This window comes from Cnephaeus nilssonii (genome assembly GCF_951640355.1).
Source record: "Cnephaeus nilssonii genome assembly, chromosome: 1".
In the NCBI taxonomy this organism is placed as follows: domain Eukaryota; kingdom Metazoa; phylum Chordata; class Mammalia; order Chiroptera; family Vespertilionidae; genus Cnephaeus; species Cnephaeus nilssonii.
This window is the reverse complement of record NC_137072.1, coordinates 16,439,007-16,510,343: the sequence shown is the minus strand read 5'-3', so window position 1 is coordinate 16,510,343 and position 71,337 is coordinate 16,439,007. Positions and strand designations below refer to the sequence as shown.

Below are 71,337 nucleotides of genomic sequence, written 5' to 3'. Positions count from 1 at the left end.
ACAATATCTTCAAGAAAAACGATTTTAATATGACAATGTTACATGCAATAAACACCAGTTACTCAAGAAAAATGACTTTACATATAATAATAAAAACATATTTAGAAAGAAAAGAATGCTAACAAGAACGAAGGAGGTTTTTTCCAGGGAAGGAGACATGATTATATACCTCACATACTTGATGGGCTGTCTAATCAAAGAAGAAATAGCTATATTTTACATTGCCAGAGGAAAAAGCAGGATCAGTGGGGAGCACTCAGCCAAATATAACTATCTTAATAAAACTATTTTTATTTGTATACATCACTTTGCACCTTACTTTGCAAAGCCTCGGCCAGCCCTGGTTACCTGAGCCTCGGGCGGCCCTGGACGGCTGGGCAGCCGCCATCCGAGGCTTGCCTGCACGTTGGGCCAGCCCTGGGCCACACCAGCTGGGCTTCCCCCCTTTTTTAAAATCTATATTTCAATTATAGTTGATAAACGATATAATATTAATTTCAGATGTACATCAGGGCAATAGTTTTAACCTTTTAGGGAGTTTCATATTTTTCCTGAGAAATCAAATGAAAGCTATTAATCTGCAGAGGGACAAAATGCACCTATACACATAATTTTGCTCAGTTTTAGGTGGTTCATAGATTTCAAATTTTAGAAGCAGCTTCGAGGTAGTTCTTCATAACATCTTTTACATGGTAACATATTGGTGTAAATGGAAGAGGCCACTTGCATAATCTTCCTGAGACTACCAGCTAAAAGCTGAGATTCAATATGTAGCCTCTCCATACCAGTTGGAAGTTCTCTCTTAAAAAAGAGTGAAAGAACTATCATCACTTGCCCAGACCATTTAACTCATCAAAGATATAGCTGGGACCTTCCTGACCCCCATATAAATATTCTTCTGCCCTCTAGAGACCCCCGTGTAGGTGTCCCTGATGGCAGGCTGCTCTGTAAATAACGAAGATGGTTTTGATTTAAATAGTTAATTATTTTTTAAAAAGTATAGCTGGGAGCCACTGAACTTTGTCTTACTCTAAAGCCTTTCTCTATGCTGTGAAGCCTCATAGTAAAAAAGGAGGTAAGGGTAGGTAGGTAGATATATTATTTTTTTCTTACTCAGAATAAGGACTTTGTGTACATGCTTACTAATTCAAAAAAGAAGCCACATCAGTAACATAATGATGACATAATTCTTAAAAATGAAATGACCTAACATAATTGATTCAATAAATTATGATCCACCAACACAGGAATATTACATAATAACTAGAGGCCTGGTGCACAGATTCATGCATGGTGGGGTCCCTCAGCCTGACCTGTTCCCTTTTGCAATCTGGTCAGGCCTGCGGGGATTGGGTCAAAACTGGCAACCTGACATCCTCCAAGGGAAGTAGTAGTGCGCAAAGTGGCAGGCGGCCAGGAAGGAGCCCGAGCCCAGGCCAGGCGCCTCGCCGCTCCCACTCATCCCGGCCCTGCTGCGCCTGCTGCTGCTGCTGTTCAGTAACACTGTTGCGGAGGCAGGAGAGGCTTGTATTTTAGAGAGAGAGAAAGGGAAAAGGAGAGAGAGAGAGAGAAACATCAAGAAACATCAATTGGCTGTCTCCTGCATGCCCCCTATTGGGGATCGGTCTGAAATCCTGGTATGTTCCCTGACGGAATCAAACTGGCGCCTCTCAGTGCATGGGATGATGCTCAACTAACTGAGCCACACCGGCCAGCGCTCTTGTTAGCATTCTTAATGTGTATTCTTTTTCACACCAGTTTCCATGTTTATCATCCTTTTTTGAGCATTCCCTTGCTTGTTAGTGTCCATTAAAGTAAAAATGTCCCACATATGGTATGACCAGTTGGGCACTGTAGTAGTTTGCTGGGGCCCCCATAGCAAAATACCACAAACTAGATAGCTTAACAAATAGTAATTTACTTTCTCATTAGGTTAGAAATATAATATCAAAGTGTCAGTAGGTTTGGTTTCTCTCAAGGCCTCTCTCTTTGGCTTGCATATGCTGTCTTCTCATTGTTTGCATAGTCTTTCCTCTGCGCACACACATCCCCAGTGTCTCTCTGTGTGTCCAAATTTCCTCTTCTTCCAAGGACACCAGTCAGATTGGATTTGGGCCCATTCGGCAATTTACCTAAATCACCTCTATAAAGGCCCTGTCTCCAAGTATAGTCACATCCTGAGGTACTGGGGATTAAGTTTTCAACATTTGAATTTGGGGAGGGACATAATTTAATCCATAACAGGTACCATATTTTTGTGTTGATGTGGTGGAACTATGGAAGAATCTTCATTTCTTTTTTCATGGTTCTGTATTTTAACAATACATAGAAATAAGTAAATTTTTTTTTTTTTCTTTTAGCCAAAATCTGAAGATGAAGAAGGCTGGAAAAAATTTTGTCTGGGTGAAAGGTTATGTTCTGAAGGGGCTGTTGAACCAGCTAAAAATGAAAGTCCTGGAATAGATTATATACAAGTAGGTGATAAGTAGTTAAAACAACAAAGTATTCTAGTTCTAGTGCATCTCTTTTTTTTAATATATATTTTTATTGATTTCAGAGAGGAAGGGAGAGAGAAACATCAATGATGAGAGAGAATCATTGATCGGCTGCCTCCCACACACTCTACCCCGGGAATAGAACTGCAACCCAGGCATGTGCCCCATCCGGGAATTGAACCCTGACCTCCTGGTTCATCCTAGACGCCCAACCACGGTGCCATGCCAGTTGGGCCATCATCAGCAAGCTGCAACCTAGTCCAAGTCCAGTCCACAGCCTATTTTTTATACAGCTCATGAGCTAAGAATGGTTTTTATATTTTTTAAGGGTTATAAAAAACAAACTAATAATATGTGACTAAGACAGTGTGTGGTTGGCAAAGCCTAAAATATTTAGTTTGGTCATTTACAGAAAATGTTTGCCAACCCCTAACTTAGCGTATTACTTCTTTAATTTAAAAATTGGTATCCCAGTTTCTGAAACAACATACTGTGACATTTTTTAGGTTGGCTTCATATCATTAATGTTTTAATTAGATAGGATTTTTTAAAAAATTGTTAGTCATGGGTCGAACAATGAATGACAAGTGGCAGGGAAACAGGAAAACATATGACATGATGAGGGATGTTCTTAAAAATCCTTACTAAATTTCGTATTCTGGAGATGGAATGCTGAGAGTACATTTAAATTTCATAAAGCTTCATAAATTATGTGGACAACTCCTTGTCCTTCAGGATTCACCTGCCCTCCAGTTTGCAGATGTTTCTATGGAACCCTCTGCATACATCGGCATTACTTTTTTTTTTTTTTTTACAGAGAGGGATAGAGTGTTTGAAACATCGATGAGAGAAAGACATCGATCAGCTGCCTCTTGCACACCCCCTACTGGGGATGTTCCCGCAACCAAGGCACATGCCCTTGACCGGAATCGAACCTGGGACCCTTGAGTACGCAGGCCGATGCTCTATCCACTGAGCCAAACCGGTTTCGGCTCGGCATTACTATTTTTTTTTTTCCGGCATTACTATTAACTCTATATTATGTTGTTCTGTTCTGTTGAATAGGTATTTATTGTGTGCTACATGGTACCACATTGTGTTTTTCTAAAAATCACTAAAAAGACTGAGAACTCAATTAAAAACAAACAATAGTCCAATAATACAAATAGACCTCACAGAAAGGAAATACAAATTGTTCTTATATGAGAAGATGCACAAACTCACTTGTAATAAAATGTAACTTGTAACTATATTGAGCTGCTATTTTTTCAGGTAATATATTGGCAAAGAAAGCTTGATATACTGTGTTGATAGGGCTGGGAAAACAGGTATTCTCATATATGTGATGAGAGTGAAAAATAGATTCAGATCTCCAGGGGAACTAATTTGGCACTGTTTCTTATACAACCTATTCTTTTTTAAAATATATATATATTTTTTATTTATTTTAGAGTGGAAGGGAGAGGGAGAGAGAAATAGACACATCAATGATGAAAGAGAATCATTGATCAGCTGCCTGCCTCCTGAACGCCCCACACTGAGGATTGGGCTCACAACCTGAACATGTGCCCTAACCAGAAATTGAACCTTGACCTCCTGCTTCATAGGTTGATGCTCAACCACTGAGCCACGCTGGCTGGGCACATGTCCTCTTAAGTTTCTCACAAGTCTATGCTATTTTCATAATCAATGCTTTCAGCATTAAGCTGCAAAGTAGAATTTAAAAATTTGAATCAGATTAGGTTTGAAAAAAGTCATTCTAATTCAACTGCCCTTTATTCTTGAAAATATTGGCTTTAGCTGAAGATTCTTTTTAAATACTCAATGAATTATTTATTTGTGGGGGTGTTTTAATTGATTTTGAGAGAGAAAAACATTGATTGGTTGCTTCCCGCATGTGCCCCAACCGCGGATGGAACCTGCAACCTGGGTATGTGCCTTGACTGGGAATTGAACCGGCCACCTTTTAGTGAATTGGACAACGCTCCAAACAAGTCATACTAGGCAAGGCTAGCTGAAGATTTTTTAAAAGATTGTATCAGCCCTGGCCAGTTTGTTCAGTGGTTACAGTGTTGGCCTGTAGACAGAAGGGTTGAAGGTTCAATTCTGGTCAAAGGCACAGTCAAGGCCACGTACCCCGGTTGCAGGCCCAGTCCCTGGCCCCCGGTCACCAGCCCTTGTCAGGATGTGAGGGAGGCAACCAGTTGATGTGTCTCTGACATCAATGTTTCTCTCTTTCCCCCTCCCTTCCATACGCGCTAAAAAAATCAGTGGAAAAAAGTATCTTCAGATGAGGATTCACACAAAAAAAGTGTATCACATATTTATGTTATAGTATTAATAATATCAGTATCTTTTTAAAAATTTTTCATACTTTAACATTTTAATTACGGAAATAATTTTTTATTTTTAAATTTACATATTCAGATTTCAAGACATTATTTGGGGGGCATTACCAATGTAATACTTCATGGAACATTTTATTATAATAGGCAATAAAGGAATTTTGTTTTATAGCCGTTTTTGTTTCTAAATAATAGTGTGATGAAAAATCCACCAGTTTGAAAAAAAATTCAATCCCTCCTTATAACACTATTTAGTAAATTTCAATCTCATTTTTCTTTCAGATTGGTTTTCCTCCCTTGCTTAGTATTGTTAGCAGAATGAATCAGGTAAAGTCTATCTAATAAGGATATATGCATTCTTTTGTTTGTGATGTGTGTGAAAGAATTTGAATACATTTACTAAATATTTATGCAAGACCCTGTCCTAAACTCTTGTGTGTGTGTTTTCTAAATTCTTTAACATTTCTTATTTAATCCTTAATGCCACCCTGTATAGGGAGCTATTATTAATAACACGTATCCCCTTTTTAGAGAAGAGGAAACAAAATTAAAGGTTAAGCTATTTTTCCAGTAAGTTTTAATGGCAGCACTGGTGTTCAATACCAGAGTGGCCTAATTCTAGAACTGATACTCTTAATCATGGTGCTAAACTATTGTATATATTTCAGTCTTAGATTCTGGGGTTTGAAGTAAATACTAAGGTTAGATTGCTATTTCTAATTCCAGATAGCCTATATATTGTATTACAGGTAAAATACAGTTGACTCTTGAATAGCACTGGGGTTAGGGACACTGACCCACTGCAGTTGAAAATATACATATAACTTTTGACTCCCCCAAAACTTAACCACTACATACATTTCTTGGATAAAATGGAGAAAGATGGATTTTGTTTCTTCAGACTTTTAGGACTAGTAACTATCCATTTAAAGACCACCAAAAAAGTTCGCTTTGTCTTAACATAGCATTGGATACCCTTGGAAGCTGAAATTTTTATATTCTGTCTTAATTTTACTGGCTTACAGTTTCACTTAATTGATTATTTGTATTAAGATACCATAGTGGTCACACTAAATTCCATCAGATTATTTTTAAGTGTCCAACTAAAAATAAGGCAGATAATATACACTGAGTGGCCAGATTATTATGATCTCTGAACGCATAATAATGTGGCCACTCAGTGTATATCCTATATAATAAAAGGCTAATATGCAAATTGTCCCCTCGACCAGGAGTTCAACCAGCAGGCAGGCCGGCCAACTGCCCATGTCCCCTCCCTCTGGCCAGGCTGGCTGGACCCCACCCATGCATGAATTCATATACACACACTGAGTGGCCAGATTATTATGCGTTCAGAGATCATAATAATCTGGCCACTCATTGTATATATATATTTTTAATCCTCACCCAAGGACATTTTTCCATTGATTTTTAGAGAGAGTGGAAGAGAGAGGGAAGACAGAAACATTGATGTGAGAGAAACACATCGATTGGTTGCCTCCTGCACGAGCCCTGACCAGTGCCTGGTCCCGGGAGAAGCCTGCTACCAAGGCACATGCCCCTGACTGGAATCGAACCTGAGACCCTTCTGTCCACAGGCTGACATTCTATCCACTAAGCCAAACCAGGTAGGGCAAGGCAGATAATATTTTTAACAATTTGATACATTCTGTGTGTATAATTGTGTGGGGTTTTTTTTGTTGTTTTTTTTTATTGATTTTTTTTACAGAGAGAAAGGGAAAGGGATAGAGAGTTAGAAACATTAATGAGAGAGAAACATTGATCAGCTGCATCTTGCACACCTCCTACCGGGGATGTGCCCGCAACCAAGGTACATGCCCTTGACTGGAATCGAACCTGGGACCCTTCAGTCCGCAGGCCGACGCTCTATCCACTGAGCCAAACTGGTTAGGGCCTGTGTGTATAGTTTTAAAACAGATCTTTCTCTAGCTAACTTTCTGTTCAGATTTATACAATGTTTCAATGAAAATAAATGAAGGTATTTATGCAGAGACTTTTTTTTAAGAGCACATGGAATTTTTGAAGTAGTGATAACCTAAATTAGTAGTTACATACTAAATATTAGGATTTAAACCAAGGTATTGATACTTGAAAGTGTGTAAGAAAATTTATCTTAAAAGCCTCTTCTCACTGAGTAAGCCATCTAATCAAATTACTAAATAGAGCCACAGTTTTCTCTGGAAGTCTAAAGACTGAGGCCACTTTAAATATCAGAATTGCTGTCTTACTAACTTAATGAAACTCATTTTGAACTTGTCATTGTTTTACTACTAATGCAATTCTTCCACCTTCTCCGCCCTTTTTTTTAGGCAACAGTAACCAGTGTATTGGAATATCTGAGTAATTGGTTTGGAGAAAGAGACTTTACTCCAGAATTGGTAGTGTTATATCTTTTCATTTTCATAATTCAGACAAAATTATATACTCTACAGTATTTATAGATATGTATGTATTACATATATTTTTTATACCTCTATGTATAATGCAAACGATGTTTGTTTGCAGTGAAACAAGAAACTTACACTAGAATATAAATCAACATACTACTTTCTTCATTGAGAAAGTCTTGCTTTTGGGGAGAAAATGTCCACTGAGCAGTTGATTTTTATCCTGGGACAGTCTGCTTATCTCGTTGCAGACCAGTAACCAACTAGCAACCAGTCTGCAGACCCCATTTTGAGTGGCACTGGCTTAAAGAAGTTTGAAACGCATTTTCTAAAATCTCATTGAAATTCAACTCACAAAAGCATGTCAGAAATAACAACAATAATAACACTTTGTGCCAGATATTGTTCAAAGGACTTTGTATGTAATAACTCCTTGAATCCTCTAATAACTTATCAACTATTATTATTATTTCCATTTTATAGATAGGAAACTAGAGAACATAGGGATTCAGTAACTTGCTTAAGGTCACACAGATTATAACTGGCAGAACTGAGATCATGCCTAGGTAACCTGACTATATACTCTTAACAACTATGCTACACTGCCCCTCTATTTTATTGCTTCATATTCACAGCTCTTTTTTTTTTTAACCTTCACTAAATTTGAAAAATACAGATCACATAAACGCCATTGTCTTAATATCTCATAATCTACATTGATTCATTATTGACCATTTGGATTCTTCCTTATATTTTGCAGTCATGACTAAAATATGAACGTATAGTAATTTCTTAGGCTATTTATAGAGTAGAATTATTGAATCCAGATTTTAAAAGTCTTTGTTACATTCCACCAGATTACTTTCCAGAAGAAATGAAGGAGTTTATAATGTATCAGTTATGGCTGCTAAAAGTTAGTTCTCTTCCCTGCAACCTTAGTTTAAGTTGAACCATATGAAATCACCATTTTTTTATAAGTTAAAAACCTTTGATTATCAATAATTCCATATGATGGTTCAATCTATCATTTTGTAATCTGTGTTTTTCAAATTTAGTGAATTTATAGTAGTACTTTAGAGTCAATGTAATTTACATTTCTTTCAATACCAGTGAAACAGGATGTTTTTTCCATGCACTGGTATATTAGCTGTCCTTTGCTCATATTCTTAGGCTACTTTTTCATTGAAATCTAGATATTGAACTTTAAATTTTATAGCATTTCCTTCTGTCTAATAATGACCTCTTGTCTGTATTATCTATTTTCCTTCTCTTCATTTAATATTTATTTTTTAACTTTGTTGTAAGATCTTAAAAAATATTTTTATTGATATTTTAGAGAGAGAAAGGGAGAGGGAGAGAGAGAAACATCCATGCCAGAGCGAAACATCGATGGGCTGCTCCCTGTACATCCCCACCCGGGGATCAAGCCCCCAACATGGGCCGGAATCAAACCTGTAACCTTTCCGTGCATGGGACGATGCCCAACCAACTGAGCCACACCAGCCAGGGCTGTTGTAAGATTTTTTTAAAAAACTTATAAAGATTACTAGAGGGTGATAAGTTTGGCATTTCCTGTTAATTAGTGAAAGCATATTACCAAAAAGTGTACCTATATTTGCCAGAGAAACCATTAAAGTATTTCTGAGCCACTGACAAATGATTTACTAAATTTTAACCAGATTAATATTTGAGTCTTATTTTGAGTAATCTGTCTCTAAAATCAGTAGTGTTCAGTTCCCCCATTCAAATAACCATATCATCAGAACTCTAGTATTGAGAATATCAGTGTTTAAAGTAAAAACCAGCATATTATAAACTAGCAAAAAGGAAAAGGAACCTTTCTAAAATTTCTTTACTTGGTATTACTTGGTATTTACTTGTCTTAATAGTTTTTTTAGAAATGTAGTCTTATTTTTTTAATATATTTTTATTGATTTCAGAGAAAGGGAGAAAGAGATAGATACATCAATGATGAAAGAGAATCATTGACCAGCTGCCTCCTGCACACCCCCTACTGGGAATCGAGTCCGCAACCCGGGCATGGGCCCTTGACCGGAATCGAACCCGGGATCCTTCTGTCCACCAGCTGACGCTCTATCCACTGAGCCAAACCAGCTAGGGCGTGAAACTTTATTTTTAAAAGCTGTGTGTTTTCATAGGAAAAGGTGAACGTTTTTATTTATTTTGTTAACCCTCACCCAAGGATATTTTTTCCATTGATTTTTAGAGAGAGTGGAAGAGAAGGGGAGAGACAGAGAGACACACTGATTGTTTGCCTCCTGCACGTGCCTGACCGGGACTAGGGATGGAGCCTGTAACCGAGGTATGTGCCCTTGACTGGAATCAAACCGGGGACCCTTCAGCCTTTGGGCCAACACTCTAACCATAGAGCCAAACCAACTAGGGCCATGGTCGGCAAACTGCGGCTCGCGAGCCACATGCGGCTCTTTGGCCCCGTGAGTATGGCTCTTCCACAAAATACCATGGCCTGGGCGAATCTATTTTGAAGAAGTGGCGTTAGAAGAAGTTTAAAAAATCTGGCTCTCAAAAGAAATTTTAGTCGTTGTACTGTTGATATTTGGCTCTGTTGACTAATGAGTTTGCCGACCAATGAACTAGGGAGAAAGGTGAACATTTTAAAAATTAGCAGCAAGTTTATCTAGATGGTGGGATTTCAGATTCATTTTTTCTTTGTGTGTTTTGTATTCTTTAGTTTTAATGCATTTAGTATTATTTTTGTAATTAAAAAGAAAAACCCTTTTTAAAATGGGATGGGAATAAATTTAGCTTGCATGGTATCTATAGAAGTATCAAAACATTATTTCATCTAGAATATAGTTCCTTTGTATAGACCCAGGGGACAAAGTTTTAAAATTATAATATGAGCAGACCGAGGGGTCTCAGGTTTGGTTCCCGATCTAGGGCATGTAGTACCTTGGTTTCAGGTTCAATCCCTGGTCCTGGTCGGGCAGCCCTGGTCAGGGCGCATGTGGGAAGCAACCAACTGATGTGTCTCTCTCACATCGATGTCTTTCTCTCTCTCCTCCTCCCCACTCCCTTCCACTCTCTCTGAAAATCAATGGAAAAAATATCCTCCCTCCTTGGGTGAGCATGAAGAAAATAAAATAATAAAATAAAATGCATTTCTGCAGACAAAAAAATTACAACATGACTTGTATATCTGTCTATAGAAGGCAAAGGAAAAATGTATCTTAATTTTTCAAGGACTCATACACATCTTAATGCAGTTTTCTACCTATGAATTGGGACTATAATTGTAATAAGACTCTCTGAAACCAACTCTTCTGGGTGAAGACTATTTTGAAGTATCTAATGTTCTGTGTCTAAAGGTAGAAGATACAAAAGCTATCACCTGGCTAGCTAGATGACCTTTTGTTATCTATATCCAAACATTATACAGTTAAACGTTCTCCGTTTATGTATGAACGTATGAAATTATTCATAGCAAATAACCAGACACAACTTTGAATATTTTAAAAATATGTTGAAACATGATGATGCAATATTTCCCTACTTACTATTTTTTAAAATTCTATTTAGGGAAGATGGTTTTATGCTTTATTGGCTTGTCTTGAAAAACCTTTATTACCCGAGGCTCATTCACTGATTCGACAACTTGCAAGAAGATGCTCTGAAGTGAGGCTTTTAGTGGTAAGTTGCAATATGGTGATAAAAGATTCCAATGAAATAAGAAAAGATGGAATATTTTATCAGTCAGGATTAGATTTGGCCACATAATAGAAGAGCCTCCAAAAAAACAGAACTTTTTCTTCGATAAAGAAAGGCTGAAGGTAGGTTGATCAAATTTAGGATGGCAGTAACCCAGGCCTTTGAGTTCTGTCATGTGTGGCTTCCATCCTCAGCTCACCTCAAGATCCAGATGGCTGCTGGAGCCTTGGCCACTATAAGTTCATTATAAGCAGTTGGAAAGAAAAAAAGAAGGCCATCATCCTCTTTAAGAGACTTCCCAGAGGTTCCACAGCACATCTGGCTATGTAGCTCATTGACCAGGATTTAGTCACACGGCCATAAGAAACTGGAAAAAGTTTACTTTTAGCTGGGTGGCAGTGTGCCTGGCTGAAAATGAGCTTCATAATAAGGGGACATAAGAAGCTGGTGTAGTCACCTAGCAATCTCTAGCCCAATGATTGATTTGAATTTCTCCCATCAGACCCTCTAACTCACATGTAGCATTACAATAAAAATTAAAGCCCTATTAAACCCACTTCTGATTTTTTTCATCCCTCCTTTCCCTCCACAAAATGTAAACTTGACTATTCCATAGTTCTTTCATTAGGCTATTGTGATGTGGCCCAAACGAACTTAATGGCCTGTACTCCAAGCAAATTCTCGCTATTCACTAACTACCATTCCCCATGCTTTGTTCCTAGACTTGATTCCCTCTGCAGAAGAGCCTTTCACTCTCTTCCAGTCTGCATCTAAGTACCATTTTTTTCACAATCGGGCTTATATCCCACCATTTTCTATGATACATTTCCTGATCCCAACAACGAAAAAGAATCTTCTGTTTTTCCATTATACTTTGTATCTTTTCTATGGCACTTTACACATTTTCCCTTTATTAAAGCTATTTTGTGCATATTTCATCTTCTGTGCTATTAGCAGTTAATATGTCTATTCACTTTGTCCCATATGGTGCTTGGTACATAGAATTGAGTACAGTAACATCATGGATTTCTCTCTCTCCCAATTTTTTTTTTTGGAGGCAACCAAAATTTTTGGTTGCCTTAAAAAAAAAACACATCATGGACGTGTGTCCCAAGTTTCAATTAATATATGACATGTCTGTTATAACATTACTCAATAGGTTATTGTGACTGTTCCTTGAAATGTATAAAAATAAATTTCATACTCTAAGACTACTTTCCATGTATCTTAGCTCTGTCATTTTAACAAATACTTCAAGGGAACTTTCTAAAATGTATAGTTCAGGAACTACTTCCATCATAATTGAGAGCCCTGATCTAGAATATTTACTGGTATATCTTAATGCTGGAAGCCAGAATTTCACTCCTTCTCAATTGTAAGTTCTCTAAAATATTTTACATACTTTTTCATTACTGTCCAGTTAAGACATAGGCTTTTTTGCTGCACTACTTGGAACTAGGAAAGACGTTCTCCAAAGTTATTCTTAGAGCTCTTAATCCTTACTTCTTTTCCCTGTTAAGCATATTTCTTTAAAAGATTATCTTAGCTATTTCTTGAGGGATCATTAATTCTACAGTTTGGTCCTTTTTCTTGTACGTTTCCTATTTCCATGTGATTCTTACTATCACCTAATAAAATTTTCATATTTTGCATCAAAAGGAAATTTGATTCAAAGATATTAAGGGGAAACAGATTACATTTTGAGTTCTACCACATATGGCTTCCTCTCTTTTTTTTAGAACAGCCAAGATGATGAGAGAGTTCCTGCTTTGAATTTATTAATCTGCTTGGTAAGCAGGTAAGTAATATTTGGCTTCTTGCTTTGTAATAGTATTTTATTAATGGTGGTAGAGTTTATTTACATTTTATAGTAGAGGAAATTGAAGTGTAAGAAAACATAATATTATATGTATCACAGTTTTTAGTTTTATTCTATAAATAATGCTTCAGTGAAGATCCTTATACGTACAGCTCCATTTTTTCCTGAGGTTAAATTCCTAGAAATAAGTAAAGGGCATGTACAGGCATGCACTGCTTAATATGATGACACATTCTGAGAAGTGACCCATGGGTTGGTTGCCTCCCACCTGCACCCAACCAGGACCAAGCAATGAGGAATGAACTGCAACTGAAGTATGTGCCCTTGACTGGGAGTTGAACCCGTTCGAACCACTGACCAACCAGCCAGTTGTATTTTTTTAATTACCTGTGTCCTTTGTTCATTTTCTGTTGAGACATATTTTTATTTAGTTTGATTTCATTTCTTTTTTTTTCCCTCCCTCCCTCCCCCCCCCCCCGACAGCTCCTCTTCCGCCTCCCCCAGCTGCTCCTCCCAACCTGCCTTTCCACCTGCCAACTTCCAACTGCCTGATTTCATTTCTTTCATTGAAATTCCACTTGGAATTTATTTGAAAACTGTTTCATAGTCTAAATTCTTGTGTCTGTTTATTTCTTTTCTTTTTTTAAAAATATATTTTTATTGATTTCAGAGAGGAAGTTGGGGGAGAGAGAGAGAGAAACTCAATGATGAGAGAGAATCATTGATCGGCTGCCTCATGCACACCTCCTACTGGGGATTGAGCCCACAACCCACGCATATGCTCTTGACCCGAATCAAACCTGGGACCCTTCAGTCCACAGGCAGACGCTCTATCCACTGAGCCAAACCAGCTAGGGCTATTTATTTTTTATGTATTTTTTATTGTTAATAGTATTACAGATATCTCCCATTTTCCCCTACTTCCCCTCCCTCCTCCCAGCCCCTTCCCAGCCCCCAGGTCTTTACTATCCTATTGCCTGTGTCCATGTGCTTTGCATATGTACACTAATAAAAGAGAAACATGCAAATTAACCATCACTCCACTACACCCACCAGCGAATCAGGAGCGGGTATGCAAATTAACCCAACAAAGATGTCGGCAGCTATGGAGCTGGAGCGAGCAGGAGGCTTGGGTTGCCCCCGGCGATGGAGGAAGCCAAGCTTCCCACCTGCCCTGGCCGGCCCTGGCCTCCGCTCAAGGCTACAAAGTTTTCATTATAGAAGATAAATAAATCCCAGATACCTGCTTCCAGCCGGCCCTGACCTCCACTCAAGGAGGCGCTGAAAAAAAGAAAAGAAAAAAAGGAGGGGCTGGAAGCTTGTGTCATTGGGGGGCTTGGCCAGCCTGAAAACAGCCCTCAGTCCCTCACCCAGGCTGGTCAGGTGGGACCCCCACCCTGATCCAGGACACCCTTCAGGGCAAACCAGCTGCCCCCACCCATGCACCAGGCCTCTATCTATACTAATAAAAAGGGTAATATGCTAATTAGACTGGGAGACCTTCCAGGAGACCTTCCGGACATTCTTCTGGACAAAGCCATGGTGGCGGGGCCAAGGTAGAGGCGGTTAGAGGCCAAGAGGGGAGGGCATTTGTGGGTGATCAGGCCGGTGGCGGGGGGACATTTGGGGGTGAGCAGGCCAGCGGCGGGGGGCAGTTGGAGACACTTTTTTAGAGTACACACATATTCAACATCTGGATCCACAGTTTTGCTGCTGATGATAATTAACACTTACTGGGCACTTTGTGCCAAACATTTTTCTTAGTGCTTCCTAATAGAAACTCATTTAATTCTTAGAAGGTAGGTACTATTATCAGCTTACGGATGAGGAAACAATGGCAGAGGGAGAAGTTAAATAACTTTCCTACCATCATAAAGGTAGTAAATGGCAGGCAAAGCTAGAATCCAAACCCAGACAGCTTTACTTCAGAGCTAAGCTCTTAACTATGCTGATCACAAAGTTAAAACTACCTCATCTGTTGGTAGTAAGAGTTAAATGAGAAGCTACAGCAAGCATTGTCTTAGGCACTATATAGGCCAGTGATGGCGAACCTATGACACGCGTGTCAGCACTGACACGCGTAGCCATTTCTGATGACACGCGGCCGCTGAGGCGGCCGCATGCCGAGGATGAAACATTTGCTGCTCCTGAGGATGAAACATTTGCGAAATAATGTTTTTTCCTCAAAGTGACACACTACCCGAGTTATGCTCAGTTTTTTTTTTTAGTTTTTTTTTTTTATTGATTTCAGAGAGGAAGGGATAGGGAGAGAGGGATAGAAACATCAATGATGAGAGAATCATTGATTGGCTGCCTTCTGCACGCCTCCCACTGGGGATGGAGCCCACAACCAGGCATGTGCCCTTGACTGGAATCAAACCCGGGACCCTTCAGTCCGCAGGCCGATGCTCTATCCACTGAGCCAAACCAGCTAGGGCTATGCTCAGTTTTTTGGCGAAGTTTGACACCAAGCTCAAAAGGTTGCCCATCACTGATATAGGCTATATCTCTAATCTCTTTACAATTCAAGTTTGTTTGTTTTTTCCTTTTACACCAGTTCAGAAAAATTAAGTAATTGTTGGTTCAGTAAACTAGTACTTAATGGAACCAGAGACTTAATCATATTATCTGCCTGCTAATTCACTGATATTTTATAATATTGTGCACATATGAGACAAGAAATACCAGTGTATTGGTTATGATTATTATTTTTTCCTCAAAAAGGTAAATGGAAAAAACTTCTAGACTAGAAAAGTTTCTGAGACATAGGCTTCACTCAGGAAAATTTATACAAGATTATAGCAAGTTTGAAAAAGATAACATAGGCCTAGACTCTTTGCAGCAGCAGCTTTAATATAAGTATCAGATATTATAAGTCTCTTGTGTTTTTTATTGTAAGTTTTGTTTGTTTTGTTAGCTTTAAGGCAATAACTGCTAATACCTACTCAAATAAATGGAATCCCATTTTACCAATGATAATGATTTTTTTAAACTTACTATGGATGTTTTCAAGCAAATATAAATGTAGTAGAATAAATTCCCCTGTTAGGGTCGCCGAAGGAACAATGCATGAGGCCAAAGCGGGTAAAGAATTATGAATTTATTAGGTCATCTGGAAACCCAGATGGGCTGAGCCCCAAAATGGCACCAGCACCCAGGGAGTGGGCGTCAGAGATTTTAAGATGTGGAGTCTGAAGCGGGGGCAGTCAGAGGAGGGACATAAAGAGGTAGGTTCCAGGGACCTGGAGGGGAATGGAGAATCAAGTGATTGGAAGGGTCAAAGGGAGACTAAGGGACCTGATGAGTTGGGGAAGAATGATCCAAAGCCTCAGGGGGAAAGGTCCAGGGTCGGCAGAAGGGGCTTTGAGTGGAGAAGTAGGATTTGATGAGTAGAGCAAGTTTGAGAGAAGGACGATTGAGGAGTATAAAGAAGGCCTGAATGTAGGGGATCTCTGACCACTTCTCATTGCTGTGACAGAAATTGTCTAAGTCCCGGAGAATGTTAAAATCTCAGACCAGTGTGAATAATTTATATTGTGGACTAGGGGCCCAGTGCATGAATTCGTGCACCTTGAAAGGACCTGTGTGCCGTGAGGCTGCAGTGGGCACAGGGGTGGGTCTCGGCCCATCCTCCGTACCCCCGCCCTCTCCTGCCAGCAGCCCCACTCCTGCCGCCTCTGGCTCCCACACACTGACGGTGTCGGCCCTGTTCGCATCTGCTGATGGCGCAGAGTGATTGGGGCTGGCACCAGCAGTGGGTGTGAGCAGCAACTGCTGGCCTGATTGCCCCTCAGGAACAGGGGGAGGTGGAGAAGCCCTGAGGGACAATAGGGGCCGGCAACAGGCAGTGGCAGCAGGTGCAAACTCTGGGCAGGACCGTGGCACACAGGAGCAAAATATTTTCAGTAACCACCAGAGGCCCGCCCCGATGACAGCAACTGGTGCCCCGTCTTGGTCTGGCGCCCCAGCTCACCTGCTCCACCATCGCACTGCGGCCGATGCCCACCATGTTCCACACTCTGCCGCCTGCTGCCGAAGCCTGCCATGTTCCATGCGCACCCCCTGGTAGCAACCACTTGTTTGGTTGGTCTGCCTTTTGGTCTGTTTGCATAGTAGGGTTTTATATATGTAGAAGATAAGGCGCTTTACCTGCACCTCTGTGTAAAGGCTGAGCATGTTAAGGTTATGGAGGAGACATCCCAGAGGAGTGTTTTTTTTTGGGGGGAAGGAAAAAATTCCCCGTGGTATAAATTAGGAAAAGGAAGTAAGCAACAAATGGAGACCCGGGGAGCAAGACTAGAGGGAGGGCGTCCCCACCAACTAGTCAGGCTCTGGAGAGAGGTCAGTCTAATCCACGTGGCAGGCATCCCCTGTGATGTGGAAGATTGTGGAACCTGGTCCCAGGGGCCGAAGCCAGGCTGGAGCGCTAGGTCTTTAATCTCAGATGAGGAGCAAATCAGAAATCCATTTGTCATTTACTGGAAATGAAATGAGCCGGTGTTGAGTGCAGGATCGGCAATGGGAAGGAGAGGTCCCCAATCCAGCGTCCATCTTGGCTGGTTCAGGAGGGCCCGTAAGGGAAGGAGGCCTAATTGAAGCCGGTAACCTTGTCATCTGAGTAGGATTCGGAGGTAAGGCCAGGTTGAGCTGCCACTGCCTATTGCTCTCCAAGTAGCAAACACAGGATGACTGAAGCCAGCGATGACTTCCCTTCCCCTGGGTTTCGGCAACAAATGTTAGGGTCACCGAAGGAGGAATGCACAAGACCCAAGGGGTAAAGAATTATGAATTTATTAGGTCATCTGGATACCCAGATGGACTGAGTCCCAAAATGGCACCAGCACCCAGGGACTGGGAGTCAGATATTGTAAAGGACTCTAGGCGGGCTTTTATTAGGCGGGGAATTCTCTGGGCAAGTCCTGAGGAGAAAGATAATGGTTGTAGTAAGTGGAATGTGGTCTTAGCAAGTGCTAAACAAAAGAGAATGTCTGTTGTGGTCTAAAGGTCAATTCCCAGGGGAGGTGTCTTCAATTATTCAATCAGACCTAACAACCCCCTCCCCCCAAAACCAATTCATCACCCAAGTTCAGGAATTACTAACTACTAGAGGCCCAGTGCACGAAATTCCTGCATAGGGGTGGGGGGGGGGTCCCTCAGCCCAGCCTGAACCCTCTTGCAGACTGGGACTGTTGGCTCCTAACCACTCACCTGCCTGCCTGATCACCCCTAATCACCTCTGCCTCGGCCCCTGCCACTGTGGCTTGGTCTGGAAGGTCGGTCAACTGTCCAGTCTAATTAGCATATTACATTTTTATTATAGACTAGATGCCCGGTGCATGAAATTTGTGCACAGCGGGGGGCGGGGGGGTTGTCCCTCAGCCCAGCCTGCACCCTCTCCAATCTGGGATCCCTCTCACAATCCAGGACTGCTGGCTCCCAACTGGTCGCCTGCCTGCCTTCCTGATTGCCCCTAACCTTTTCTGCCTGCCAACCTGATCACCCCCTAACCACTCCCCTGTCAGCCTGATTGATGCCTAACTGCTCCCCTGCCAGCCTGTTTTCCCCTAACTGCCCTTCCCTGCAGGCCCGGTCACCCCCAACTTCCCTCCTCTGCCAGCCTGGTCACCCCTAACTGCCCTCCCCTGTAGGCTTGATCGCCCCCAACTGCCCTTCCTTGCAGGCTTGGTCCCTCCCAACTGCCCTCCCCTGCAGGCCTGATCGCCCACAACTGCCTTCCTCTGCTGGCCATCTTGTGGTGGCCATCTTGTGTCAGGGGGCAGAATCTTTGACCACATGGGGGCAGCCATCTTGTGTGTTGGAGTGATGGTCAATCTACATATTACTCTTTTATTAGATAGGATAAAGGCCTGGTGCACGGGTGGGGGCCAGCTGGTTTGCCCTGAAGGGTGTCCCGGATCAGGGTGGGGATTCCCTTGGCACATGAGGTGACCTAGGTGAGGGGCCGGTGGTGGTTTGCAGGCCAGCCACGCCCCCCAGTGACCCAAGTGGAGGCCCTGGTATCTGGGATTTATTTATCTTCTATAATTGCAACTTTGTAGCCTGGAGCGGAGCCAAGCCTTATGCTCGCTCCATGGAGACAGCCATTTCTGTTGGGATTTATTGATCTTCTATAATTGAAACTTTGTAGCCTGGAGTGGGGACCTAGGCCGGCCAGGGCTGCAGAAGCTTGGCTTCCTCCATCGCCGGGGGCAACCCTAGTCTTCTGCTCTCTCTAGCTTCATGGTTGTCGCCATTTTTGTTGGGCTTTATTTACCTTCTATCATTGAAACTTTGTAGCATTGAGTGGAGGCCTAGGCCAGCAAGGGCAGGCGGAAAGCTTGGGTTCCTCCATTGCCGGGAAAACCCAAGCCTCCCTCCTGCTCTCCATGACCACAGCCATCTTGGTTTGGTTTATTTGCATATTCGCTCCTGATTGGATGGTGGGCATGGCTTGTGCTGTAGCGGAGGTGCGTTCAATTTGCATAATACTCTTTTATTAGATAGGACTAGTGGCCCGGTGCACAAAATTCGTGCACAGAGGGTGTGTCCCTCAGCCCGGCCTGCACCGTCTCCAATCTGGGACCCCTTGGGGGATGTCCGACTGCCGGTTTAGGCCCAATCCCATAGGCCCCATAGGAATTGGGCCTGAACCAGCAGTCGGACATCCCTCTCACAATCCGGGACCACTGGCTCCTACTTGCCTACTTGCTTGATCACCCATAACCACTCTGCCTGCCGCCCTGCTCACTCCCAACTGCCCCCACCCCTCACTGGCCTTCTCGCCACCCAACTGCCCCCCTTTGCCAACCTGACCGCTCCCACCTGCCCGCCCCCCCCCCCCCCTGCCGACCTGCTCACCCCCAACTGCTCCCCCAGCCTGATCACCTCCAACTGCCCTCCCCTCCTGGCCAGATTGCCCCTAACCACCTCTGCCTCGGCCCTACCACCATGGCTCTGTCCGGAAGGTCGTCTGGAAGGTCTTCGGGTCTAATTAGCTTATTATCCTCTTATTTATAGTATAGATTATCTGTTCACCAGGATGTTTCTTTATTCCATTGTTTTTGTTAATATATTTTAAACAAATTTCCGGCATGTCATTTCTTTTAGTATGTATCTGAGAAGAGCTTTTTGTTTGTTTTTCTTTTATTTTTAGTTTTCTGAGAAGAGCTTTTTAAAAATATGATTATAATACTAGTACCACACCTCAAAAATTTAATAACTCACTGTATCGTTGATGTCTACTCCATGTTTCATATTCCCTACTTGTCCCAAAAATGTTGTTTTAATTTTGAATTCTTTAAATTTAGGGTGTACTCATTGCATTTGTTTGATGTCTCTTAAATCTCCCATCAACCCTCCTGGGGTTTTTTTCTTTGTCATTTCTGTCATTTATTTGTTGAAGAAACTGGGTCCTTTGACTTGTAAAATTTCACATCTTGGTTTTGACAACTAAATCTTCATGCAGTATTTAATGTGTTCATCCCTCATGTTTTCTGTAAACTGGTAGGTAAGTCTAGAGGTTTGATTATACAGGTGTCCCCCAAAAATGTAATACACTTTAACAGTTGATAGCTCAATTTTGAAAATGAAATGTATTTTCATAAACACTGCCTTTATAATTATTCACAGTGTGTGTATACATTTTGGGGGGTGGGGGGCACCTTATATAGTATAGTGGTTTTGTTTGTTTGACAAGACTCCATGGATGCTGTTGTATTACATCAGGAGGCTCATAATGTCCATTTATCCTACTTTTAGTGGTGATAAAGGTGATCACTGTGTTCAGGTAAAGTCCATACCTTTTACTTGTTGGTTTTATCAGCCATTGATGATTGTTACATAGATCCATCATTTCCTTAGGACTAGAAAATGCTGGTTTTTATATTTATCTATATAACATTTTCTATAAAATATAACTTCTCTTCATTAATTTGGTTACCCTGAAATAGTTTACACCCCCAAAAAATATATAAGATACAGGCAGTATTATTTCCATTTATTACTAATTTTTGGAAAATAATGAAGTTGTGGCCTAGCAATCCTCAAAGATGACCAATAAGATTATTTGTTTTTGGATTATTGTTTTGCATTTAGGGGTTTTAACACTTGATATGTTTTGATCCATTGCAGTCAGTATTTTTTTATTGTTCAGATTACAATTGTTCCTCTTTTTTCCCCCATAGCTCCCCTCCACCCAGTTCCCACCCCACCCTCTGCCCTTATACCCACCCCCCACTGTCCTCATCCATAGGTGTACGATTATTGTCCAGTCTCTTCCTGCATACCCCTTTCCCCCCAAGAATTGTCCACTCCCTTTCTATGCCCCTGATTCTATTATATTCACCAGTTTATTCTGTTAATCAGATTTTTTATTCACTTGATTTTTAGATTCACTTGTTGATAGATATGTATTTGTTGTTCATAATTTTCATCTTTACCTTTTTCTTCTTCTTCCTCTTCTTAAAGAATACCTTTTAGCATTTCATATAATACTGGTTTGGTGGTGATGAACTCCTTTAGCTTTTTCTTATCTGTGAAACTCTTTATCTGACCTTCAATTCTGAATAATAGCTTTGCTGGGTAGAGTAATCTTGGTTGTAGGTTCTTGCTATTCATCACTTTGACTATTTCTTGCCACTCCCGTCTGGCCTGCATAGTTTCTGTTGAGAAATCAGCTGACAATCGTATGGGTGCTCCCTTGTAGGTAACTAACTGTTTTTCTCTTGCTGCTTTTAATATTCTCTCTTTGTCTTTTGCCCTTGGCATTTTAATTATGATGTGTCTTGGTGTGGTCCTCTTTGGGTTCCTTTTGTTTGGGGTTCTGTGCGCTTCCTGGACTTGTAAGTCTATTTCTTTCACCAGGTGGGGGAAGTTTTCTGTCATTATTTCTTCAAATAGGTTTTCAGTATCTTGCTCTCTCTCTTCTTCTGGCACCCCCATAATTCGGATGTTGGAACACTTGAAATTGTCCCACAGGCTCCTTACACTATCTTCATATTTTTTTATTCTTTTTGCTTTTGCTTTCCCGGTTGGGTGTTTTTTACTTCTTTATATATATATTTCAAATCTTTGATTTGATTCTTCCAATCCTTTAGTCTGCTGTTGGATCTCTGTATATTATTTTTTATTTCAGTCAGTGTATGCTTCATTTCTAGTTGGTCCTTTTTCATATCCTCAAGGGTCTCGCTCAATTTCTCGGAGGTTTCTAGAAGATTCTTGAGTAACCTTATAATGGTGGTTTTGAACTCTATATCCAGTCATTTGCTTTCCTCCATTTCTGTCATTTGTGACCTGTTTCTTTGTCTCTGCATTTTGGCTGCTTCCCTGAGTTGATAGTGTGGCTTTGTGTGCTAGGTGTCCTATAGGGCCCACTGACTCAGCCTCCCCAGTTCCCTGAGGTGGACACTGTTGGTGCACCCCTTTGTGGACTGTGTGTACAGTCTTGTTGTAGTTAAGCCACGCGCCCCTGGGTTCAGGTAAGGCCACGCGCCCCTGGGTCCGGGTGAAGCTGGATCCCAGATCCGGGTAAGGCCGTATGCCCCTGGATCCGGGTGAGGCTGGGTCCCGGGTCCGGGTGAGGCCGCACACACCTAGGTCCGGGTGAGGCAACGTGCCCCTGGGTCTGGGAGAGGCCACGCGCCCCTGGTTCCGGGTGAGGCCACGCGCCCCTGGGTCGGGTGAAGCTAGATCCCGGGTCCGGGTGAGGCCATGTGCCCCTGGATCCGGGTGAGGCCACGCGCCCCTGAGTATGGGAGAGGCCACGTGCCCCTGGGTCCAGGTGAGGCCATGCGCCCCTGGGTCCGGGTGAGGCTGGGTCCCGGGTCCGGGGGAAGCCGTGCACACCTGGGTCCAGGTGAGGTCACACACCCCCTGGGTCCGGGTGAGGCCACGTGCCCCTGGGTCCGGGTGAAGCCGTGCCCCTGCGTCCGGCCGAGACCCAACCAGAGGGAATCGAACCTGCATTACCACCATTTGTCCACCATCCAGAGCTGAGGGGTCAGTGCCGACATGTACACATAAGGAACTGGTGGACATTGAAATTGGGTCTCAAAAGAACTGTTGGTCCAGAAAGAAACTCACTACAGACTGATTCATTTGCCTGTCAGCATAACTATTATTGCTCATCTCACATTCAGTTCATATAAGTATATCTCTAGTGACACATGATCTCGCTCATCTAGGGGAAATGATGAACAACATAGACTGATGAACAAGAACAGAACCAGAAACAAGGAGGCATCGATCGGACTATGGGGCCTCAGAGGGAGGATAGGGGAGGGTGGGGGAAGGGGGGAGAGATCAACCAAAGGACTTGTGTGAATGCATATGAGCCTAACCAATGGTTAAGTTCAACAGGGGGTTGGGGCATCCGTGGGGAGGGGTGTGGGATGGGAATGGGGGGATGAGGACAAATATGTGACACCTTAATCAATAAAGAAATTTTAAAAAAAAAGATTCTTGAGTAACCTTATAATGGTGGTTTTGAACTCTATATCCAGTCATTTGCTTTCCTCCATTTCTTTCATTTGTGACCTATTTCTTTGTCTCTGCATTTTGGCTGCTTCCCTGAGTTGATAGAGTGGCTTTGTGTGCTAGGTGTCCTATAGGGCCCACTGACTCAGCCTCCCCAGTTACCTGAGGTGGACACTCTTGGTGCACCCCTTTGTGGACTGTGTGTACAGTCTTGTTGTAGTTAAGCCTTGATTGTTGTTGGTATCACTGGGAGGAATTGAGCTCCAAGCCAATTGGCTGTGAGGATCAGCTGTGTCTACGATGGGAGAACTTCTGTGCTGGGGACACCCTTATGGGACAATACTTGCAAAAGCCTCTGTGCTCAGCTTGGATGGGGCGGAGTCTCAGGGTGGAGCAGACAGCAATGGCTTCCCGTCAGCCCTGCCCTAAGAGGCCCCTGGGTCTCAGTGTCCCGCGGTAATCGCTGCATGCACCTCTGAGAGAAAGCCGCCCTCGACTTTCCCCCACTGCCAGACAGTCCAGTTTCTCCCCGAATGAGTCTGTGTCCCCATAGTCTCGCCTCGAACTGGAGTTCAGAACCGTCGGGAGCTTTTGTCTGCCTCCCAATTGAGAAAGCCAGCCACATACTCAATTGCCAGCCCTCTCTGCATGCGTGCCTTGGTACCTCTGCTTAACGCAGTTCCTCTGATTCTCAGTGTGCTTTTCTCTTTCCTGACAGTCCAGTTTCTCCCCATATGAGTCTGGGTCCCCAGAGTCTCGCCCAGAACTGGAGTTCAGAGCTGTCGGGAGCTTTTGTCTCCCTCCCAACTGAGAAAGCCAGCTGCATACTCAGTTGCCAGCCCTCTCCGCACGCGCTCCTTGGTACCTCTGCCTTCTGCAGCTCCTCTGAGTCTCAGTGTGCTTTTCTCTTTCCTTCTAGTTGTAGAATTTCCACTCAGCCAGCCTTCCTGTTGTTCTCGATGATGTCCGTTTTGTCTTTTAGTTGTAGTTTTGAAATTGTTGTGCGAGGCAGCAGTTTAGGTGTTTACCTATGCCGCCATCTTGATTTCTCCCACAGTCAGTATTTTTGATGCTCAGGTTGTTCCATCTTTGGCCAGTCAGGTCAATTCCTATGCTTTTTGTTATATAATCCTGGTGGTCTTTTATAGTTTTCTTACTTTCAAGTAGAAGATGGTATTTAGAGTCTAGAGAACTATTTGTGCATTGAGTCCTTTTCAGTGAACAGCTAGGAATTATGTATTTTTTAGAAAGAGAAAAAGAAAATTCTGAGGTCAAATTGATATTTCAGTTCTAGTTTAAGATTCTGGGGTTTTTCTTTAGTATTTCTTTTTAACCTATGCTGAAAATTCTGGTTTCTAACAATGTTAACATAATTATGGTTTTATCCTGAAGTATGCACATAATTATTTCAGAATAACAATGCTACCAATGTCACTGACAGTAAAAATATTGAAATCATTTTAAGAATGCTTTGCATTCTATTTTGTCCCTGGTATATCTTACTAGAAACATACTGTATATCAGAACACTGTGTTTAAGGTCATTTAAAAATATTCTCTATGTGATTATACTACCAACTTGATATATATGAAGATTCATTTTGTGGAGTTTGATTCATGTGTTTTTTTTTAAATTTAATCTTGTTTCATAATTACATAAAAATATTACATTTCTCCAAGGTTAAATTATAATTCAATGTACATTTGGAGTATTTTAGAATCCATCTTTATCCTCCCTAGCCTTCTTTCTCTCTTCTGTAATTATCCATTTTATTATTAATTTTTGGTTTATCCTTCTACTTATCCTTTTTAAAAGTATAAATATATATAATCTGCATTCCTACACACACTTATAAAAGGTAGCATATTAAACATACCATTCTGTACCTTTTTTCTACGTAATAAGTCCTGGAAGTCATGCTATAGCAGTATAGATATTTTGTAAAAGCTTCATAGTCTTTCACTGTATTGATGTACTGTAGTTTATTTACCCATCCCCTTATTGATGGACATTTGGGTTGTTTGCAGTCTTCTGAGATTATTTTCTATAGTGCTTCAATTAATATCTTTAAGCATACATTCAATGATTTCTTTACTAGGTATTTTGACCAACGTGACTTAGCTGATGAGCCATCTTGATGTTGCTGATCTCTCAGGGGTAGAAGATACTTGTGATGAAGGCAGACTGAGGAAATACAATGCCAATGAAGTGCAGGTTGCATCACATTTTCAACGTTATGTAAGAGGTCTTCATCTTAATCTGTGCAACTGAAGTTGATATGTAGGATGTAGAGTGTATGGATTTGAACATCTGAAGTATCTTTGGATAATCCCACTAATTTCTAATGAACAGTTTTCTATTACCATGTGTAAAACTGTATGGTGAAATTTTACAAATGTCCTTGATACTCCTTCATTATTTACAGATGTACACATAAAATTTTATTGAAAGTATATTTTGGTTACTAAAATTTTGTTTGACTCTTGTATAAAAACAAGACAATGGAGAAAGGGTCTTTGAATTAAAAGTCTAGATTAAATGGCAAATGTGTTCTTAGCAGCAAAATTAATCAAACATTTTCCATTTAAGCTCATTATTTTTATTTAAATGCTTTATTGTACAAAACTTTATATAAAAAAAACATTTTTATGGATTTCAGAGAGGAAGGGAGAGGGAGAGAGAAACATCAATAATGAGAGAGAATCATTGATCAGCTGCCTCCTGCAAGCCCCAGGCAGGCCTGTGCCCTGATGGAAATTGCACTGTGACCCTGATTCATAGGTTGAAGCTCAACCCAAGCAATGCTGCACAAAACTTTTCTGTTAACAAATTATTTTTAATAGTACCCTAATAGGTTAACTGCTTTAATTTTTCTGTCAAATCTTCTGTTCATACGTAATTTATCAGGTAGAAATGTTTCCTACTTTAAGTACCAGAAGATCCTAGTAGCAGTGGTTTCTCAAATAGGGATTTATTTTTTTTCACATAATGAGAAGTATAGAGGAGCTGGCTATTGGCATTGGTTCAGTGACTCCATGATACCAAGTCTCTGATTCTGTTGGCCTTTCCTTCACGGTAACAAAATGGCCACCGCAGCCCAAGGCTATGTCTCTATTATCAAAACCAGAAAGGGGAGGCAGCGCCTTACACACCTAATTCTTACTCAGACCAGCAAAACCTTCTCCAGAAACCCACAGGTTTGTGCTCATTTGTTGGCCACAAGTGTATAAGATGATCACCTCTAGTGCCAAGAGAGGTCAAGAAATGAAATTGTAAGCCTTTCCAGACTTTCTAAAAAGAGGTAGGAAAGGTACAAAGGAGATTAGGAATAACCGTGGATTAGGGAACCAACAATTTTGCCAATAGTTACAAATAAAGCAGACATAATTTACATTTTAATCTTTTCTGTTGTCTTCAGAAAGCTGATTTTTAAATGTCAACTTAATAGTCCAAGTTGTTTTCTTGCCATAATTTAAACATTTTCAAATTGTTGGGTATCTAATTTGTTTTCAGTGTTAATCCAATATAGAAAATGCTACTGTGAATATCTTCTTGTACATAACTTTGCTTTCTTTAGTCAGAGTTCCCAAGAGTAAGGTTGCAATTCATGAATCTTATCAGTTAATGTTGCATTTGAAAACTTGACTTAACTGTGGTTTTAAAAATTAGGAATTTTTTTTTCTCATCTGGTAATTCTGGTATAGGAAGTTCAGGGCTAGTACAGCAACTTTACCAGTATAGTATCTTAATTGTCCTGGGCTGCATCCAGATTTCTCTTTTATCAATTTTAATATGTAGCTTTCATCTTTTCAGTCATGGTGTGGTTGCTTTGTCTCTTGCCTCACATCTGTGTTCCAGGAAGGATGAAAAGGTACCATCCCTTCTTGCTGTTTATGTCAAAGGAGCAAAGCATTATAAGAAACCCTCACTTTATGTATCATTTGCTAGAGTTATGATATTTTATGATTATAAGGAAAGATGGAAATAGAAATTTTTTAGTAGAGCACACCTTGCCATTCCTATAAAAGATGGAGTTCTGTTAGAAAAGAGGGGACAGTGGCTACTGGCTTAGGCAGCCAGCACTGTCTACTAGAAAGAGCTTAGTTTTCCAACCTCTACCACAACCAGCTGTTATAGCTTCACATTTTTTGTCGTTTTGATGCTCGGGGAGGGGGTACCTAGGGGTTGATTTTATTTAATTTGTTAATTATTGTTTTAATTTACATTTCTTCCATAACTAGTGGTTGAACACGTAGTCATGCACACTACTCACACAGAATAAAATTACTGAGGACAGGATAGCATACAAAAGAAAGCAATTTTTCATGTGCTAAAGACAAGTGGTATAAAAATTTATTTTAATATAGTTACACCTCTATTTTCTAGCAAGCGGGAGGATTCCCAAATAGGTAAATGAGAACCCATTTTTATAATGACTCAATTTGGCATAAGGATTTTTTTCAGGAATGTAAGGACAAATAAAAATAATGGATATTTTAAAGCCATTAATCACAATTAAAAGTATCTTCCAATTTTAATGAAAAATTGAAGAAAGCTTCTCCACTCTTAACAGAGGTATAAAACCTTAAGTTTGTTGAGAAATTGTACATTTTAAAGATATAATTTAGAAGTAGTTATTTTTATTTACTTATTTATTTTGGTCAGAAGGATATTATACATTTACTAAATTGGAATAGTACTTTTTTAAAATTTTATTCATTTCTATTTTAAAATAAGATTATTTCATCTGTGTCTCTTAGAATAAACCAACTAGAAGCTGACTTATAATAAAATTGATTCAAATTATTTACTCTCTGGAACAGAAAGAAAAATGTTTTATAGACCCTAGCCAGGTAGCTGAGTTGGTTAGAGCATCATCCTGATATGCCAAGGTTGTAGGTTCAATCCCCGGTAGGGGGACATACAAGAATCAACCAATTGCCCTAACCAGTTTGGCTCAGTGGATAGGGCGTCGGCCTGCGGACTGAAGGATCCCAGATTCAATTCCGGTCAAGGACATGTACCTTGGTTGTGGGCACATCCCCAGTAGGGGGTCTGCAGGAGGCAGCTGACCAATGTTTCTCTCTCATTGATGTTTCTAATTCTCTATCCTTCTCCCTTCCTCTCTGTAAAAAAAAATCAATAAAATATATTTTTTTAAAAAGAATCAACCAATGAATGCATGAATGGGTGGAACAACAGATCGATGTTTCTCTTTCTCTTTTTCTCTATAAATCAAATAATTTTTTAAAAAATTAAATCAAATTTTTTAAAATTATAGAGATGTCAATTTGATCTGTTTGTATCACAATTATTACCAATTGTGATACAAACATATTACACATATTACCAATTCCCACCAGATTTCTAAAACAAATGTTTCCCAAATTGCCCTAGAATGTTGATTTATTTGGGCTGGTCGTATTTCTGGAAAAAATGGTTCTGCGATCAAATACTAGGTTAAATAAAGTTGTTTTTTTCCTGAACCTGTAAACATGCCATTAATATGTGTTAAAAATCTACAAAAGATGATGGATTTCCAAAATGTAACTATATATATAAAAGGCTAATATGCTAAGTATCCTTCCCTCTGTTCAGGTAATGACATTATGTAGCAATGCCCAGCTTCCTCTCCCTAGCAACAACTAGCCTCCTTGCAGTTTCTTCAGCCCAGAAACATAACTTGCTTTATAGCCAGGTGGAAACACTTTACACTGTAACCAAATGTCTGTGAAGCGTTTTCCCATGCCTCATCTCATTTGATCCTCACAGAAGTCCTGGACTAGGTAGATAGGAGGCTTGGTGGAATCCTATTCTCTTTTGATTAGCCAGAAAATGGAGATTTAGGAAGTTTAGAAACTTGATCTGACTGAAAAGAAGAAATGGTGGACCTTGAAAATGACTTCAGGTTTTCTCACTGCACAGAATATAGTCAAACACTGCTACAGTTAAATATTTTACCCTTTGTTCTCCCTGCATGATCTACAATAATAATCTGCTTCATGTTGATATTTACTGCTGTGTTGCTATCAATTACTTGAAAGAGAAGTTGGAGTGCTTCACTGGGCTGGAAAAAGTTGAGCTAAATCAGAAAGCAGGTCTAAGCAGGTTTGTTCTATATAAAAGGCTAAGTTGACTCGTGCATACACAATACATATAAAGCTCTCGCTGGCGCCAGTTGCACACGTATTTCAATCTGTCATTGTCAATCATGAATTTGGTTGACACTTCTATTATAGAGAAAGGGCGAATATAGTAAAATATTTCTTCTAATTAATTTCCTTTCAATGTGCATGAATTTGTGTATGGGGCCACTAGTTTGATCATAGTACCGTACTTTCTGGCGTATAAGACGACTGGGCGTATAAGATTTTCCTGGGTTAAAAAGTCGTTTTATACGCTGGAAAATACGGTATATTGGACTATATCGATGGGATTAGATATAATGGATTAGATATATTGGACTACCATATTTTCCAGCGTATAAAATGACTTTTTAACCCAGGAAAATCTTATACGCCCAGTCGTCTTATAGGCTGGAAAATACGGTACTCATTTTTCAAAGAATACCTTGAAAAAGTTGTAGGTTCTATTTAGTGTCTTAATTAACTTTTATGACCCCAACATTTGTGCCAATCCCAGTCTGATGCCTAAGTTGAACTCCCATCCTACAGCAGTAACTTAGTCAGATTTGTAAACAATTCACCAGGTAAACCTGGCTGTCGGTTTCTGCTTTCCCTTACTCATGACATGTCGGGCTCTACTATGGAATGAATATTTGTGTCCCCAAAAATACACATGTTCAAATCCTAACCCCCAAGGTAATAGTATAAAACAGGGCCTTTGGGAAGTGATTATTAGACCATGAGGGCAAAGCCCTCTTGGATGGAATCAGTGCCCTTATAAAAGAGACCCCAGAGAGTAATAAGCTAGTCCCCTTCACACCAAGTGAGGACACAGTTAAAAGATACCCCTCTGTGAACTAGGAAGCAGACCCTTACCACATTCTGAGTAAATAAGGGAATAAAGATAAAGAAGACCTTGGTTGGTTAGAGTGTTGTCCTGAAATGCCATGGTTGTGGGTTCGATCCCGGGGCAGGGCACATACAATGAGTGCATAAATAAGTGGAATAGCAAATAGATGTTTCTCTTTCTAAAAATCAATTAAAAAAAACTGCCACATACCAATCTGGAGTGGTCTGCCTTAAAAAGTCTATAATAATAAAAGTGTAATATGCTAATTAGACCAGCCCTCCTTCCGGGGCTGCTGCTGCAAAGGCTAGGGTGGCGACTGGGGCTGCCACCTCGGCCCTCGGAGCCCCTTGCACAAATTTTGTGCATCAGGCCTCTAGTATCCTATCTAATAAAAGAGCAATATGCAAATGGACCATACCTCCACTACACCCACAAGCCATGCCCACCAATCAGGGGCGAGTATGCAAATTAACCCAACCAAGATGGCTGTGGCCACGGAGTGAGCAGGAGGCTTGGGTTTCCCCAGCAATGGAGGAAGCCAAACTTCCTGCACACCCTGGCCGGCCTAGGCCTCTGCTGAAGACTACAAAGTTTCAATTATAGAAGATAAGTAAACCCCAACAAAAATGGCTTCAGCCACTGAGGAACAGGAGGCTTGGGTTTTCCTGGCAATGGAGGAAGCCAAGTTCCTGGCCTGCCCTGGCCTCCACTCCAGGCTACAAAGTTTCAATTATAGAAGATAAATAAATCCCAGATACCAGGGCCTCCGCTTGGGTCGCCGGGGGGCTTGGCCGGTCTGCAAACCACTACAGGCCCCTTGCCCAGGCAACCCCATGCCCCAAGGGAACCCCCACCCTGATCCAGGACACCCTTCAGGGCAAACCAGCTGGCCCCCATCCATGCACCAGGCCTCTATCCTATCTAATAAAAGAGTAATATGCAAATTGACCATCACTCCAACACACAAGATGGCTGCCTCCATGTGGACACAATATGGCTGTCACAAGATGGCCAGCATGGGAGAGCAGTTGGGAGGGATCAGGCCGGCAGGGGAGGGCAGTTGTGAGCGATCAGGCCAGCAGGGGAGGGCTGTTGGGAGGGACCAGGCATGCAAGGGAGGGCAGTTTGGGGAGATCAAGCCTGCAGGGGAGGGCAGTTAGGGGTGACCAGGCCGACAGAGGAGGGAAGTCGGGGGCGACCAGGCCTGCAGGGAAGGGCAGTTGGGAGGGGGGGCCCAGGCCTGCAGCGGAAAGCAGTTGGGGGGGGGGGGGGACCAGGCCTGCAGCGGAAAGCAGTTTGGGGGGGGGGGGGGGACCAGGCCTGCAGGGGAGGGCAGTTAGGCAACAATCAGGCTGGCAGGCAGAAGTGTTTAGGGGCAATCAGGAAGGCAGGCAGGCGAGCAGTTGGGAGCCAGCAGTCCTGGATTGTAAGAAGGATGTCCGACTGCCCGTTTAGGCCCGATCCTATCCGGGCCTAAACGGGCAGTCGGACGTCCCTCGAAGGGTCCCAGATTGGAGAGGGTGCAGGCTGGGCTGAGGGACACACACCCCTGTGCACGAATTTTGTGTACTGGGCCTCTAGTATATATATATATATATATATATATATATATATATCCTATCTAATAATAGACAAATATGCAAATTGACTGTACCTTCGTTAAGCCCAAGCCACACCCACCAACCAATCAGGATGAATATGCAAATTACCCCAACAAATATGGCGGCTAATTTGCATATCAAGACAGCGTAGAAAGAAGCCAAGAGCTGCAGAAGGGAGCAAAGCTGCAGAGAAGCAAGCAAGCAAGCCGGGGGGAGGAGAAGGGAGGAGCAGAGGCGGGGCCGGGGGAGAAGGAAGTTGAGCAGGCGGGGCCGGGGGAGAAGGGAGGAGCGGAGGCGGGGCCGGGGGAGAAGGGAGGAGCAGAGGCGGGGCCAGGGGAGAAGGGAGGAGTGGAGGCGGGGCCAGGGGAGAAGGGAGGAGTGGAGGCGGGGCCAGGGGAGAAGGGAGGAGTGGAGGCGGGGCCGGGGGAGAAGGGAGGAGCGGAGGCGGGGCGAAGGGAGGAGTGGAGGCGGGGCCAGGGGAGAAGGGAGGAGTGGAGGCGGGGCCGGGGGAGAAGGGAAGAGCGGAGGCGGGGCCGGGGGAGAAGGGAAAAGCAGGCGGGCTGGCAGAGAAGGCTGGACGGGGGAGAAGGGAGGAGCAGAGGCGGGGCCGGGGGAGAAGGAAGGAGAGCGGGCGGGCTGGCGGAGAAGGCGGGCCGGGGGACAAGGGAGGAGTGGAGGCAGGGCTGGGGGAGAAGGAAGGAGAGCGGGCGGGCTAGCGGAGAAGTTAGAAAAGCAGGGGGGCTGGCGGAGAACGCGGGGCGGGGGACAAGGGAGGAGAGCAGGCAGGGTGGGGTAGAGTGCAGCAGGAAACCCTATTGCAGGATTTTTCCTGCAACGGGAATGCTAGTATAAATATATAAATATAAATATAAATATAAATATAAATATAAATATAAAGGATAGAAACTTCACCAGCACTTCTATGCAGGGGGAGAAAAATTGAAAGTTGAAACTCACAGGAATAAATATAAAAATTTCTACCTAAAATACCTAATATTCTTTGGCGCCGGAGTCACTGAATTCACATTTAAATTAATCTATATTTCATTTTTATTACATTAATGGATCTCTCCAGGACTGAATTCTATTAAAGTAAAATGTTTTTGAGTAAATTTAGGCAGCCTGATATGACATATCTCACACACATCTACACTATAATAATAAAAGGGTAATATGCTAATTAGACTGGTTGTCATTCTGGACATCCTTCTTGACGAAGCCAAGACCAGAGGGAAGCCAGCCCCAGTCCCGGGTGCCTGCGGGTGGCCGGAAGGAAGCAGGCCAGGTCCTGGGTACCTGCCGGTGGCCGGAGAAGGTAAGCAGCCTGGGTCCCGGGTGCTGGAAGGAAGCCAGTGCCAGCAGCCGGGAGAAGGAAGGCCTACTCTTACACGAATTTTCGTGCATCCGGCCTCTAGTATATAATGAAATCCTTATACGAGTCTCTAGTATATAATGAAATATTTATACAGGCATAAAATCCTTAATAGAAATAAATTATAAGCAATAAAATAAAGTCTTATTTAGTGTGCTGTTTGCTTTAATAACTAAAATTCATAAAGCAATCAAAATTTCATTCTTACACAAATCATTCTGGCTCCTTTTTTATGCTAATTTATCAAACCCTGAGTTTTGTTTTTCCATCTGGGGTTAAACATACATTCCCTAAGCAAGTAGGAATGTTAAAATAAGGATCCTACATCTTGGTGTTTGTTTATTTGAAATTAGGATTTTTTCATTCTGAATAGTTTCAATAAAGTGTATGTTATGGTAGAATGTCTCTTTATCTGCTTTAACTTGACCTATGTTAAACTGATAAAATACAACCTTAGTCCTGCTTAAGAGTACATCTTTCATTATATAAGTTAGCAAATAGCTTATATCAACACAAATGTCCAACAATTTTAATTAAAATCATTGCTACTTGAAGTACTTTATGCATGAATAATTTAACTCTTTACACTGTTGAAGCATTGCATTTCAGTATGTTCTATGACTTCTGTATCATCACCTGAAATTTACCTAAAAGAGAAAACATGAAAAATCATTTTGATTTTAGGAACAAGGAAAACAAGTCTAAACGTCAAGTTTTCTGCTCTATTTAGAAAGTAGTTTTAATAAAAAAACTTGTTATGACAAACTTTTCACATTTTTTATTAAAGGAAACACACTGAAGCTCAAGTCAATTTTATTCTTGGTTGGTATATCTGGGTGAAAAGATCTTTCCAAATGAGTTTAGTGATAAAAGACCAGATGGCTTTATCTAGTTTAACGTAATAAATATAGTCTAGAAAACTTTAAAAGTGTTTTTCAATGTTATAGGGAAATCTGCTATCTGAAAGAATACAACAAAATACAACAAAATTTCCTTTAAAAGTTAAGAATCACCCTGGCCTGTGTGGCTCAGTTGGTTGAGTGTCCTCTTCCCAGGGAACAAGAGGTTCCCATTTCCATTCCCAGTCAGGGCACTGGGTGGCAGCTTGATCATCAGTAGGGGGCGGGCAGGAGGCAATCGATGTTTCTCTCTCCCTCTCCTCTTTCTCTCTCAAATCAATAAAAACTTTTTTTTTTCCTTAAAAGGTTAAGAATCATTCCTTAAGTGTCTGGAAAATTTGGATTTCTTTAGCACATTTTCTTAAATCAATGTCCATTCTGAATTTAAAAAATCACTGAATCCTACCTAATAAAATAGTAATATGCAAATTGACCACACATTCACTATGCCCACCAGCCAAAGCCACGCCCACCAGCCAATCAGGGCGAGTATGCAAATTACCCAACAAATATGGCAGTTAATTTGCATACGCTGAGGGAGGGAGGAGTGAAGACTGAAGACAACTTAGAAGGAAGAGGGAGGAAAAGTGGAAAGCAAGATGGCTGCCAGAGGGAAAGCCCGGGCAGGGCGGAGCGGGGCGAAGCGGGGCGGGCAGCAGCGGCGCGCGGGTGCAGGCACAGCGGCCGCTTGCAGGATTCTTCCTGCAAATGGGCTACTAGTATGAATATAAGTATGCTACATATTACTACATTAAATGTTAAAATTGGTCAAAGTAAAATAAATGGTTTTAGCATTTTAAATTTCCTCTAAATTAACAAAAACAAAAAAACACCAGACCTAAAAAATAGTAACTAAAAACATTTGTAAAAAATGTGAATTCAACTTACAGGCAGGCATTGAAGACACCTCAGCTGTTACAATACTTTTAATCCCCAAGTTTGATAAGCCACCTCTGATTAAGCCACATGTAAATGCTAAATACTAAAAGGAAAAAAATGTGAAGAACATATTAAGGATTTACTAAGACAAAAAAGTCTATAGATAAGTATGACATTTAAGTCTTACTATTATTAAGTAATTCCTGTTTTTAAAAAAGGGTTGTGGAAAAACTTTCAAATTACTGAAAATTTGGATTGTTAGATTTCCCAGCTCCTTGCAACTAAAGTATGACACATGACAAGTTCTGCCAATTGTGTGCTCCAGTCCAGGACTCTGAACCTAGATTGAGTGATGAACTCAAGCTGGAAACAGGATAGAACTAGTTCTAGAGGCAACAAGGGTGTCTGTGTCTAATGTCAGTTCTGACTGAAGAATTCTAAACAGATCCTCCCAGTGGAATGATTAGGGGCTATCTTTCTGGCTGCTTTAACTTCCCAGGATTCTTAGCTGTTTTCTTAGCCTTCCCATCAGTTCTGTGAGCTGATATTATTCTATTCGATCAGAATTGGTTTCTGCTTTACACAACCAAAAATTGTGGTTTGTTCACAACAAAAAACTTATCCAGTTCAAAATACCATTAGTGCTGAAATTGAGAAATCCTGTCATATAGAAACAAGGAAAGGGACTGAGCTACAGCAGAGAAAGCCAGGAAAAAAATGGGAACTAAAAAATTAATAATCTAAGGAATTTTTTTATTATCTACATTTCTGTATTGTATAATATTCAACAATACTATGTATATATAAATAATGTAGACTATTATTTTACAATATACATAAATGGGTACTGATAAGCATTTAGAACTACAGTCATGAAATTTTGAACTGGAAGAAAGCTTAGAGACTGTTTATAATATAGAAATTATTATAACCAGTTTTCTTAACGAGGAACTAAGGTCCATAGGGGTTATGTAAATTACCCAATGTCACAAACTTGTAAATTGTGGAGCTTAGCTTAAATCTAGACTCAGATTTTGGTCCAAAATCTAGATTTTGTTGGTCCCAAGTCCATGTTCTTTTCTCTATACCTATATTGCCTTTGTGTTAGATGATTTAGGTACAGACAATTTTTTACAGATAAATAGCAACTGAGATGGCCACAGATATTTTAATCACTTCAAAGGAACCCTTACATTAAAACTTGTCATCTTTCTTTAATACATATGTCTACTTATTTATTGATTCCTACATGAGATTGAAAAACAAAAACTACACAAAATCTGGAAACAGATATGCTTAACACAAAGCATGTATTCTTAGAAACATTGTTAACTATGTTTAAAACAATATTTTTAACCTACTAAAGGAGACTGTAAATATAAACTCTGAGGTCAATAATTTTGCACAGCTAATAAAGAGTTTTATAAGCTTGAGTACCTTTTCTGACATCTATGCTATATTCAAAAATTTATCATTAACCCACATTTCATTGGCATTTAGTTATAGTGTTTCTTTAATTGGTCATCATAAGCCTACTTAGCTACAATTTAAGTTATTTTAATATGATGAACATCTGACACCTATTTCATAGAAAAGTGTTTAAACAAAAAAGAAATGGTAAAACCTATTTTAAATTCACAAGTCTGTTGTATTTGGCACTGTACTTTTCCCTATGGTTCTACTCTTTTCATATTAAAAAAAAAAACCTCAATTTTTTTTATTCCATTAAATACCTTAGATGCATGTTCTAAGTACTGTTTTCCTGCAGACATCTGAGTAAGCAGACGGAATTTGTTGTCCTGAAGTACATAGATGCCCTGTTCCAAAAACAGAAAATACATCCAAAGTCAATGTAGTCTGCAGTCCTTAAAAATTACCTTTTCTTCAAAACAGTAAGAGCTTTCTAAGTTATTAAAACTCCTTTCTATTGGCCAACTTTTTTTTTTATTTACTGATTGATTGGAGAGAGAGAAACATCAATTTGTTATTCCACTTATTTATGCACTCACTGGTTGATTTTTGTATGTGCCCTGATTGGGGATCAAACCTGCAACCTTGGTGTATAGGGATGACGCTCTAACGAACTGAACTACCCAACCAGGGCCTCAAATTCTCTTTAAGTGAAGGAGTTCTGCAATGTTCAAGCTCAAGAATTGTTCATGCCAAAACCGGTTTGGCTCAGTGGATAGAGCGTCGGCCTGCGGACTGAAAGGTCCCAGGTTCGATTCCAGTCAAGGGCATGTACCTTGGTTGCGGGCACATCCCCGGTGGGGGGTATGCAGGAGGCAGCTGATCGATGTTTCTAACTCTCTATGCCTCTCCCTTCCTCTCTGTAACAAAATCAATAAAATATATATTTTAAAAAAAAGAGTTGTTCAGTATTATATAACTCTATTGAATGCTTTTAGATACTGAAGATACAAAGTTGCATAAGACATAGTCTCTATTCTTAATTTACAGTCTAGTGCAAAAGAATCACCAATACTTATCCAAGTGAAATCAGCAGTTATATATTATTAACCCATAACTATGAAACCAATCATCAGTCACTTCTTCCCATTAGTATTTCAAGTACTTCTAAAGTCAGGCTGATACTGTTATATGAAAAAATAAATTCTGGGAGAAACCAAGATGGCAGCATAGGTAATCACCAGTATTGCTGCCTCTCACAACCACATCAAAACCACAACTAAACGGCAGGACAACTACCACCCAGAACTGCGGGAAAGCTGGGTGAGAGTTAGTTCCACAACTAGAGAGGTGAAGAAAGCTCATTGAGACAGGTAAGAGGTGTGGAAGTGCGGAAAGTGCTGGCACCTGGATGTGCTGCTCTTTAAACCGGGAGGGTGATACAAGCTCTTGCTTGCTCTGAACTCCAGTTCCAGGCAAGACTCTGGGGGACCCAGGCACATACAGGGAAAAACTGGACTGTCTGGCATCGGGACAGGAATGTGAGGGCAGCTTACTCTTAGAGATGCTTGCAGCGATCATTGTTCCTGCACTGGGGCGCGGGACATAGAGAACCATGGACTTATCCAGTTCAGGGCACCCATTGCTGTTTGCTCTGTCCTGGTGATTCCCAGAGACCCTGCCCCACCCAATTTACAACCCCACCCAAGCTGTGCGCATTGGCTTTTGTATATGAATGGCCTGTCCTTTCTCCTAAAACCTGTCAAACTGCAGCTGGGTCAGAGAGCCCCAGAGATTCCAAAAGGAGGCTCAAGGCCTGACAGCAGCAGCCTTGCTTCACAGTTGAGCCTCGTCTGGGCACTTCCAAACCCCATAAAAGAGGAGGAATCTGCAGATGTCTCTGTAGCTCCTGCTGGGCGGCCCCAGACAGTGGCTGACCTTACACCTCCTTGGAGATCCAAGAGCCAGTGTACCCAGTGGTCAGAGTGAGACCATACCAGATTACAACTCTTCACATCCATAAGAGACACACTCAAGGGGCAGACTCAGTGAGCACCAAAGCCCCATTGAAGCAAGTCCTGCCCCATAAGGGTGTCTCCTACGCAACAGATCTTCTAGTGTAGACATAGCTGGTCATCACAGCTGGTTATCATTCTTGGGATCCTCTAGTCTGCTATTGGATCTCTGTATATTATTCTTAATTTCAGTCAGTGTATGCTTAATTTCTGATCGGTCCTTTTTCATATCCTTGAGGGTCTCACTGAATTTCTTGGAGGTTTCTAGAAGATTCTTGAGTAACCTTATAATGGTGGTTTTGAACTCTATATCTAGTAGTTTGCTTTCCTCCATTTCTTTCATTGGTGACTTGTTTCTTTGTCTATGCATTTTGGTTGCTTCCCTGTGTTTGTTTCTATGTACTGGGTAGCTGCTAAGTCTTCCTGAGTTGATAGAGTGGCCTTGTGTGGTTGGTGTCCTATAGGGCCCAGTGGCTCAGCCTCCCCAGTTACCTGAGGTGGACACTCTTGGTGCACCCCTTTGTGGGCTGTGTGCACAGTCTTGTTGTAGTTAGGCCTTGATTGCTGTTGGTATCACTGGGAGGAATTGAGCTCCAGGCTAAATGGCTGTGAGGATCAGCTGTGTCTACGATGGGAGAACTTCTGTGCTGGAGACACCCTTATGCAACAAGACTTGCAAAAGCCTCTGAGCTCAGCTAGGATGGGGCGAAGTCTCAGGGCAGAGCAAACATCAATGGCTTCATGGGGTGGGTTCTCAGGGCGGAGCAGACAACAATGGCTTCCCGTCAGCCCTGCCCTAAGAGGCCCCTGGGTCTCAGTGTCCCGTGGTAATCACTGCAACCACCTTTGAGAGCAATCCGCCCTCGAGTTTCGCCCGCTGCCAGACAGTCCAGTTTCTCCCCGTATGATTCTGGGTCCCCAGAGTCTCGCCCGGAACTGGAGTTCAGAGCAGTCGGGAGCTTGTGTCTCCCTCCCAATTGGAGAAAGCCAGCCGTGTACTCAGTTGCCAGCCCTCTCCGCGCGCTCGCGCTTCGGTACCTCTGCCTTCCACAGCTCCTTGTGAATCTCAGTGTGCTTGTCTCTTTCCTTCTAGTTGTAGAATTTCCACTCAGCCAGCATTCCTGTGGTTCTGGATGATGTCCGTTTTGTCTTTTAGTTGTAGTTTTGAAATTGTTGTGCAAGGCAGCAGTTTAGGTGTTTACCAATGCCGCCATCTTGGTTTCTCTAGTCTATTGATTTTTATATTAAAATATTTTAATAGAAATCATGACAGCAACTAAACAATACAAGACTAATTTAAGAGCTAATTATGCTCTATAAATTGGACTTCAAAAATTACTCTAAAGACATAAATGTGATATATTTGTGGTTCTGCTTCTTATTACCTAAGTAATAATAACTAAGAAACCAAATCCTAAAACTTTATCATTCTGACATTGCTACTTTTTAAAACTTAAAATAACTTATTTAATTGGGGAAAGAAACAGCTATCATAACTGATCCTTGTCCCTTTGTCTTTATTCACTATATCCTATTAGAGAATATAACTTATTAATAACATATAAGAGAAACATTCCAAAGTTGAATAAAAATTATTTTAAGTTTTAAGTAAGTAAATCACTAAAATAGGTCATTTATATTAAGTTAAAGGACTTAAAAAATAGGCTTTAATTTATCAAAATACCTGATGATTTGTCCTGAGATTGTCGATTTGTTTCTTGAATACTGTAGTCCAGAAATCTTTACAAATGAACTTCATAATATCTAACTCATCCTTGAACCTCGCGGTATCTTTTGTAAACCTAAAAAGATCAACTAGAAGTAATACAGTATTTTTCCTCCAAAGAAAGTAGGAGGGGCAAATTGTTAACTAATTTCCAAATGCCAGAACAGCACTGAATATTAACAGTCATAAAGTGATAAGCATCAAGCAAAGTAGATCCCATCTCAATAGATTCACATTCTTTAATACAATTATGGGGCTAAAATTGGTCTAACAGTAGAGTCTAACAGTAAGTTGCAGTTTTAGGTACAATTCATCCTAGCACATCAAAAAAAGCTGAGGATGATCACAGTATTGTTACATAAAACAAAGTTCAACTATTCAGAGAGAGAGAAAGGAATACTAAAAATTGTTCTATAAATTAGAAGATGACTGAATACATAAACATAGACTCTAAAGCATTTCCACCTCTATGCATTTAAACAAAATATATTTAGGTTAAAAAAAACCTATGGAGCCCTAGCTGGTTTGGCTCAGTGGATTGAACTTCGGCCTGTGGACTGAAAGATCCCAGGTTCAATTCTGGTCAAGGACACATGCCTGGTTTGCAGGCTCAATCCCCAGTAGGGGAGATGCAAGAGGCAGCTGATCAAAGATTCTCTCTCATCATTGATGTTTCTATCACTCACTTCCTCTCCCTTCTCTAAAATCAATAAAAATAATATATATTTTTTTAAAAAAACACACCTATGGAACAAAATTTTAGATAGCTACTTCAGTACATCAAAGTTTTCAAGGAAAAAAGGTTCAAATATATAAAATATATATTTTCTTCAATATTAAGACATAAAAGTTGAATAACTGAGTTAAAATAACATAAGACCTAAAAGAAATTTCAATTTGTGAATTAAAGAACAGAGAAGAATTAAAATTAAAGTATCTCAAGTTTTATGCAATCTTTTGAAATGGATCATCTTTGTTCATAACCTACCTGGAAGAAAATTTTCAAATCCAGACTGCTCACCTTTCTATCAATCCTTGTCCCACTCGAAACCCCATGTTTTCCAGCTTAGTAATACAGCGTCCATTTTCCTATTTGAAAAAATAAGACCTTAGAATACTTTTAGAATGTCAGAATGTTGTTATTCAAAATTGTTTTAAAATGTTGGCTAGAAAAGATTAATGTAAACATTTATACTTTCTTCATTGAAACATTACAAGAAAAAGTGAATTTTCTTAGTATTAATCATTTGCATAAGGCAACAAGATAAATAGGGAACTGTTGCTTATTATTCCTTTTGAGAAATGTTGAAGCCTCTTCATAATTACTCTCCCCCTACTTGTTTTCCCCCATTCAACAATTCTTCTTCTCTCCTCATTAGTTATAAAACTTAGTATCAGGAGCATTTGAGATCTTGCTTCCCAGGAACTGTCCTCAGTTTTGGCTCAAATAAACTCGTACAAAATTCTCTAAAAACAAAAATAGCCCCACCCAGTTTGGCTCAGTGGATAGAGCGTCAGCCTGCAGACTGAGGGGTCCCAGGTTCGATTCTGGTTAAGGGCACATGCCCGGGTTGCTGGCTTGATCCCCAGTGGGGAGCGTGCAGGAGGCAGCCAATCAATGATTCTCTCTCATCATTGATGTTCCTATCTCTCTCTTCCTCTCCCTTCATCTCTGAAATTAATAAAAATATATTTTAAAAAATTAAAAAATAAATAAAACTTGGTATCACCTTTGATTTTTTTCTGTCATTCACTTTGTACAGTCACTAAGTTCTATTGTTACTTGTTTCAAAATGTCTCTTAGAGTTATCCAGGCTTTCTAATTCTCAGTGTGTCTATATTGATGACCCCATCCTATGCCTGGAATAATGCATTTGCTTTGTTCTTCCTTTGACAATTTCATTGTGTTAAGGCTTTAAATACTATAACTAGGCCGAAGACTTCCCAAATCCTCTGAATGACCTACAAATACCTATACAATCCAGACCCATGTACCTCTTGAACCTCAACCTTCTACTCTTCTCCACTCACTCTGTTCCAGCTGCACTGGTCTCCTTGCTGTCCTTAAACATGCCAGCCATGCCCTTATCTCAGGGCTCTTGCATAAGCAACTTTTCTTCCAGATAGTCACAAAACCAACCCCCTGACTTTAAGTCTTTGCTCACATGTCACCATCTCAAATGAGGCCCATTTTAACCATTTCTTTAAAATTGCAACCTCATTCCCTTTCAGCAACTCTCTAGCTTAATGATTTTCAAAATGTGATTTTTCAAGACCAGCAACACCGGCATCACATAGAAATCTGTGAAGATGACGAATTCTGTAATTCCACCCCAATTTACTGAATCAGAAACTGGGTGTAGAATCAGTAATCTGTTTTAAGAAGCCCTCTAAAAGTAATTCTGATGCCCTATCCCACTTCCCTGTTTAAGTTGTCTCCAAAAAACTTATTTCACCATTTCATGTACTATATATACATTTTACTATCTATACATTGCACTATATGTACATTTTTATATTCTGTGCTCCTCCATCCCCATCCTCTACTAAATACAGCTCCAAGTGGGCAGGACTTTTTATATATTCTGAAGCCTGTTTGTCTTCCACTAAGAAGTACACCATAGGCCTCATTATTTGTTGAACTTTCAGTAACAATGTTAGGAGGCTCTAACTACTAAATCTGTATTCCTAGTATATACTTTATTGGACATAGCCATCTAGAGGTCCACAGTCCCCTCAAATAGGCATATCTAGCCTACTCTTCCTCCAGAATTCCCTAACTTCATTAATGGCACTACCATCTCTAGTTACTCCAACCAGAAAACTTCCATTTTCTTCACCTCTTTGCTCCCAACACTGCAATCCAGCCCTGTGGAGCCTATCATCTACATGTTTTCCAAAATACATCTCCCTCCATCCTAATTGCTTAAGTTAGCCCTTTTCATTTCTCTCCTGGTTTTCAGTCAGAACCTTCCAACTGATCTCCTTGTCTCTACTTTTTTCTTCCTTTGATTTATTTTCCATATTTCTGTATAGACTTTCTAAAAAACAAATCATGTTATTTCTCTATTGGATCTCTCAGAAGCCATACCCTTTCTTCAAAATAAATCCAAACTCCTTAGCATGACATTACGTGCCTTTCCTTAAATGATCCATGGCTAGCCCTGGTTGGGTAGTTCAGTTGGTTAGAGTGTTGTCCAGATACACCAAGGTTGTGGGCTTGATCTCTAGTCAGGGCACATACAAATATAATCAATGAATGCAGAAATAAGTGTAACAACAAATCAATGTTTCCCTTTCTCTCTTTCCCTCCTGCCCTCCCCATCCCCCACCCCCACGCCACTGGACTTTCTCCCCCTAAAAAATCAATCTATCAATACAAATTTTAAAAAACTGATCCCTGGCCCTAGCCAATTTGGCTCAGTGAATAGAGCATCAGCCTGTGGACCAAAGGGTCCCGGGTTTGATTCCAGTCAAGGGCACATACCTTGGTTGCAGGCTCCTCCCTGGTCGGGGCTCATGCAGGAGGCAACCAATCTATGTGTTTCTCTCACATTGATGTTTCTCTCTGTCTTTCCCTCTCTCTTCTACTCTTCCTAAAAATCAATGGGAAAATATCCTTGGGTGAGGATTAACAAAAACAAAACAAAACAAAACAAAACACACACCCAAACTGATCCCTGGCTAATGATCCAGAATCACTAACAGCCACATATCCACAAACATCCTTCCTTCCACCACTCTGAAATTTCTGCAGCATCTCCAGAGTTCCATGCTTCCGTTTGCCCCTTCTTCTGCCTCCATGCCTTTGTTAAAGTTGTTCCCTAAACTGCACGTGCTTTAAATTCAGCTCAAGTATCACATCCTCCCAGAAACCTTCCCTGATACTCCTATTTTTCTATATCACACAGTACATACCAGGTGTACCAGTTAATAATGGCGGATTTTGAAATCAAAGAAAACATGATAATTTTAAGAGAAACATGGTTTTTATATATTTTAAAGTCTTAAGTTTTGAAATGATCATGTCTTTCTTTTACATTTTTTTATTATGAAAAAGTGTGAAGCACATTCAAAGTAGAGATGCTAACACCCTGATTCCAATATAGATTCTAATCATCAAGATTGCCACAAAACTTTTAAAAATTTACTTTGTTTATATGCACTTTACACCACCACCCCCCAACCATAAACAAATTGCAATAGGAAAAGTTATTTTTTTTAATTTTTTATTTATTTCAGAGAGGAAAGAAAAGCGAGAGAGAGATAGAAACATCAATGATGAGAGAGAATCAATTATCGGCTGCCTCCTGCACTCTCCTTCCTGGGGATCAAGCATGCAACCCGGGCATGTGCCCTTGACCAAAATTGAACCCAGGATCCTTCAGTCCACAGGCCCACGGTGCTCTATCCACTGAGCCAAACCAGCTAGGACGCATGTTTTAAAAATTCTTGTGGTACACCAGTTGAAAATCGCTGGCTTAAATTACCAGTCATGATTACAACAGCTCTGTTTTGTTCTTTTGGGTAACACATCTGAAAAAAGAGGAATTTTTTTTTAAAAGATGGTTTTCCTAGGCAAGAGCTGGAAGAGAGAAAGTAGAGAGAGAAAATGAAGATAACTGGTTGCATGGTGAGGGCTAGGGGTGGGGGGTCAGGGATAGTATGATAAAGAGTAAAAGGGGTGTGCTACTAATTATTCTTTGGGGAAAGGGAAGACTAGCTTTAAATAAACAGCAAACGTCTACTCCTCAGCACTTCACACAAATGGTAAACATTAATAACTACTGGTTGTTGATAATAAAGTCAAAAACTTGTAACTTGGAAAAACTCTCTATTACAGATGGATCTGATAACAATAGAATTTGCTTCTTTTCCACTACTCTTCCTGAAGTCTTAATAATGATATCTCCCTAATGGCATCTGCCACAGATTGAATGTCTGTGTCCCCCCAAAATTCATACATTGATGGTATTAGGAGGCGGGACCCTTGGGAGGTGAGCCCTTAAAAATGAGATTAGTGCCCTTATAAAACAACTCCCAGAGAGCTAGCCAGCCCCCTTCCACCACGTGAGGGCACAGCCAACAGACATCCATTTATGAACCCTGGCAGGCTTTCACCAGATGTGGATTCTGCTGGCACCTTGATCTTGAACTTCCCAGCCTCCAGAACTGTGAGAAATAAATCTGTTGTTTTAAGCCACTCAGTCTATGGCATTTTTTATTTATTTTTTATTTGGGGGGGGGGGCAGCCAGAATGTACTAAGACACTATCCTTCTTGCAGTTCACAATCTGGCAGTTCCTCTTCCTGGATATCCTACAGGCTTATCAAAATTTCAACCTGCCCCAAAATAATTCATTATCTTCATCTCTTTCTTCTGCTTTATTCCTCTCCAACCAACCAGACTGCTCACTCTAAATTTTCAACTCTCACTCCAATACCTAACCAAGTCCTAGAGATTACACCTCCTATTTTTCAAATTTGTTCACTCCTCTTCTCTCTATCCCTGTCTTAATTCAGATTTTTGTCATCTCCTGCCTGGGGACCTGCAATACATCATCTTCTCACTACAAGGATCTTCCCGCTCCAGCCAGCCCCTTCCTAACACACGAATGGGCCATGTCATTCCCCTTCTTAAAAACCTTTTAAATCTTCCACTGAGAAGGTTCAAATTCTTTTAGCTCTCAACACATTTAACTCTCCCTATCCAATCTAGTCACAATGAAATACGTAAGCATATTTAAATACTTCAAACTCATTCCTATCTCTATGCCTTTCCCTTTGCTTAGGATGCTTTTCCTACCCCCACTTTCCACCCCTCTTTATCAATAGCATTATAGAAAGGGCTTCTGACTTGAGTATGACTTTGGAATATCTCATTTATAAAGCCTGTTACAACTCCATGATTCTATACCTAATTACCACCCCAAACCTTAATTATTCGTTGAACCCTATTCCCCAACCACCGTGAGGCAGGGATTTTATCTTATTCACCCAGCACAGTGTCAGGCCCACCATCTGTACTAAAAGTTCTCTGCATGAATCCATGAGTGAGTGAGGACTCCCCCATATTAGAAGGAGCCTCTACAAGGATGGGCCATTGTTTCCTTCATTATCATATCCCCAGCACCTGGAAAACCAGCTCTAGCATAACGGACATTAAGTATTTTTTTAAAATTAATTAATTTGTTTCCTAATTATAGTAACGCCTGCAAACTTTGCTTTGATCTCAACCCTCGTCAGGTTTCTGCCTCGGGGCTGCGCGGGGCGGTAGGTACTGAGGCCGGGATGGGGCGGGCGGGGCTGGGCTCCCCGCTGGGACAGTCCGCGGGGCCTGGAAGTGCGGGAGACGGCAGAGACACCGCGGAGAGAAGGAAAACCTGCGGCCTGCAGGCCACAGGTACGGAAATAGACAAAAGGTGTCAAATGGAAGATGCGGAAACAATCAGACAGAAGACCGAGGCCGCTCCCAGTTCAGGGCTCAGGAGACCCGCAGGTCGCCCCGGCTCGGGGCCGCGGGTCGGAGGAAGGAACGGGGGGAAAACTCACCACCTCCCCCTGCTCCGCGGACTTGTACACGCCCGACACCATCTCGTTATGGAGAAGCAAAAACAACGCCTCGTCCGCCATTTCCTGCTGATTCTGAAGCTCTGGTTTTCGGCTCCGGCTCGCGGGTTCCGGCTCGCGCCTGAGCGCTTTGGGCCGCGCCGCCGCTCCCCGGCCGCAGCCCGCCCCTCGTCGCTAGGAGACGGAGGGATTCACGCGGCCTCCGGCAGGCGGGCCCGGAGAGAGCCCGGCCGGGCTGCCCAGCTTCCCGGCCCCGCGGGACACTCTGACGGCAGCGGGAGCCACACCGAACCCGCGGAGACCGGTCCGGACCCTGGGCTGGGGGCGGAAAAACAACTTCCGGTCCCCTCTCCCCGGCACCCAGTCAGCTCGGCGATCACAGGGTTCCTCCCCTCGGGTGAACTGCTGGTGCCCCTCTGCTATTGCTGGTGCCCCTCTGCTATTGCTGGTGCCCCCTGCTATTGCTGGTGCCCCCTGCTATTGCTGGTGCCCCGCTGCTATTGCTGGTGCCCTCTGCTATTGCTGGTGCCCCTCTGCTATCGCTGGTGCCCTCTGCTATCGCTGGTGCCCCTCTGCTATCGCCGGTGCCCCTCTGCTATCGCCGGTGCCCCTCTGCTATTGCCGGTGCCCTTTGCTATTGCCGGTGCCCCTCTGCTATTGCCGGGTCCCTCTGCTATTGCTGGTGCCCCTCTGCTATTGCCGGTTCCCTCTGCTATTGCTGGTGCCCCTCTGCTATTTCTGGTGCCCCTCTGCTATTGCTGGTGCCCCCCTGCTATTGCTGGTGCCCTCTGCTATTGCTGGTGCCCCGCTGCTATTGCTGGTGCCCCGCTGCTATCGCTGGTGCCCCTCTGCTATCGCTGGTGCCCTCTGCTATCGCCGGTGCCCCTCTGCTATCGCCGGTGCCCCTCTGCTATCGCCGGTGCCCCTCTGCTATTGCCGGTGCCCTTTGCTATTGCCGGTGCCCCTCTGCTATTGCCGGGTCCCTCTGCTATTGCTGGTGCCCCTCTGCTATTGCCGGTTCCCTCTGCTATTGCTGGTGCCCCTCTGCTATTTCTGGTGCCCCTCTGCTATTGCTGGTGCCCCCCTGCTATTGCTGGTGCCCTCTGCTATTGCTGGTGCCCCGCTGCTATTGCTGGTGCCCCGCTGCTATTGCTGGTGCCCCTCTGCTATTGCTGGTGCCCCTCTGCTATTGCTGGTGCCCTCTGCTATTGCTGGTGCCCCGCTGCTATTGCTGGTGCCCTCTGCTATTGCTGGTGCCCTCTGCTATTGCTGGTGCCCCGCTGCTATTGCTGGTGCCCCGCTGCTATTGCTGGGGTGGCGCTGGGGAGGGACGTTGTTAAGATCAAAGAAGCTCCCCCGGCCACCTCTGTGTTAATTTCCTGTGAGTTAGATGAACCGACAAGAATGTCTATAGGCTTCATCAAGCTCCCTCTTCCTGCCCTATGTTTAATATGAAAAGTTGTAAAAACAGTGAATAAATCACAATTTTTCAGGCTATTCATTTTAGATATATTGAGAAATTATCCCAATCCATATAAGTTTAAGCCTAGGTAGAAAGAAGATTTAAAGCCATTTTGGACACCAGGAAGAGGCAAGGGAGTAAGCAAAGAACTAGTTTTTGAAAACACTAAATAGTGTAATTTTGAAGCCATAATCTTAATTTTTCCAGCAATAAAATTTCCCATGTGAAGTCAGGCCTTTATGTCCCAATTGCATTCTTTTTTTTAAAAAATATATTTTTATTGATTTTTTACAGAGAGGGAGGGAGAGGGATAGAGAGTTAGAAACATCAAAGAGAGAAACATCGATCAGCTGCCTCCTGCACACCCCCTACTGGGGATGTGCCGCAACCAAGGTACATGCCCTTGACCAGAATCGAACCTAGGACCCTTCAGTCCACAAGCCAACGCTCTAGCCACTGAGCAAAACCAGTTAGGGCCCAATTGCATTCTTCCTTCATCACCACCACCAAGGAACAGGAGGAATCCAGGCTCACTATTGAGGTTGAATAGTAAGCAATTGACCAACTTATTAAGGTTGATTTCTCAAACTACAATAACATGGGATTCTTAGAATATTTTGGAGAATTGAGGGGAAGCATTTATTATCTACGACGTAAATGTTGAACACAGCATTTCACAGATTCTCTCCCCCATAAAGCAGACTATGTTAAATCAGCCAGGATCCAAGTAATAGATCCTTTGGAAACAGGAATAGATCCCGGTTTTGGTTAACTCTAAAAGCATTTTCTTATGGAAACACTGTTCTATTTGGTGTTAGGATCTACTTCTGCAACATTCTCCTGGTTCATGTACTGCCTGTGACATGGGATTGCAATATGGGTCAGAGACCAAGTATGCTCATAATCAGAAAGAAATAATTATTCATTAATATTCATCCTTCTTACTTAGCTTTACTTTCGCTTTTTTTCAATAGCACTTCTCCGTTTCTAATGTTGGGATGGAAAAATTTTCCTTCTAGACCTTCTAGGTTTGTTGGCTGGTTTAATAATTAAGTTGACTTAAATGGATAAACAGGAGGAAAATAAATGTAATTTCATGAATTTGGAAGCTCCATAAAAATATGAGACCCCAAAGGCAGTTAGGCAATTTAGGTTTATATGCTGTCCTGAGCTAAGAAATGGAATAGGGACCTGGGGCTTCAAATGGGAAGAGGACAACTCACAGGTAGAAGAGCAGATGTTTGGTAATCAGATGTTTGCCAAGCTATGCAGGTAAGCCTTTCAGATACAATGTTATCTCTCAGATTATGTACTATAATATTGTACACTTGAAACATATAATCTTATTAACCAATGACAACAAATAAATTTAATTTTTAAAAAAGAAAGAAAAGTTAACTCTGGTAATATCTCTTTCTGGTCCAGGCCCCCTAACTAAATTACTGTAGGTAGTTAGGGAGTGGTAAAAGTTTTGCTTAAGCCTGCTGGGTCTTAACTGCATTCAGCTCAAAATAATTCATATACCCAACTGGCACATGTTGGCTTGGCATAGTCTGCTCTCTTTCACTAACATGCTACGTAATTTACTGATATTTGTCCTCTGTCTCCACACTCTTTCTGCTCCCAAGCTCCTTGAGGGAACAGATCTTTATTGTACACTAATGTATCCAACTTCTTGGAATAGTGCCTGGCACATAATAGGTGCTCACTGGATATTTGTTGAATGAATCAGTACATGAATGATCTTTGCTCCCTGAAGAGTTTATAAACTCCCAAAAAGCAGGAACCACACCTATCTTACTCTAGGATTTATCCTCAGAGCCTAGGTTGCTGCTTCTATATGGGAGGAGCATTTAAAGGTTGGGTGAATTAAAATGGTAGCTGGAATTAAATACAGTTGACTTGCTAATGCTTGGTGCTAGGAGGTTTCCTGGCTAACAGATGAAAATGAGAACCCAAAGGTTATTCGTAATATTGTTTGTATGAGAAAATGTTTCTGAGCTTATACACACACACACACACACACACACACACACACACACACACGAGGCCCGGTGCACAAAATTCCTGCACTTGGGTGGTCCCTCAGCCTGGTTTGCGCACTCTCGCAGTCCAGGAGTCCTTGGGGGATGTCTGACTGATGGCATAGGCCTGCACCGCCTAAGCCAGCAGTCCGACATCCTTAGCCGCGGAGGCAGGAGAGGCTCCCACCACCACTGATGCACTCACCAGCTGTGAGCCCCGCTTCTGGCTGAGCAGCGCTCCCCCTGTGGGAGCGCACTGACCACCAGGGGGCAGCTCCTGCATCGAGCGTCTGTCCCCTGGTGGTCAGTGTGCGTCATAGCGACTGGTCATTCCACTGTTTGGTCAACTTGCATATTAGCCTTTTATTATATAGGAGATACACTGAGTGGCCAGATTATTATGATCTCTGAAGGCATAATAATCTGGCCACTCAGTGTATCTCCTATATAATAAAAGGCTAATATGCAAATTGTCCCCTCAACCAGGAGTTCAATCAGCAGGCAGGCCGACCAACTGCCCATGTCCCCTCCCCCTGGCCAGGCTGGCTGGACCCCACCCATGCACGAATTCATGCACCGGGCCTCTAATATACATATACATGCATATATACATATATACATATACACATACACACACACACACACACACACACACACACACTGAGTGGCCAGATTATTATGTGTTCAGAGATCATAATAATCTGGCCACTCAGTGTATATATATATTTCTGTTGGCAACACAGGTAGAGCAGAAACAGAAGTTGAACAACAATCTCTCTCTCACACACACACAACCAACAATAGCACCGGCTCCCTGGACCCCATCTTAAGCTAACCAGCTCTGGGCCAGGTGTAGAGGCTAATGACTATCTCATGTCTTGTGGTCGCCTTTTTCTTGTAAATATCTTGTAGGCCCATCCAAGTCAGATTGCTGGCCCATTCTGGTCCTAGTGGAGGTGGAGGACGTGATAGTTTATTGCTGAGGTAAGATGTCCTTAGGACTTAATTCATATGCTAAGACTACTGGCGCTTCTTATACTAAATTAGTATATCTAATATGCTGAGACTACTGGTGCCTTTTTCTTCTAGTGCACAGGGTCTGATCCAACTGATTCGAGGGCTGGCCAGACTAGGAACAGGTACAGTATCCCCAGACTCAGTTTCCTTATCAGGAAAAACAGGCAATTTATTAAAGCTACTAGAGGCCCAGTGCATGAAATTCATGCACTTGGGGGGGGGGGGTCCCTCAGCCTGACCTTTGTCCTCTCACAGTTCAGGAGCCCTCGGGCCTAAGCCGGCAGTCAGACATCCCCTGAGGGCTCCTGGACAGTCAGACATCCTTAGCGCTGCTGCAGAGGCAGGAGAGGCTCCTGCCACCACCCTGCTGTGCTGGCCAGCCAGGAGCCCGGCTTCTGGCTGAGCGGCGTTTCCCCTGTGGGAGCGCACTGACCACCAAGGGGCAGCGCCTGCATTGAGTGTCTGCCCCCTGGTGGTCAGTGTACATCACAGCGACCGGTCGTTCCACCATTTGGTCGATTTGTATACTAGCCTTTTATTATATAGGATTGAGAGGCATAAGGCATGTAAAGCGTTTCACACAGTGTCTTAAAAGCAACTGGTAGCTATTCCGTTTAGTGACTTTTCCTGTTTCTTCATTCTTTGTTTCCCTGGGCTAATTTTGGTTTAACCTAATGGGGGGGAAGACTGCTTCCCCCCAACACTCTCTGGGCATGCGCACCAACAGAACAGCCGCACCCTTTCCTAATCATTGATGGGGGTGGGTGGGTGAACAGACTCACCTCCCACCCACTTTGACGGGATTCGGAGGCTAAACAACGTAAAGCTCCTCATATGACAGACGAAAAGGGCTGCAAACCTCCGCGCTCCTCTTCCGGAGAGCAAGCCCACGAGCGCGCCTCCGAGAGCCCAAGGACTCACAATCCCGCCCCGCGACTGCGCCAAAAGCGAGCCCGGCCGCCCGCAGCTACTGGGGGGGGGGAGGGGCCGGCTGGCAGGCTTCTCATTGGCCCAGAGTCACAGAAGCCGGCAGATTCTCCCCCTTCCGGTTGCTGTTGGTTGAAGCCGAAAACTACGCCCGCCGTCATTGGCTGAACCCAGCTGTCAGTCCTCTCGCGTCTGGCGGCGCGACACAGCCCGGCGCGGCCTGAGGAGCAGTCTGGAAGCCTGCTGCAGGGAGAAGATGGCGGTCGCAGTGAGAACTTTGCAGGAGCAGCTAGAAAAGGCCAAAGAGAGCCTCAAGAACGTGGATGAGAATATTCGCAAGCTCACCGGGCGGGATCCGAATGACGTGAGGTAAGGGCCGGGTGAGAAATGCGGGCTCCGAGAGGCAGCCATCATCCGGCCGAGGTGAATTGGGGGCGGGGAGGGCGGCCCGCTAGGAGAAGGCTGTTACATCGAGGCCTGTTCCCGGGGCGGCAATGGAACCCGGGCTTCGCCGAGGTGGGGAGTCTCCAAGGCTCCCGCCCTAGGTCCCCGGGCTCGGGTGCGTGAGGTAGGACAGCGCGGCCCGGGCGCGCCGGCGGCTGCCAGGCCTGTGTGGGGAGGAAGGCCGGGACCGCCGCTTCCCGCCCTGGCTCTGCAGGCCCCGAGCTGCCGCACGAAGCCCCGCCCCCGCCGACCCCCGCCGGGCGCCCAGAGGCCCTCCCGGGACCGGGTCGCCGCCTCGCTCCCAGGCTCTCGTCCACGTGCAGCTGCCTTGGGGTCGGCGAAGTTAGCGACTGATTCACGTGTGTGAACGCGGTCCATACGGTGTGTGTGGTATTGGGCTTGAAGAAATAAGGAAGTTAAATAGGGCTCCCTGCCCTTTTCCAAACACGCGAATTTGATACGTCTGTTTAGAGTTTTCGTGGTTTTTTTCTCATGATGAACCTCGCCCGTGAATGAAATGCATGAGGAGTGTCCACACGTGATCTTTGCACTGACTTGTACATGTCTCTTAGGCCCATCCAAGCCAGATTGCTGGCCCTTTCTGGTCCTGGTGGAGGTAGAGGACGTGGTAGTTTATTGCTGAGGTAAGATTTCTTTGGGACTTCATTCATGTGCTAAGACTAACGGGTGCTTTTCATACTAAACTAACACGTCTTTCTAAACAAAAGTCCTGGTAGAACCAATGTTAGAAATGTCTGTGTTTAAAGCTGTAATCGATTCTAGTTTCCTCACAGTTACCTTGTAACTTCATTTATAGGCAAAACGAGATTGGAGAATGTATTAACTGTACCAGTTTTGTGTAAACTTAATTTGTTCTTGTGGGTTTTTTAAATACATTTTATTGATTTTTTTACAGAGAAGAAGGGAGAGGAATAGAGAGTTAGAAACATCCATGAGAGAGAAACATCGATCAGCTGCCTCCTGCACACCCCCTCCTGGGGATGTGCTCGCAACCAAGGTACATGCCCTTGACCGGAATCGAACCTGGGACCTTCCAGTCCACAGACCGACGCTCTATCCACTGAGCCAAACCGGTTTCGGCTGTTCTTACGGGTTTTTTAAAAAATGCTATAAAAGTATCTTGGAGTGAGTGCCCATTTGAGGTTGCTTTGATTGGAAAGATACTTTAAAAATTTCAATTCTCTTGCTAAATGGAGGTATCATTTGTCTTACATTTTAAGTGCTTTCTGTTGGACATTTTTAATCGCAGGCGTGGATTCTCAGATAGTGGAGGAGGACCCCCAGCCAAACAGAGAGACCTTGAAGGGGCAGTCAGTAGGTATGTTAAAAATTGAAGAAAAGATTCTGAAGGCATAATTAAGTTACCTTTTCCTGAGGTAGTATACAGATGTAAATTCATAGTAAATACTGTTTGTCGATGAAATAATCACCAGCCTATAGAAAAGTTTTCTAAGAGTTTATTTGAGCCAAAGTTTTGAATATATGCCCAGAAAGCAAAATCTCAACGGATTGAAAAAATGCTTTGGAGAAGGGTAATTTTGCTACTTATTTTATACATTACAATAAAAGGAGGAGACATAAGGAGGGATACAAAACCCATTGGTGATAAAGGAGGCTGGAGAAAGCAAAGCAGGGAAATCTCTAGGATTGGGTAAGAAGCAAAATGGAGAGACACATTATTACTTTTATATTGGTGGGTACAGGATGGTTCATTAACATTTATGGTAGGGAGAGATGGTATGTGGGAACAAGACAGCAGTACCAATGAGGTATTGGGCTGTGGAGCCTGCAGTTGTGCTTTGGAGGGGTCTAGAAAAGAATTACCCTGTCATTTCAAAGGTAAGTTATCCTAGATGCTTACCAGCAATGGACAGAGATCACTTGAGATAAAGATTGACCTTTGCTGAGGAAGCTGTAGGCCTGGGACAGCCGTGGCCTGCACAGATAGGAATTTATAATCAGACCATCCGGTGTGGTTGGTTACTCTTGGTCACTGAGACACGCAGTTTCCCTCAAAACTCAGTTTTTCGCTAATGATAATAAATATTCCCCAAATAAAGGTTATGAGACAAATAAGATTGAGAGCATAGTGAATTTGTGTTACTTTTCTGTCTCATACTGCAAAAACAGCCAGTTTGAGAAGGAAAGGAGATCAAAGTCTGGATTGGGCAGTGGTGTTATATTTTATTCATTCACTATTAGAGGGAAAAGTAAAATGGGATGGGGACTGATAGAATGAGGTTTCTTAAAAAGTCCTAGAAAAAGTAAACATTTACTCTAGGTATGCACTTAAGTCAAATTCTGTAGTGGTCATTTAAATTATCTTTCCTATGACAGGCTGGGAGGGGAGCGTCGGACAAGGAGAGAATCACGCCAAGAAAGCGACCCAGAGGATGATGATGTTAAAAAGGTAATTGAGATTAAAAGAACTTAGAGGATGAATGTAGTATTTTCATCTTACAACACTTTAGAGTACCACCCATATGCTTGTTAAGCCACTGAGATTTTCTTTTCTACTGTAGCCAGCTTTGCAGTCTTCAGTTGTAGCTACCTCCAAAGAGCGTACACGGAGAGACCTTATCCAGGATCAAAACATGGATGAAAAAGGAAAGCAAAGGTAACTTTTGTGACTTTGGGATGGGGGTGGGGGGCTTTTCAAATAATGCGATTTTAAGAAAATTTAAGCACTTGTCCAAATGCCTATAGTATGTTCCTTTTTAGGAAATGCCAGGTTTAAATGAAGTGGATTTTATTGAAATTAAATTTTCTTTTTCTGTTCTTTAGGAACCGGCGAATATTTGGCTTGTTGATGGGCACCCTTCAGAAATTTAAACAAGAGTCCACTGTTGCTACTGAAAGGGTATTAATGCAATTTTTATTTATTTCCTTTACTTATATTATAAAAGAATTTGCTTATGTTTTCAAAAAGAGCCAAAAATCTCTCCTAAGATTTAATTGCAAGCCTGAAATGGAGCCAAGGAAAAACATAAAACTTTTCTGGAGTTAACTTATCAACCAATCTTTCTTAAGGTGCAGTGAAGTAATTGAGTGAACTTCCTTGTAGTGTAAAAAACTGTGGGCTGTGAGTCAGAAGAACCTAAGCTCTATAACAAGCTCATTTTCTTCATCAAGGAAGTTGAACTCATCATTGGTACTAGTTCAATAATTCTGATTTTTTTTTTTAGACTTATTTTCACACTTGGGCAGTACTTAGCACTCTAGAAGCAAAAGCATAAAAGTTTACTGCCCTCCACAGTTTATTTAAATGTGTCATCTTTCTAGAAGCTTTTATTTTGCTGAAGGTACAAAATTGTGTCTGTAGAGTTGAACACCCAAGTTACTGCTTCTTAGGGAAGAACTTATAGTGGAAAGGGAGAAAACAATTCAGTTACGGGAGATTAATAAACTTATTACAGCTTTTATGTATTAATTTTACTACAGAATATAAAAGGCTTAGAAGCATTTTAATGTGTGAATAGTAAATGTATTTTTTTAATAGATGGAGAGAAAGTGTGACTAGTTAATTCATTAGGATATCACATCTGTCAGATATTTTTATTCAGAAAGAATAACTGAAGACAGCCTACCTGTAAAGACAGTTTTTGTGGTTAATTTATGAATCTTACCTAAAAGTCACGTTGGAATACAACAGTTACTGATATTATTGGCTAATAGCTTTAAAATTTAGATTTTTACATGTAAAAGCTTCAGTCTCCCATTTCCTGAAAGAGAAATTTCAGTCTTAAATGCTAAGTAGTGCTAAGTTTGAATTAGTTGGCACTTTGAATTGCAAATGTGAATCAAATATGTAGATAATTTCGTGAAATTATTATGTTTCACATAATCAGGGTATGTAATGAGATTTTAAAGTTCATTATTTATCTTTAGCAAAAGAGACGCCAGGAAATTGAACAAAAACTTGAAGTGCAGGCAGAAGAGGAGAGAAAGCAGGTTGAAAATGAGAGGAGAGAACTATTTGAAGAGAGGCGTGCAAAACAGACAGAACTGCGGCTTTTGGAGCAGAAGGTTGAGCTTGCGCAGCTGGTGAGTGGGTAGTATTTTCAAATTCTAATATTGATATAATCCTTCATGTTTTAAAAGCACTGACCTTTTTACCTTATCTTTAGCAAGAAGAATGGAATGAGCATAATGCCAAGATAATTAAATATATAAGAACTAAGACAAAGCCCCATTTATTCTATATTCCTGGAAGAATGTGTCCAGCTACCCAAAAACTAATAGAAGAGTCACAGAGAAAAATGAATGGTAAGTATATATGAAGAGATCCATTGAAATATTCCTAATGGGTAAGGCAATACACTCACACATGCATATTTGTTTATTTCCTATAATAGTTGATTAAAAAAAATTATATACTAATGTTTTTGAAGTACAGGAGGATCATTTGTTTCATAATGGAGTTTAACCAGAAACTTCATATTTTGTAGGCGGTGCTCAATTCATGTGTATATTTTATGCATTTGAGTGATGCGACCTTTTTTTGCTTGATACTTTTTAGTAGGCAGACATAAATACAACGAAGCAAGAAAAAGTGAACATAGAACATCAATGTAGTCCATAGAGGGGGAGCACACACAGAAGGGTAGATACTGCTAAGGTGATTAGATGATTTATTTCTCAGGATCAGAAAAATGAATGCATGATGTACCATAAAACTGATTATTTGAGGGAAGTTTTTTGTCTTTTCTACTAGCATAAAATTAAATAGCATAAGATTGTCACATAGGTAATATGCAACTAATTTGTTTATTTTAATCCTCCCCTGAGGCTATTTTTCCCATGGGATTTTTAGAGTTGGGGGCGGTGGGAGGGGAGGAGAGACAGAGAGAAACTTCAATGTTGCCTCCCTCATACACCCAACCAGCAGGGCCAGGAATCCAACCTGCAACCCGGGTACATGCCCCTTGATCAGAAATCAAACCCATTACCCTTTGATGCACAGGCCACCACTGAGCAGTGCAGGCTATGGCGATTAATTTCTTCATAGATGTTTCCAGTGGATCATTGCTTTTGTCATTTTATGTGAATTTATAATTACTTATTTGCCATAATTAACTTTTATAATCCCCCCCCCCCCTTTTTTTTAATCCTCACCCAAGGATACTTTTCTATTGACATTTAGAGAGAGAGGGAAAGACAGAGAAATATCAATGTGAGAGAAACACATTGATTGGCTACCTCCTGCACACGCCCTGACCAGCACCAGGGCCGGGGAGGAGATATGTGCCCTTGACTGGAATTGAACCCAGGACTCTTTGGTCTACAGGCCAACACTCTGTCCACTGAGCCAAACCAGCTAGGACATCATTATTTCTTTACAAAAAGAAATTTAGATAAAGCTCAATGACAGTTTGTGGCCAGGTGTCAAGTTGTGACTGAATATTCTTAATCATAGTAAATTTTACACATCTAAATTTTTGTTCTTTATAGCTTTATTTGAAGGTAGACGCATCGAATTTGCAGAACAAATAAATAAAATGGAGGCTAGGCCTAGAAGACAATCAATGAAGGAAAGAGAGCATCAGGTGGTGCGTAATGAAGAACAGAAGGCGGAACAAGAAGAGGGTAAGGTGGCTCAGCGAGAGGAAGAGTTGGAGGAGACAGGTAATCAGCACAATGATGTAGAAATAGAGGAAGCAGGAGAGGAAGAGGAAAAGGAAATAAGTATAGTTCATAGTGATGCAGAGAAAGAACAGGAGGAGGAGGAACAAAAACAGGAAATGGAGGTTAAGATGGAAGAGGAAACTGAGGTAAGGGAAAGTGAGAAGCAGCCAGATAGTCAACCTGAGGAAGTTATGGATGTGCTAGAAATGGTGGAGAGTGTCAAAAATGTAATTGCTGAGCAGGAGGTAATGGAAACCAATCAAGTTGAAAGTTTAGAGCCTTCAGAAAATGAAACTAACAAGGAATTGGAGCCAGAAATGGAATTTGAAGTTGAGCCAGAGAAAGAATGTAAGTCTCTTTCTCCTTCAAAAGAGAATGTTAATGCTCTAGAAATGGAAAATGAGCCTGAGGACAAAGAAGAGAAAGAATCTGAGCCCCAACCCGAGCCTATGGCTCAGCCTCAGCCCCAGCCCCAGCCCCAGCCCCTGGCTCAGCCTCAGCCTCAGCCTCAATCTCAATCTCAGTCCCAACCAGTACTCCAGCCCCAGCCTCTCTCTCAGCCTGAGACTTTGCCATTAGCCGTTGTACAGTCATCACCTCAGGTTATTCAGGAGCAAGGGCATTTACTACCTGAAAGGAAGGAATTTCCTGTAGGATCGGTAAAACTCACTGAGGTGACAGTAGAGCCAGTCTTGACAGTACATCCGGAGAGCAAATCCAAAACCAAAACTAGGAGCAGAAGTAGAGGTCGAGCTAGAAATAAAACAAGCAAGAGTAGAAGTCGGAGCAGTAGCAGTAGCAGTTCTAGTAGCAGTTCAACCAGTAGCAGCAGTGGAAGCAGTTCCAGCAGTGGCAGCAGCAGTAGTCGAAGTAGTTCCAGTAGCAGCTCCAGTACAAGTGGCAGCAGCAGCAGAGACAGTAGCAGCAGCACTAGCAGTAGTAGTGAGAGTAGAAGTCGGAGTAGGGGCCGGGGACATAATAGAGATAGAAAGCACAGAAGGAGCGTGGAGCGGAAGCGAAGGGATACATCAGGAGTAGAAAGGAGTCACAAATCTTCAAAAGGAGGCAGTAGTAGAGATACAAAAGGATCAAAGGATAAGAATTCCCGGTCCGACAGAAAGAGGTCTATATCAGAGAGTAGTCGATCAGGCAAAAGATCTTCAAGAAGTGAAAGAGACCGAAAATCAGACAGGAAAGACAAGAGGCGTTAATGGAAGAAGCCAGGCTTTCTTAGCCTATTCTTTGCAGCAGAAGATTTCTTGATGAGTAAAAGGATTACCTTTCCTTGTAAGGAGGATGCTGCCTTAAGAATTGCATGTTGTAAAAATATCTTTTTGGAAAATACAGACTGTTTGTTTACCAGACATTCTTGTACTTTTTGCATAATTTTGTAAGAGTTATTTATCAAAATTATGTGAGGTTCCAAAATATGTAAAAATAATAATAATAAAAAAAGATTAACATCCCTTGTCATCTTTTTTAAATATCCTATTCTCTTCAGTAAGAATCTGTATATTTTAATAGGTAAATCTTTAAGTCTGTTCCCTTCTAATTCTATATCATACTTTGCTTTTGTAGAAATAAATGCTCGTTTCTTTCATTAGTTTTGGGATGTTCTCAACACTTGTATAATAAATATCCTCTTGGTATCATTTTCAGCTTTTATCATTAGATACTGAACATGATTAGAATGTCTTTGAAGGTTTCCAATTTTATTTGCCTTAGACAATTTTGTGTTGTCAAAGTCAGATCTTTGCGGCTTTGGGGGGGGCCATAGTTCTTAGGATGTTTTACTCTTTTTTCTAATTTCCCTTGTTATTTTTATCCCCATCTCATATTTACACCATAAATTTGGTATATAAATTAAAACAGTATGATTTGGTTGGCATTTTCTTCACAATTATGGGAACATTTTTTGTCTTCATTGTTTCTTTTGTGATGCAGCATATACATCTGTTAAAATAATCACTTCTTTCCAGGAGAGGGAGGTAGAAAAGTATATTCTAAACTTGGTTTTTTTAGTTTGTGGTCTTGTCTTAACTTTTGTGTTGGCTCTAACTGAAACATGCCAATAAGTGTTTTCAAGAATTTTTGTTGAAGTATTGTATGAAAGTTTACAAAATAAAGAAGGTTCATCTACACTTGAATCTGTAAACAAGATAACACAAGTGTATCAAGTGATTATTAACTTTGTTGTTTTATAAATTTGTATGAGTTTGGAGTATCTTGCCCATTACATGTGCAAATAAATGTGGCTTAGATTTGTGTGACTGCTTAAGACTAGTACTTGTATTAACTTTTTGATGCTTTATACAAGAGAGCACTTAAGTTGCAAATGGTCTTTTGAGTTCATAATTTAACATTGACTATATAATTTTAGGTTTGACTTTAAATATTCATTATGCCTTCCTTTGACAAGTAAATGGTAATAATGGAAATGTCCACAGGCATTTCCAGCATTGTATAAATGTAAGTGAACATGTTAAAGGAAAGAACTCTAAAATATCCTTTCTTGGAGTACTAAATAAGCAGTAAATGAACAGAACTCCAAATGTGGGGCTAGCTAGCTACCTGCATCCCTGGGCCAGTTTTATCCCCTAAGAGGACAGCAGTAAGTAGTTTCCCCTTATTTTTGGGGGATATGTCCCTTTATATTTGAGGGATGCCTGAAACATGGAAGGTATCAAACCCTGTGAATACTATGTTTTTATCCTAGGGGAACAAAAAGTTTGTTAGGCATGTTAAGAAATTACCAGTAATACAAAAATGAAAAACAGAACAAAACAATATAATAAAGGTTATATGAATGTGACGACTAGTTTCAGGGTATCCTTTGCCATTTAATACTTTTAATCTCAATTGCAGGTAACACCATAGGTGAGGGGCTACTGTACAAATTTTTTCCTGTGCCAGGATGAGGAAAAGATAACCACTTAAAAGGGATGACAAACTTCATTGGCCAGTGTGGCTCAGTTTGTTGGGCATCCATCCCGTACACCAAAAGGTTGCCTGTTCAATTCCTAGCCAGGGCAGCCTGTCGCTTTCACATCGATGTTTCTCCCTGTCCCTTCTCTCAAAATCTTAAAAGAAGGGTTACACGTTTTAAAGTCCTTATTTTATGAATAAAAAACAATTTTATGTAATAAGACCCTTTGTACAAGTTAAATTTTGTTCACTCGCGTTTTTCTGCAAAATTTGAACAATTTTCATGGTACTTATAGAAAAGACTAGTTTTGGCTTTAAGCGCAATTGTTGGGAGTGGTGATGGTATAAAGCATGGGGGAGAAAAGGCTTGGAATATGAGCAATTTTCAATTCAAGTTTTGCTGATGTATATAGAAATAATTCTAATTTTACTTGGTGTGCATTTATAAATTGGGAAGTTTCATTTTTTTAATTGAGTTCATTTATTTTTATTTCCAATGCTTTCTCAGAAGTGAAATTACAAAGATCAGATACAAGGAATGTTAGAATGTAAAAGTAGGAACAGTTTACTGTTGTGGGGAGGCAGGGACATTCTAGGGTCCTATTAGAGGTTATAAATTAGTGTTTATGGTAAGTTTAGAAGCTGAAGAGGAACAGGATTAGTGAGTAAGGACAACTTAGTTTGGAGCTCTATAAATTAGCAAAGGCATCTAATTTGGTGTTTAGAAAATATCTTATTCACCCTTAAGATGCAAGGTTTGTACTGCCACAGAAATTAGAAGATTCTTTGGTCTTCAGTGGACTGTATCCAATTCAGGGCTCATCTATGTACTGTTTCTAGAACTGGTAACCACACATACTCGAGTAATTTAGACTAAGCAAGTAAAAATAAGTTGAACAAGCTTATAAGTTAAATAGACAAATTTAAAAGGAAAGCTATTAGTGATAACATGGTATAGTAATGGGTCAATGCTGTCAGAATAAGTCATTAAAAGTTTTTAGCCTTGGCTGGTATGGTTCAGAGCACTGGTTAGGGAGGCAACCAATGGATGTGTCTCATGTCGATGTTTCACTCCCCCTGCCTCCCATCTCCCACTCCTCCCTCCCTCCCACTCCCTAGAAATCAATGGGAAAAATGTCCTCGGGTGAGGATTAAGAAAAAGTTTGGGAGTTCAATCACTTAAAATGAGTTTTTAAAAAACCATTACTGAAATTGGAAAAAGCCTTATCCAGTTTCCCTTGAGATAATGCCATTAAAGTGCTTAGCCCAGGAAAAAAGTCAGCTTTTACATGGTTGGACCTTCCTACTCTAATAAACAAATGGGGAAGGTTAGTAAAAGTGTGAAAATCTTGCCCTAGCCAGTTTGGCTTAGTGGATAGAGTGTCCACAGGTTTGATTCTGGTCAAAGGCATGTACCTTGGTTGCAGGCTCAATCCCAGGCCCCAGTTGGAGGCAACCAATCAAGACCTGTTGATGTTTCTGTCTCCCCCTCCCTTCCACTCTCAAAATCAATGGAAAAATATTCTCTGGTGAGGAATAACAACAAAAGTCTGAACGTTTTTTACACATTTTTTCACCTAGCATGATCTTTTCCAAAAAAAACCACGATACTGAAATAATTATAACTCTGAGCTTGGCATGGCCATTTGAATACGCTGTTTAAATTTGTAATAATCACTACTTGGCCCTAGCTGGGTTGCTCAGTGGATAGAACGTTGGCTGCGGACTGAAGGGTCCCAAGTTTGATTCCAGCCAAGGGCACATGCCCGGGTTGTAGGCTCGATCCCCAGTAGGGGGTGTGCAGAGTGCAACCGATCAAATCTCATCGATGTTTCTATCTCTCCCTCTCCCTTCAATGAAGAAATATATATTTTTTAAAAATCACTACTTGCCTTCACTGTCCTCTTTTCTTGCCTTCCTTCCTTCCATAACATTTAGCATTATATTGCAGTTATATCATGCTTTGGTTTATTGTCTACTTCCCATTAGAATGCAAGCTCCAAAGGCAATACTATCACAAATGAACTATGACAGGTCAGTGTGGTTTATGTGGTTCCATTCTGCTTGTCTTTACAACTATAGTTGCCTCTCCATCGTTTGAAACAATGACTTGAGATATATCAAGGAATGGCTGAAGCAGAGTAAGCAAGGGAGAAAACTTAAAATATATATATATATATGTGTATATATATATATATATATATATATATATATATATATATACATATATATATATATGTATATATATGTACTCCAGCTTGTATAGGCCCTTCCAGGCCATCTAAGTCCAGGCCATCTTTTATCTGTCGGAAATTATTAGAGGGTTTGAACAGAGGGGTGAAGTAACAGGATTTATGTACTCAGAATCAATCTGTCTGCTGTGCTGAGAAAGACTAAATGGGGCCAAGGGCAGGAACAGAAATAGGTAGTGATATAATTAGGCAAAATATAGTAACTTAGGCCAGGGTGGTAGCAGTGGAAGTGGTGATCGGATTCTGGATATACTTTGAAGATAGTCACCAACTGATTTGCTGGTGGAGTGTACATGAATGAGAAGTCAAGGATGAAAGATTTTGCCTGAGCAATTAGAAATGACTTGCCATTACCTGAGATGGGGAAAAAAACTAGAATTAACAGGTTTGGGGCTAGTGGAGGTCATCAGTGGCTCAGGAGCTTAGTTTGAGATTTCCTATTAGACACCCAAGTGAAGATGTGAAGTCAAGGAAGTTAGACATAACATTTTGGGTTTGGGAGATAGTTTTGTACTGGAAATAATGAATTTGAGAGCTCTGAGCATGTCAATGGTAAGATCACTGAGGAGTGAGTATAGATAGGGAAGAGATCAAATGACAGCCGTAGGCACCTCAGCTTTTAAGAGGACGGGGTGCTGAAGAGGAATCAGCAAAAGAGAAGAAGTGAACTGAGGTTGCTGAACCCAGTTTGACACCTGGTGTCGTTTTTCCACTGAACAAATGCAGTCACAGATTGTGCTTGGGAGCTAGAGTGGGTCGGTGGCTAGCTATGGAGGAGTTATTGAGCGGCTTCTTATCACTCAGCTTTGTGTCAAAGTGTCAGGCCATGAAAAGCCGTGGCCCACCCCCTGGCAATGGGCAAGGAGACACCTGATTAGTGGTTGCTCTTACAGCAGTCAGGGGTGAAGCAGACAGACAGTCCCTACTTAGTTCATCCAACTTGATGCCTGTATTGCTGGTCAGAGCTATTTCATGCCTGGGACATAAAAAAAAAAGAGAGCGAGAAAGAAAAGTAATGACGATTATATCCCAGGGTCTCATAATATGTTCCAAATAGAAATACTAATTATTGTTAATGAGGTTAACTGAGAGTTATGTTCCTCCATTCAGAAAAGACTGCTTAATCCAGAGATAATGTGGAATGAAAGTTATTAAGAACAGTTTACTTGATATAATAGTGGATACCCTTTGGTGTCTTCATCAGAAGTATCACAATCTTCAATGTTGAAGTGAATAGGGACATCATTAACATGCGTTTTAAGTGTATAACTAGAAAGGGAATTTGTTATCCCTAAGTCAACCATAATAATCACAACATTCAGATAAATACAGAAACTTCCAAAATAGTATGGCTGTGAAGATGAATACCCAGTATCTCCTTCATCACATTGTAGGACATAAAGAAATAAAACATAATCCTACACGACCCAGGAAAAAAACCTCATAACCTGTCAACTTCTCAGACAGACTAGCCAGGATGACATCTTGCCACATTCTTCTGGGATCTCAATTAGCAACTTTGACCTACAAAAGCTTTTATCAGTAAAAATTACCCTGGATACAATGTTTTGAAAAGTAAAACATTACTTAGTGTAGGAAATACATATTTAAGAAGATGGTTCTGTGAAATCTTATTATAATGAAAAATGTAGACTCCTATACGTCATAAATGGTAAATAGTGTTGATACTTCCTTGAGAAAATGTAAAATAAACTCCTGAAGTAATAGAAACACAAAATGCTTAGGGCATTTGTTGTGTGATTGCCTCCTATGAAGCTATGGTGAGTCCAACTCATGGTTACACCTGAAGGTGAAATTATGGATGTATTTAGTAATATAATTTTAGTGAATTTAATGGATTAATTCTCGGCAAAGCCTTGGAAAGCACCTCCTCAAATGATTTCTTGTTTTCACCAGTAGCAGTAAGTACATTGTTAATATATATATATATTTTTAATATATTTTTATTTATTTCAGAGATGAAAGGAGAGGAGAGGGGGAGAGAGAGAGAGAGAGAGATAGAAACATCAATGATGAGGGAGAATTATCGATTGGCTGCCTCCTGCACGTCCCCCACCGGGGATCAAGCCTGCAACCCGGGCATGTGGCCTTGACCGGAATTGAACCTGGGACCTTCACTCCGCAGACCGATGCTCTATCCACTGAGCCAAACCAGCCAGGGCCTTGATTGCAATTTTTTGTTGTTGTTAATCCTCACATGAGGATATTTTTTCCATTACTTTTCAGAGGGAGTGGAAGGAGAGGAGAAAGGGGGGCAAGAAACATCCATGTGAGAAAGACACATCCACTGGTTGCCTCCCCCACATGCCCTGACTGGGGGCAGGGAGTGAACTGAAACCCAAGTACATGCCCTTGACCAGGAACTGAACCCATGACCCTTCAGTTCTTGGGCCAACGCTCTAACCAGTTGAGCAACACTTGCCAGGGCCTGACTGCAAAATTTTAAATATGAACTTGGATGGCAGGGGAGCCCAAGTTGGAAGTAGGCTATGACAACTGTAACTGTATTACAAACATATGACATAGCACACTGAAGGGGATGGGGAAGAAAGGAACTGACCTAAATAACTTTGTAAACAAGAGTTTTGATTAGATATAAGGCAATAGACAAAAAGAGCTGTAAACAAACATTTAACTCCAATTGGTTTATCACAAGGTATGTGTTATCAATCTTGTTTTTTTTTTTATGTTTTTATTGATTTGAGAGAGAGAGGAAGGGAGATGTAGAAAGAGAAACATTGATCATCTGCCTCCTGATGCACCCTAATGGGGATCAAGCCCACAACCCTGGCATGTGCTCTGACTGGGAATCAAACCGCAACCTTTTGGTGAATGGGACAGTGCTCAACCAACTAAATGATACTGGCCAGGGCTGGGTTATCAATTTTGAAACTACATTACATGTATCCTGGGGTTGAACAAACAAGTAAATATACTGTAGATAAAAAGCTAGGTTTCACCCGACTGGTGTGCTCGGTGGTTGAGTGTCGACTTGTGAACCAGGAGGTCACAGTTAAATTCCTGGTCAGGGCATATGCTCAGGTGGTGGGTTTGGTCCCTGGTGGGGGGTGTGCAGGAGGCAGCCAATGATTCTCTCTCATCATTGATGTTTATCTCTCCCTCCCTCCCTCTCTGAAATCAATAAAAATATATGTTTTTTAAATCCAGGTTTCTTACTATTGGATAACTTACTGTTGAGTTTTTTGATACTCCTCTCTCCAGGACATGGAGCTAAATTCCCCTCTTTTGAAAGTGGGTGGAACTTAGTATCTTTCTTCAAATGAATAGCAAATAGGTACTTTACATTAGAGACACTGATAGACATCAACTTAACCAAGTAATCAATATTAACAATACCAGTAATTAGACATATTGATATCATATGTATCCACTGACAGCCTCTGATGAGAAGGGCACACCACTCTGACAATATTCTTTCCCCCAAATCTACAACCTTGGTCTAATCATGAGAAAGCATCAGACAAACCCAAACTGAGGGACATTCAGAAGCATCAAGATCATGAAAGTCAAGGAAGAGATAAGAGACTGTCCTAGAAGGTTGTCATAGAAGATTGAGAAGATGTGACAATGTATCAGAAAAAGGACATAAGTTGATTCTTGAGTCAGAAAAAGGACATTAGTTGGAAAACTAGGGAAATATCGATGTGAGAGAAACACATCGATTGGTTGCCTCCTGCATGGGCCCCAACCAGGGCCCAGGCCAGGGAAGAGCCATCAACTGAGTTATGTGTCTGGAATCAAACCCAGGACTCTTCGGTCCGCAGGCTGTTCAACGCTCTGTCCCTGGAGCCAAACCGGCTAGGGCAATTTTTTTTTTTTTCTTAAAGAAGCTTGGGGGCATGTCATAATTAGGGTCATGGACACCAAAAGAAGCAAGGAGGAAAAGATATAGAAATGGGGAGAGGATTTTGGATGGGATTATGTAAGAGTATATAAAATTGACTAATATGGGCTCTTTTTTTAATTTTTATTTAATTTAATAAATCTTTATTGTTCATATTATTACAGTTGTTCCCCTTTTTTTCCCCATAGCTCCCCTCCACCTGGTTCCCATCCCACCCTCTTCCCTTACCTCCCCCCCACTGTCCTCATCCATAGGTGTACGATTTTTGTCCAGTCTCCTCCCGCACCCCTCACACCCCTTTCCCCCTGAGAGTTGTCAGTCCACTCCCTTTCTATGCCCCTGATTCTATTATATTCACCAGTTTATTTTGTATATCACATTTTTAATTCACTTGATTTTTAGATTCACTGTTGATAGATATGTATTTGTTGTTCATAATTTTTTTAAATATATTTTATTGATTTATTACAGTGAGGAAGAGAGAGGGATAGAGAGTTAGAAACATCGATGAGAGAGAAACATCAACCAGCTGCCTCTTGCACACCCCCTACTGGGGATGTGCCCGCAACCAAGGTACATGCCCTGACCGGAATCGAACCTGGGACCTTTCAGACCGCAGGCCGACGCTCTATCCATTGAGCCAAACCGGTTTCGGCATGTTGTTCATAATTTTTATCTTTACCTTTTTCTTCTTCTTCCTCTTCTTAGAGAATACCTTTCAGCATTTCATATAATACTGGTTTGGCGAAGATGAACTCCTTTAGCTTTTTCTTATCTGTGAAGCTCTTTAGCTGACCTTCAATTCTGAATGTCAGCTTGGCCGGGTAGAGTACTCTTGGTTGTAGATTCTTGATATTCATCACTTTGAATATTTATTGCCACTCCCGTCTGGCCTGCATAGTTTCTGTTGAGAAATCAGCTGACAATCGTATGGGTGCTCCCTTGTAGGTAATTAACTGTTTTTCTCTTGCTGCTTTTAGTATTCTCTCTTTGTCTTTTGCTCTTGGCATTTTAATTATGATGTGTCTTGGTGTGGTCCTCTTTGGATTCCTCTTGTTTGGGGTTCTATGCGCTTCCTGGACTTGTAAGTCTATTTCTTTCACCAGGTGGGGGAAGTTTTCAGTCATTGTTTCTTCAAATAGGTTTTCAGTATCTTGCTCTCTCTCTTCTTCTGGCACCCCCATAATTCTGATGTTGGTACGCTTGAAGTTGTCCCAGAGGCTTCTTACACTATCTTCAAATTTTTGGATTCTTTTTTCTTTTAGCTTTTCCAGTTGAGTGATTTTTGCTTCTTTGTATTTCAGATCTTTGACTTGATTCTTGCGTTCCTCTAGTTTGCTGTTGGGTGTCTGTATAATATTTTTTATTTCAGTCAGTGTATGTTTAATTTCTAGTTGGTCCTTTTCCATATCCTCGGGGGTCTCGCTAGATTTATCGGCCTTTTTTAGGAAATTCTTGAAAAACCTTATAACCGTGGTTTTGAACTCTATATCCAGTCATTTGTTTTCCTCCATTTCTTTCATTTGTGACCTGTTTCTTTGTCTCTGCATTTTGGCTGCTTCCCTGAGTTGATAGAGTGGCTTTGTGTGCTAGGTGTCCTATAGGGCCCAGTGGCTCAGCCTCCCCAGTTACCTGAGGTGGACACTCTTGGTGCACCCCTTTGTGGACTGTGTGTACAGCCTTGTTGTAGTTAAGTCTTGATTGTTGTTGGTATCAGTGGGAGGAGTTGACCTCCAGGACAATTGGCTGTGAGGATCAGCCGTGTCTATGCCGGGAGACAGCCTTATTCAACTAGACTTGTAAAATTGTAAAAGCCTCTGTGCTCAGCTTGGATGGGGTGGAGTTTTAGGGTGGAGCCTACAACCATGGCTTCCCGTCGGCCCCGCCCTATGAGGTTCCTGGGTCTCAGTGTCCCTCGGTACTCGCTGCAAGCACCTCTGAGAGAAAGGCGCCCTCAAGTTTCGCCCGCTGCCAAACAGTCTAGTCTCTCCCCGAATGAATCTGGATTCCCAGATTCTCGCCCGTAACTGGGTTTCAGTGCAGTCAGAACTGGGGTTCAGAGCAGTCCAGAGCTTTTGTCTCCTTCCCATTAGAGCAATCCTGCGGCACAGTCAACAGTCCGTCCTCTGCGCGCATTCACGTGCGCACCTCCCGAGCTCTGCCTTTGCCGCTCCCCTGAGTTTCCGCCTTACAGCCCAGATTCCCCCAGTATGAGCCTGTGTCCCCAGGGTCTCGCCTGGTACTGGGGTTCAGTGCAGTCGGAGCTGGGGTTCAGCGCAGTCCGGAGCTTTTATCTCCTTCCCGCTAGAGAACGCCAGCCAGGCACTCAGCCGCCCGTCCTCTCCAGCTCTGTCCTCTCCGCATGCACACGCCCGTGTCTTCGTACCTCGGTCTTTTACGGCTCCTCTGATTTTCCTTATGGTTTTCTCTTTCCTTCTAATTGTAGGATTTCCAGTCAGCCAGCTTTCCTGTGGATCTGGATGATGTCCGTTTTGTCTTTTAGTTGTATTTTTGAAATTGTTGTGCGAGGCTGCAGTTTAGGTGTTTACCTATGCCGCCATCTTGGTTTCTCCCCATGCATTCTTTTTCATTCAATAAAAAGCTATTGAGTGATGCACTTATTAAATATTTAATCTAAGAGAATTGAAGAATAAGGATTTAGCAAAGCAAAAAAAAAGTGAAATTATATGATAAAAACACAAATAATGTCATTCCCTTCCTTAAAACTTTCTATGGCTTCCCATTGCACTTAGAATAAAACTTACATTTCATTTCCACAGTCAAAGTCCCTGCATAATTGGACCTCTGTCTTCATCTACTTTATGTCCTGCCACTCTCCGTCTGCCTTTAGGTTTCTTGATTATATCTGTTAAGTTAGTTTCCACCTTAAAGCCTTGTTTCTGACAGCTTGGAATGCATCCAATATGCCTACTTTGTTTTTTCTTTAAATCTTTGAAAATCAAACTTCAGACAATGAAGTATGACCTCATTAATTCTTCCTTCTGTACAGAATGTTCTGTCTTCCTACTCCCTGATATTAAGTCTGATGTCACTTTCCAGAGATGCCTTCACTGACAAGTTTATCTGAATACACACATCACCACAATAACTTATCACCACCTGCAGTTATCTTGTTCATTTATTTGTCTGCTTGTTCTTATCTGTCTCCCTTCAGTAGCATGCAAGGTCCATGAGAGCAAGGACTTTGTCCTGTTCACTCCTATAGCTCCAGTCCCTAGAATAGTGTCTGACACATCATGCATGGGCAGTCTATAAATGATACCTATCTTGAAAGATGACATTTGCATTTGAAATATTAAGCTCACTGGTTCAAAGCTGGTGCTTAGAAAACATCAAATTCCTTTCTTTCTCATTGACTAAATTAATCAGTTCAGTCCCTTGATCAGCAAATATCACATACATATCATCTTGCATGTAGGGGATGTTACCTACTATTATTCAAAAACATATAATAAATGCCCAGCTGGTGTGGCTCAATAGTTGAGCATTGACCCATGAATGAGGAGGTCACGGTTCGATTCCGGGTCAGGGTACATGCCTGGGATTTCAGGCTAGATCCCCAGTAGGGGACATGCAGGAGGCAGCCAATTGATGATTCTCTCTCATTATTGATGTTTTTATCTTTCCCTTTCCCTTCCTCTCTGAAATCAATAAAAATATATTTTTTTAAATCCCATATAGTAAAGGAGTAATGACAGTGTGTGGGGTATTCTCTTTGTTCCTCCCAATCCACTCTCCACTCTTTGCCGTGCTGGTATGTCCCCAGAACACAGGCCTTTAGGACTTCAAAGTGGCATCTGGCTGGGCTTGATCAGGAGACGGGCAAGTAGAAGGCTGAGGTTCTCTTGACTGAGTTCCGTTACAGAAGCCTTTATGTTCCTGTTAGACAGTCCTCTCCTGTATTCTCTGCAGACAGTGGTCACCACTCCTTCATGCCTGGGGATCTTACATCCCCTGTTGGTTTCCTTTAACCCTGCCCCAACCTTTGTAAATAGTCCTTCATTAATTTCTCAGTCATTGAGGAATGCCATCATTCAAAATGGAATACCCATCTGTT

At 41.7% G+C, this 71,337-nt stretch overlaps 3 protein-coding genes across 8 annotated transcripts in view; 2 read left to right on the top strand and 1 right to left on the bottom strand.

Annotated features, from left to right (window-relative positions):
• The window catches only part of GEMIN2 (gem nuclear organelle associated protein 2), a 29,430-nt gene extending 3,747 nt beyond the window's left edge, over nt 1-25,683 (top strand). Inside the window, exons 5-10 of one of the 4 annotated variants that reach the window (XM_079767295.1) lie at nt 2,361-2,474; nt 5,123-5,167; nt 7,171-7,239; nt 10,810-10,920; nt 12,678-12,736; nt 25,329-25,683. In XM_079767295.1, the coding sequence (XP_079623421.1) occupies nt 2,361-2,474; nt 5,123-5,167; nt 7,171-7,239; nt 10,810-10,920; nt 12,678-12,736; nt 25,329-25,368 (438 nt within the window). In that variant the 3' untranslated portion in view covers nt 25,369-25,683. The other 3 variants (XM_079767294.1, XR_013813345.1, XM_079767296.1) reach the window with 3 other exon arrangements.
• Nucleotides 25,684-32,284: 6,601 nt separating this feature from the next.
• On the bottom strand, nt 32,285-47,143 carry TRAPPC6B (trafficking protein particle complex subunit 6B). Of its 3 annotated transcripts, none has more exons than XM_079767324.1 (6): nt 46,659-47,135; nt 41,129-41,196; nt 40,066-40,183; nt 36,690-36,773; nt 34,966-35,059; nt 32,285-33,825 (listed from the first exon to the last, which is right to left on the bottom strand). In XM_079767324.1, the coding sequence occupies exons 1-6, from the start codon at nt 46,737-46,739 to the stop codon at nt 33,794-33,796; spliced, it is 477 nt and encodes a 158-aa protein (XP_079623450.1). In that variant the 5' UTR covers nt 46,740-47,135; the 3' UTR covers nt 32,285-33,793. The 3 variants fall into 3 exon arrangements, with proteins under 3 accessions (XP_079623450.1, XP_079623451.1, XP_079623449.1); XM_079767325.1 differs by lacking the exon at nt 46,659-47,135 and adding an exon at nt 43,245-43,409; XM_079767323.1 differs by lacking the exon at nt 32,285-33,825 and having other exon boundaries at nt 33,836-35,059; nt 46,659-47,143.
• A 5,163-nt stretch (nt 47,144-52,306) lies between these two features.
• PNN (pinin, desmosome associated protein) lies at nt 52,307-60,518 on the top strand. The gene is made up of 9 exons (XM_079766768.1): nt 52,307-52,475; nt 53,123-53,194; nt 53,821-53,889; nt 54,909-54,981; nt 55,094-55,188; nt 55,356-55,431; nt 56,460-56,615; nt 56,699-56,837; nt 58,023-60,518. Exons 1-9 carry the CDS (start codon nt 52,363-52,365, stop codon nt 59,405-59,407), a joined length of 2,178 nt encoding a protein of 725 aa, XP_079622894.1. The 5' UTR covers nt 52,307-52,362; the 3' UTR covers nt 59,408-60,518.
• Nucleotides 60,519-71,337: the final 10,819 nt, after the last annotated feature.

Coding starts and splice junctions, on each gene's coding strand:
- PNN (XM_079766768.1), top strand. CDS start 52,363: ATGGCGGTCGCAGTGAGAACTTTGCAGGAGCAGCTAGAAAAGGCCAAA. Junction 53,195..53,820: donor CGTGGTAGTTTATTGCTGAG/GTAAGATTTCTT, acceptor TTTTAATCGCAG/GCGTGGATTCTCAGATAGTG. Junction 54,982..55,093: donor AGGATGATGATGTTAAAAAG/GTAATTGAGATT, acceptor TTTCTACTGTAG/CCAGCTTTGCAGTCTTCAGT.
- TRAPPC6B (XM_079767323.1), bottom strand. CDS start 46,739: ATGGCGGACGAGGCGTTGTTTTTGCTTCTCCATAACGAGATGGTGTCG. Junction 41,197..46,658: donor CCGCGGAGCAGGGGGAGGTG/GTGAGTTTTCCC, acceptor TTTTTCAAATAG/GAAAATGGACGCTGTATTAC. Junction 40,184..41,128: donor GGACAAGGATTGATAGAAAG/GTGAGCAGTCTG, acceptor TGATCTTTTTAG/GTTTACAAAAGATACCGCGA.